The sequence below is a fragment of the Chiroxiphia lanceolata genome, chromosome Z (genome assembly GCF_009829145.1).
Source record: "Chiroxiphia lanceolata isolate bChiLan1 chromosome Z, bChiLan1.pri, whole genome shotgun sequence".
Lineage (NCBI taxonomy): Eukaryota > Metazoa > Chordata > Aves > Passeriformes > Pipridae > Chiroxiphia > Chiroxiphia lanceolata.
This window is the reverse complement of record NC_045671.1, coordinates 29,303,518-29,372,384: the sequence shown is the minus strand read 5'-3', so window position 1 is coordinate 29,372,384 and position 68,867 is coordinate 29,303,518. Positions and strand designations below refer to the sequence as shown.

At 38.6% G+C, this 68,867-nt stretch overlaps 2 protein-coding genes across 8 annotated transcripts; both read left to right on the top strand.

Moving 5' to 3' along the window:
- Positions 1 to 5,246: 5,246 nt before the first annotated feature.
- On the top strand, positions 5,247 to 7,079 carry CER1 (cerberus 1, DAN family BMP antagonist). The gene is made up of 2 exons (XM_032676488.1): positions 5,247 to 5,771; positions 6,632 to 7,079. Exons 1-2 carry the CDS (start codon positions 5,247 to 5,249, stop codon positions 6,923 to 6,925), a joined length of 819 nt encoding a protein of 272 aa, XP_032532379.1. The 3' UTR covers positions 6,926 to 7,079.
- A 7,745-nt stretch (positions 7,080 to 14,824) lies between these two features.
- Positions 14,825 to 65,735, top strand: ZDHHC21 (zinc finger DHHC-type palmitoyltransferase 21). Of its 7 annotated transcripts, none has more exons than XM_032676491.1 (9): positions 14,825 to 15,001; positions 17,636 to 17,649; positions 21,120 to 21,315; positions 22,117 to 22,215; positions 23,980 to 24,091; positions 25,091 to 25,229; positions 37,704 to 37,820; positions 51,171 to 51,214; positions 65,599 to 65,735. In XM_032676491.1, the coding sequence occupies exons 1-8, from the start codon at positions 14,830 to 14,832 to the stop codon at positions 51,183 to 51,185; spliced, it is 864 nt and encodes a 287-aa protein (XP_032532382.1). In that variant the 5' UTR covers positions 14,825 to 14,829; the 3' UTR covers positions 51,186 to 51,214; positions 65,599 to 65,735. The 7 variants fall into 7 exon arrangements, 6 of the variants coding, with proteins under 6 accessions (XP_032532382.1, XP_032532383.1, XP_032532381.1 ...); XM_032676492.1 differs by lacking the exon at positions 65,599 to 65,735 and adding an exon at positions 61,796 to 61,890; XM_032676490.1 differs by lacking the exon at positions 65,599 to 65,735 and adding an exon at positions 51,727 to 54,259.
- The last annotated feature ends 3,132 nt before the right edge of the window (positions 65,736 to 68,867 follow it).

Here is a 68,867-nt window from a genome sequence, read left to right as displayed (position 1 = left end):
GAAAAGCTGGCAGCCCACGGCTTGGACAGGGGCACTCTGTGCCGGGTTAGGAACTGGTTGGAGGGCTGGGCCCAGAGAGTGGTGTTGAACGGGGCTGCACCCGGTTGGCAGCCGGTCACTAGTGGTGTCCCCCAGGGATCAGTGTTGGGCCCAGTCTTGTTTAATATCTTTATTGACGATCTGGATGAGGGGATTGAGTCCATTATCAGCACATTTGCAAATGACACCAACCTGGGGTGGAGTGTTGATCTACTGGAAGGCAGGAGGGCTCTTCAGAGGGACCTGGACAGACTGGAGAGTTGGGCTGATTCCAACAGGATGAGGTTCAACAAGGCCAAGTGCTGGGTCCTGCACTTTGGCCCCAACAACCCCCTGCAGTGCTACAGGCTGGGCACAGAATGGCTGGAGAGCAGTCAGGCAGAAAGAGACCTGGGAGTCTGGATTGACAAGAAGCTGAACATGAGCCAGCAGTGTGCCCAGGTGGCCAAGAAGGCCAATGGCATCCTGGCCTGGATCAGAACAGTGTGACCAGCAGGTCCAGGGAAGTGATTCTTCCCCTGTACTCAGCATTGGTGAGGCCACACCTCGAGTGCTGTGTCTGGTTCTGGGCCCCTCAGTTCAGGAAGGATATTGAGGTGCTGGAGCAGGTCCAGAGAAGAGCAACGAGGCTGGTGAAGGGACTCGAGCACAAGTCCTATGAGGAGAGGCTGAGGGAGCTGGGGTTGTTTAGTCTGGAGAAGAGGAGGCTCTGCGGAGACCTCATCACTCTCTATAACTTCCTGAAAGGAGGTTGTAGCCAGGTGGGGGTTGGTCTCTTCTCCCAGGCAACCAGCAGTAGGACAAGAGGGCATGGTCTTAAGCTGTGCCAGGGGAGGTTTAGGTTGGATATTAGGAAAAAATTTTTTACAGAGAGAGTAATCAGACATTGGAATGGGCTGCCCAGGGAAGCGGTGGATTCACCGTCCCTGGAGATTTTTAAGATGCGACTGGATGTGGCACTTAGTGCCATGGTCTAGTAACCACGGTGGTGTTGGATCAAAGGTTGGACTTGATGATCTTGGAGGTCTTTTCCAACCCAATCGATTCCATGACTCTATGATTCTATGATTCTGAAATTGGATATACTCTCAGGCAGTATATATGTGCCAGTACCATTCAGGAGACGCTTCAGAAGGTGGACACCTGTTCAAAACTTACGAGTCTGACAATTATAATAGGGAGAGAACCTTCCATTGCATCATCTGTGTGTACCTACAGACACAAGAGCATGGGCCAATACACATGAAAGGACACTCATCCTAGCCCTGCTCAAGACATGAATGAACATTTTCAAGTGTGAGCACCTGCATTTTGCCTGCAGTAGGAAACAATACTGTTCTCAGTTCTGTTGCCACAGCATACAGAAAAGAACAGAGAAATGCGAACAGGAAGATTTAAATGAGTGAAGAAAGAAGTGCAACAGAGGACTTGAAACAGAATAGCAAAGGGGGAATTCATGATGTAGAATATCTAAGGTTGAAGGTACAAAACTAAACAGACCTATTGTCTGTTCTTTCATTTCATACCTTGTAAAAAGCCTTTCAGTTTTGTAATTACAAATTTCCCACAAGGCCTGTATGTGATCTGTTTCCCTGAAACTCTGTAAAACAAAGACCACAGATGGCCTTCTTTGATAAATACAATAATTGGAGAATAGACTGCATAGTGCTAATTCTTTAGTTCTGAGATCTTCATATGGAAACTGTAAAAGATGTATCTGGATACCAGTTTGTCTACATAGAATGTGTTTTGTCAAATGATAAGATATTGAATTGGACTGTAATCTATAAAATCCATTTTAAGGATTTAATCATCAACCATGGTATGATGAGACTATTTAGCTCAACAGAAGGCAAGTAATTCAAGCACTACTCAAGAATTATTTTTAGGCATCAACTGGCACCATAGCTAATTACTCAGTTTATGTCCATAATGACTGAATAAACTTTGGCTCTGAAACAAATGAATAATACCACTTTGCATTTGCATAGCACTTGTCATCTATAGACCTGACAGTTTTAAAAGGATGGGCAAACATTCACAGTGACTATTTCTAGTGAAAACAGTGTCCTGCATAAATTGCTACTATGAAGGCAAATCAAAGCCTGCTTGAAAGACACTGCTGCATTTAGCCACAAGATTTAACAATGAAAATACAGCGAAAACATATGCTATGCTTATATGAAAGGGTAATTAGGCAGGAAAACAAGTTTTTAGAAAAGAGATGGCATTGTTTTTTGTAGAAATCTGAGATTAGCTGTATTTGGAACATAATGATTATGTGTCCAGTCCAACTCCTGTAGTCAATTATTGGTCTATGTAGTTGATGTCACCACAAAGAGACTTGCAAATGCTTACTATTTTTAATTTCAGAATTACTCTGAGATCACTGTCTGAGCTGGGATGCCTTCCCATAAAGCAGGCAGGTTCCTGCCAGAGCTGAGAAGCTAAGAAGAGATCTACTACCTGTGCACAGTAACACAGGCAGCTGACTCTGAAACACATTTAGGCAGTATTTAAATATGGAACAAAGTGTGCCCAGATGTGCCAGGTCCCATTTCTTACCAACTTTGTCTCCTGGAAATCAGCCATGGCATACTATTGTAGGCATGAAGGAACATTGTTAGACTTGCCTGGCAGAACCAGAGCTGGCATGCTGCTTTTGGTTCTCAGCAGATCTTAGGTAAAATCATCCAAGAAAACCCATGAACTAGAACTGGCTTGACCTAGAAGTGAAGAGGGCTCCTTTATCAGCCTTTGGGTTGCGGACCAGCTTGTGAAGTTACTTGCTGACACTGATTTGCTTCAGTCTTCTTCCCTACACTTCTGTAAATAATATTTTGTGCCTTTACATCTGAAGCCCTCAAAGGCAGGCCTTTCTTCTTGTTGTATGTTACATGACAGAAGAGTACATAATGGAAATGGATCCTTATCTTGGACAGGTTTTTTTCAGTGCCATTGTACTGCAAACATAACATCAACATCTATACATATATGTCAATACTAAGATTTTTATATATTCCTTGTTATCATTTGCACTGCATCAATAACCCAGTCCAGTTTAGTTTACATAGTCTGGTAGTCGAATTATTCCAGTTACTTAATTTTTATCTACATTGACAGAGACATACTTAGATGTATCTGCAAATATATACGTTGCTTCAAATATATGTTGCCTCATTTTGAAAGGCACTGGCAAATGTCTCAGATACTCTGTGTCAATATAACACAACATAATACATAGGTTTGAGTATCAGCCTAGTCTTGTGTCTCTTCAGCAACTAAAATAAAGAGGAAAAAAAGAAGAAAAACTCAAAATTTAATGTTTCTATCTTTTCTGAATAATTTTGAATGATTGTTACCAACATGCATCAGAAAAAGAGTATTTTATTTACAAGGGACAACTGCTTTAGTTCAAATTGTTGGCCAATACAGATATGATGTGAGAATTCTACTTACTTATCTACCATCAAATTAATCCTCTTGACTCATTGTTGCTCCACCCTAATGCTGCACACACTTGTGTAAATATGATGCAAGGGCTTCTTGTGTGCACACCTCACAGCTGATCTTATTCCAGATGCCAGTAATTTCCATTATTTCACTTCTGATAATTGTGGGAGAATCTGCCCTCCCAGGGCAAACTTGAGACTTAAGGAAGGCACCAAACCACTGGTAGTTTAAATTGCTTTTGGCAGAAAGTACAGAGTAATAAAGCTTGTGTTTGATGGCTGTGCTTCCCTTAATGAAATCATCCCACTGAGGTGAAGGCACAAATACATTCTAATGCTGGTGTGTGAAACTCATTCTTGCTGGAGCTACATGCACTTCTCTCTCAGGATGGATCACGAGATGAGAACAAATTTTAACTCAAATGAATTCTGCAGTATGGAAAACCTCTAGACCTCCACTAACTTTGTGCTAAAGTTTTAAGTCAGTGTCTCACAAGGGCATTAGTAGGCAATCACTTTACTTCAATTATCAGGCAATAAACTAATTTCCTGGAAATTAAAAGTCAAATAACTTCATACATCTAGTACACACTACCTACATATTCAAGAATAATACAAACTTCAGAGTCTATTGCTAGACTCCGGTAGAAACAGGTATGTGAAGAGAGATTAGAGTACGTAAATGGCAAATTATCTGATGCAGAATTCCTTTTTAGTATTTTCATATTAGGATCAATGTTTGCAATTTTTACTGAAAATAAGTTTTCCTTCTCCCAAAACTTTTCTCTATATGATGTTCTAGCAGATTTTTTTTTTTTTTTTTGCATGGTACATAGCATGGTAATTTTGCAAAAGATGCCTCCATTTTAAGATCTAGTAGTCTTTAGGTATTTCTATTAAGACATTGATGGCTAGAATCATAAAATATGTCTGTTCTAACATGCTTTGTTTAAATGCTCATTTTGTTTACCAGCTTCATAGGATGCCTGTAGTGTCTTTGGTGCATGTACAGGATATGGTACTGTCAGTTAATCTTTGAGAATCTAGGAAGCAGAGTTTCTTCACCCTGAGACCTTTTACTTTGTGCTAGTGACATGTCTGCATTCCAGCAGCTGCAAACCTACTGTGAGGGCTAGTGCTCCCTGCCAGATTCTTCTAAGTGCCTGAGCACCAGTTTGGTCAGTTGGCAGTGGGCGTATCCCAAACCTGAAAGACCAAAGTCAGACTTAATTTTTGAAAATGTGGTCTGATTTGAAGTCTCAAAATCCACCTTCCTTTTTTAGAAAACTTCAATCGCTTACCTTTTCCTACTGTAATGAAATAACACTCCCTATTTTGACAGGCTCTGGCTCTATGGAATGAAAGGCAAAATAAACAATGAAGACATTGAACATTCTAATACACAACCTCAAATGTTTCCTTAATTCCTAGGCCTAAACTAGATATCTTATCCAAACATTTCCTCCTGCTGACTCCTTCTGTCCCCCACAACATCCTGGGTTACTAGATTTTAGATAGGAACTTCTAATACACATAATCCACATTGAGAGCAGAGTTTCATTAGCACAAACTCCCCTATCATAATTGTAATCTACAGTAAATGAATGCAATTAGACACACCAGGGTGTCCCCTGAGCCCTCCCCTCCTCTGCACACAGACAGCAGCCATAAGCTGACACCAGGCTCTTGTATAAAGCTAGCACACTACTTTCACTGCAATAGCAGCAGGTCAACAGGGTTGCACTTTCCAGGATCATGTCAGTGCTTCTCCTTCAGCTGTTAGTGCTCTCATGTCTTGGATCCACAGAGCCACAGGGAAATTCACAGCGAAGGAAAAGCAGAAAGCCATTTCAGCACTTTTTGTATCCAGACAAAAATCTTAAAAGTCAGAGTTTTCGTGAGCTGGTAGGTGAGAACCCAGTAGCTGTTGAGGACAAGCTGGAAGTACCAAGCTTTTTTGTAGCAATTCCACAGACAGCATCTGAAAGTGAGAAGAAAGAGGAGAAAAAAATGTCAAGATTCATCCTTCCCAATGCAGAACTTTATGCAGGCCAAGGCCTGAGAACCTGGGCAGCACCCAGAGAGATCTCTCCTGCGGAAAACTTCTCTCCACCCCATTATTCCAGCAAGAGGGAGTCTGAGTCTCCCTACAGAAAAGATGCCAAGAAATTCTGGGACCACTTCATCTTAAAGAAAAATTCAGCATCTGAAGAGGTTGTCCTGCCAATCAAGACCAATGAAATGCATCAAGAAAACTGCAGAACCCTGCCTTTCGCCCAGGTAAGAACAGGTGTCTGAGATCAACAAACATGCCTTATGTAATCAGCAACTAAAGATACATGGGTTATTTCAGTGGCTAAGTCACAGGGCTTCATGATGAGCAGCTGAAAAATGCTGATGAAAAAACTTTAGTCTGATAAGGCAAACTGCTAAATTGCAGCACTGGAAAGCCACACACTTGATTTTCAGAGAGCTATTTATTCTTTTTATGCAAAGATGTTCTGACATAGCCTAAGCAAGCAGGGCATTGGGGAGTAATTATCCATTCAATTAATATACACCTCAACAATTTGTGTATCAGAATTATTATACATATATATATATATATTTATATGTATGTATGTGTATATACACAGTCACACGTGCATATTTACAGAGTCCCAGGATAATTGTTAAAAGGATTAGCTGGTTGTTTTCTTAAAGCTAAGTAAGGATTCTTTTCTGCTGTATTAATTAGAAGACTGATGCTTAGACCTGATTCTGTGCTAAGAATGCTGGAGAACTGATAAATTTTCCCATGCAAGGATGAAGCCCTCCTGTCATACAGTAATACCAAGACAAGTAAATAGTATAGATAGAAGTGTCACATTCCTTGTAAGTCAACATCTATTCTCAGTGTTTCTGTAGTCACAGTCTGTCAAGGACTATGTTTTTTCATATCCAGAACTAAATTTATTTCACACAGACATATTTAAATATAGATGTGGCCTAGAAACCTGTACCATTTGTTCTGAGAAGAAAAAAATGCAGTGTTGTTTTCTTGAGGGTTGTTTTGTTGGTGGTGTTTTTTTTGTTCATATCTTCTAGCAAAGTCTGTGGGCCATTTCTTACCAGAAACCCAAAATTGCTTTCTGTTTCAGGGTGTTACTCATAACAGCTGTGAGAAGGTGACAGTACAGAATAATCTGTGTTTTGGAAAATGTAGTTCCTTTCATGTTCCTGGTCCAGAAGATCATCTTTATACCTTCTGTTCTCATTGCTTGCCCAGTAAGTTCTCCATGAAGCGCCTGAATCTCAACTGCACTGGTTCTGTCCCAGTGGTCAAAGAAATCATGATTGTAGAAGAGTGTAAATGTGAGACTCGGAAGATTAAAGATGCTGCGACTGGATCTCAACTGTCAAACTTACATGCAAATGTACATGAGCACAATTAACCAGTGCAAAGTACCTCTTAACACAATCATAAGATTTCACCAGTGAAAAAACCCAAACAAGTAAAGCTGTCATCACTCTAGTACATAAAAATATTAAAAATATAGATTTTCTACATGAACTTCTTCTCTGTTCCAATAATAACTTTACCTAAAATGTAACAGATGTTTCCTTGCAGCTGTTAAAGAAGTGGAGATGAGATTACTGGGCCTATGTGTAAAGGTCTTACTTTAACAAGGAAAAACCTTAAATATTTTTCCACCCTTCCTATCACTGTTTCTGGGATGCTAGTAAACAATGGCTGAAGAATTAACATTGTTTAACTGTGCAAAAACTAAATGTACTGACTGGTTTACATTTCCTTTGCTTGCAGAGACTGCCAGTATATTTTGCAGGGAAGTAGTCTCCTCCCTGCAAAAACAGGTTTACTTTTACATGAAGTTAATGGTTGGAAAGCATGAAATATAAAAGGACACAAAGCACATAGAAAACTGTGACTAGTTAATGTCATTCTGATTGCTCCCACCTGGAGTTCAGTTCCCATTGAAAACTAATAGTCCTCAAAATTTACACCAATTGTTAGTAGTTGCAAAGGATGTTTTGCCATAGAAACCATTTGTTCTCTTCCTATATGCCTGCATTTGCTCTGTACATTTTTTTTTTTACTGAAAGTGTTACACTGTACAATATAAAAAATGCTATAATCTCAAAGAAAACATCATAGATGGATTTTTGTTGTTATTATTATTCACATTTAAATTTAAATGTTATTATCATTATTTAAATTTGTGGAAAGACAACGTGTATTTTCCAATCTAATAAGTTTTAACATTTTCAGTGAATCCAAGTATAGTTCAAGTTCTCAACACCTAAACTAAAGCAGAAAAGGCACTTGTGTGACAGAAGATCTGCACAAGGACTTTATCATCATGGCAATACCTGAATAGCTTTACAGGGGCAACTGAGAGAACTCTGCTAGGAAGGGTCTGAGTCTACTGCTAAGCAACACAGCACCAGCAGCTGCTAGCTGGCTTTCCTGCTCACTCCAGCTGCTTCTCCCTGGATTTCTCTTGTAGATCTGGCACACCAGGCAGAGATCAGCTTCCAGCAACTAGAGTTCAGTCTATTTCTAAGCCAGTTCTTTCAGTCCTCTGAGAATCTGTTCCATTGCTATTGTCAAACTCTCCGAACTGGGCCACTGTTGTTAAAGTGTCACAACTCTTTTTTTTTGGGTATTGGAAATTACTATTGATTTAGCTGGTCAATTCAAGGGTTGGGTAAATGATTCCTTGTATTTGAACTGCCATGGCATCAGAAGTGCCTTAATATTCTGTCAAAAAATATGTGCAGCATTGCTTTGGAGTGCGAGTCCTAAGTTGAATATTTATTAAAAATTGCATCTGAATGATATTCTGATACTGGATCTGAAGCTGTTTGCTTCTGCAGGTCACTTGCAGGGAATGAACTGTATGTAGTCACCTTTCATTACACATAAACCTGTTTTTAAATAATAAAAATTGCATAGTAAAACTGAAGAAAGTCTTCTCTCTATCCTTTTACACAAAGGACTGATGTGCAACCTATATATAGCTGTTTATATGTTATGTCATGATATAGGATGTCATTCTAAGTAAATAGCTGTCAAGATCTGCAGTTTTGGTCACCACAATACAAGAAAGATATTAAGCTATTAGACAGCATCCAAAGGAGGGCAATGAAGATGGTGAAGGGCCTTGAGGGGAAGCTGGATGAGGTCACTTGTTCTGTTCAGCCTAGAGGAGAGGAGACTGAAGGCAGACCTCACTGCAGTCACAACCTCCTTGTGAGGGGAAGAGGAAGGGAAGGCACTGATCTCTGTGACCAGTGACAGAATCCAATGGCATGGCCTGAAGTGGTGTCAGGGAAGGTTTAGGTTGGATATTAGGAAAAGGTTCTTCCCCCAGAGGGTGATTGGGCACTGGAACAGGCTCCCCAGACAAGTGGTCACAACACCAAACCTGACAGAGTTCAAGAAGCGTTTGGACAACACTCTGAGGCACATGGTGTGAGTCTTGGGGATGGTCCTGTGCAGGCTTAATGGTTGGACTCAATGAGCTTTGTGGATTCCTTTCAACTCATCATACTCTGTGATTCCATGATCCCTGTATTTTGTGTGATTATTAGTGTTCATTTTTAATCAAGACAAAGTAAGAAAAGCATATAAAGTGTTAAAGTTCTTAACTTTTTTTTTCTTTTTTACCAACCCTTTTTTTAATCTGAAAAAGCTAAATATTCTGAGATGTTTTACTCAGAATGTTTGACCCATGTTTTAAAGCTGTGTGAATATATAAGAATATTTGAAGAATGTTTGTCTGCATTTTTTTTTCCTAAAATGCAAGTATGTTTTTGATTTGTATGTTTTTTTGCAAGGCTTGATACTTGCAGAGAACCGCCTGAAGGTAGGACCTACATTCACTCCCAATAAGATCACAGGACAATTATAAAGAAAAATCTTCCAGTCTTGTAGTTTTAACACAACTGACTGATAAACTGAGAGCTTTGCATGTGAGGATGGCAGAACTGAAACTATACTGTGGACTGTAAAGTATTCACCCTTATTTTTTAAGCTCCTTCTGTGCTGAAGCCTTACTACAGCCAAAGCAAGCTATTCATGCAAGGTGTTTGCAGGACCAGATTCTTAGTGTGAATTTGCACAGCTTAAAAGTAGGTGAAAAGAGGTAATGACAGCTGTAGTAATTGCTAATTAGATTAGTGCTGTAGGTTTTTTAGATGCATGTTTAATTAACCCAGCAATGACTGGTTGCATGTAATTAGCACAGTGTTCTGCAAAATCAATCAGTGTGTTAATTAGATTAGATTTCTCAGCCTTCAAAAATTCCATATTAGGAATATGTTGTACCCAGGGGGTAACAGGATTTTGCTCTCTCAGCACAGCAATGGCCTCTTTGAGTAGGATACTGTGGATCAGCAAGGTGCAGGGTGTGATCCATATTCCTATATGGACGCTTCCAATAGTAACACCATTATAGCAACAAACCTGCATTACTTTAGTTGTGTCTGCTTGGAGGTTGCATGCTTTCTGTAATGAAAGCTTTTCCACTTTTCCAATGTAACTATGCTTACAATGCAACTGCTGTTTTTGTGATCTATTTCAGAGCACTACTTGTGCAAACCTATCTTATAGAACAAGACTAAGCTATAGTTGCAGAGCTCTCTGAAAATTCAAATTGATTCCAAGTAAACTTTCTACACTTCTGACCTTTTATTTGACCTATTGTCTCTTTTCCAAAGGGGCATGCTTTATCTAGAAAATAATTGAAAAAAAGAGCTGTTTTTTTCCTACTGCCTAAGCAAAATAAATCTTCAGTACAGCCTATTCTCTTAAATGTGGATTTAATGCGAGCAGCTTTAATGCCTACAAATACATCAAACACCAGAGTTAATCCAAACTCTTATTGAAATCTGCACAACCATATATTCCAGGGAAAAGTCTCTGAAACTGCCCTTGGTACTTCATGCTGTGGTTGGTACTTTGTTCACTGCCTCTGAAATATTCACAGCTACGGTCATGGCTCTCAGCTGACTAGCTTTTATTGACAGGTAGTGAAATCTCTTGCAGTGCTTTGTTCTAAATGTCCCAGCTCCTTGCTGCAATAGCAAAACAACAAGATTCCCTACTTAGATCGAAGCTCTCTGCCAGCCTACACAGCTGCATAATCACATCACATCTGGGATGCACCAGAGAGTGCGTGCTGTTCAGGATGGTGCATGTGAAGAGGTGTGGAGTTGGGGTTAGGTCGGATCCTCCATTAGACAGTTTGCCAGTAGAAACATGAAACACTGATAGCGAACTCTAAATATTATTTGATGTTCTGCTAAACCTAACTCCTTGAATATCTGGCATGTAGCCACCAACTCCACCTCCCCTGAAATCATTCCCTGATAGCCGTGCACATTTCCTCAGCTCAGGTGAGAAAGAATGCAGATTAAAAGAGTCTGTAGTTGGCCCTGTTGAAAGAATATTGATAAAATGTTAATTGTCCACACTGAGAACAAAATCATCCATTTACAGCATCTTGGCCTCCATGGCACCACCAAAATGCACTTCAAGTTGAAAAGCAAAAAAATGTAGGAGCTAAAATTATTATCAAAAAACTGAATAACAATAATAAAGTCAGGGCCGTTCCAAAGCATTTTCATTTTCCTGGTTTAACGTATTGCTATTACCAGTCATTGCTGCAGCCATCAGTCAGTGGGTTCAAACAGAGCAGACACAAATCTAAGCTTCCTTCTGAACAAGGGATATCTGCTGAAGCTTGTTCAAAGTCGCACTACAATAGATATGGAAGCATTCAAGCAGTTTGTTGCCCTACCCTTCAGACAGCAACTCCTGGAGATGGCAAGGCATTAGAAGAGCTAATATTAGAACATCTTCATCTGAACAAAGCTCCTCAAACCACTGTTAACTGCCTAAGTTAGCCTACTGCCTGGTCTACCTTGTCCCATATAATCTATCTGGGCTGCAGGATCAGTAAATCTCCCCATGTCTACTACTGAGGCAGACAGACTGGAAAACATACCTTGCCTTTGATTTTTCTGGACAGTAAGTTAGAGACAAAATGGAGCCTGAGACACATTTTCGATTAACATCTACCGCCTCATTCTCAATATGTCACGCTGCAACTGACAAAACTTCTGGGCCAGGACAAGTTTTGTTTCAGCAGGCTTTGTCATTGACACAGAGTTCTGCCTTCACGACATGAAAGATTTTGCTCCCATTCAAGAGTTAACAAGTGTCTCCTATGGTTTGCAAGGAAGTGACCAACACCATGGTGCTGCAGAAAAGAAGTGGTAGTAACAAACTGCACAATTTAGAAGGACCCAGGCAGCTGAGTACTGCTGAGAAGACTGATCTCTCAGCTCAGGAGATATTTGTGTACAGACAATGCACATGCAACAAGGAGCCCAATGGGCTCAAAATGAATCCTGACAAACAGTATCAAGAAGCAAGGGGCTTGTAAGCCGTAAGAATCATGGGAGTCACAGTGCACACCTCTCTCTTGCATGTGCTCTCTATAACAGAGCATCAGCTGTTACTGCACATGGCTTGATTCTAGCATGCTGATTTAATATTTACAGAGTGCCAATAAAAATTGTATGATGACAGCTGGTGGCTCCTGTGGTAATTTATAAACAGCAGCAACAACACAACACAGACATCAGAAACTCCAAGAGGAATTCTATACTATTGTGCAATATTCAGCACAAAAGAATGTGAATAATTTTTCAGACTTTTAGTAATCTTGGGTAATACATCCATATTGGATTTTATGTAAAGTTCATATTATGCAAAGTTAGTATTTCCCCACTCAGATAGGAATTCACCATAAAGACTCATTATCTATCTGTCTGGATTTGATATTCTGGCAAAAGTATCAGGTAATATTTATAGTCCGATATTTTTCCATTGGGAAGTCCAGCACACAACTGCTTGCTTTTCTTCCCGCATTGTGCTTCCTCAAAAGAAGCATTAATAAATGAAGACTGGTGTGCTGATGACTGAGCCAGAATAGACCACTGCCCTTGTTCCAGAACCTGTGTTTCCTCTGCACAACCATGAGTAGAAAAGAGAAAAATACAATCAGTCTGACAGGACTACAGGTCTAATGACTGGCCATTATCAGCAAACCACTACAAAAATGCAAACATCTGGTATTCAAATAAAAGTTGACATTACTGACTGTTTCTTTTTATTCTACATGAAACCTTCACTGATTGTACTATTCTTCTTTGCTTATATTTCCATTTTATTTCCCAAGTCCATTGTCTCCTTTAAACTGCTTGATTGTTTTGTTTTGGTTTTTTGCCATCAACATTTATTCTTCAAATAAGAGAAAAGTTTTCATAGCTTATTATGCTTTTTACATATAGACACAAATTGATACATGAAATTTGTCAGGGAACAGAGCCAGAGGCTGTTTTTCATTACAACAACTTTTCCAGTCATTCTTTTTGCCTTGTTTTTTAATAGTCCAATTAATATGTCTATTATTATCAGTGTTACCTGCTCCTAGGGACAAATATATATATATATATATATATATAGGTTGTTCTGGAGAAAGTGCTCTCCTTTGGTTTAGACGGAACACACTTCCTTCTCCTTCCAGACAATGTCCAGTTTCTTCAAAATATCTATTTTCAGGTCAGAGTAATCTTAGGTTGAAGTGTTAACAATTGCACTGTATAACAAAAGACTGTGGACATTGAAACCAGGACAAGGTCCAAAAGTCTTGGCAAAAGCTTGAAAACTACCTAAACGCCTACCTGACTTTTTGGGTTCTGCCTTTTCAGAATAATCATATTGTGGTTAAGTTTTAGAAAGAATATGATCAGTAAAAAAAGAAGAATTTTCTGCATTGGTGGTGTTCACCATATTACTCTGCATCATTTCATCTACCATCGTGAAGGAAGAATGCTCCAGGGCAAGAGCCCATCAATTTACAGTGGGAACTATGCCACTCAGGCAGATGGGGATACCTTTAGGTAGCTAAAAGATCATATATGTGCATCAGCAATGGGTGCTCAAGGCATGATTCCCAGCTGGGAACGCTGAAAATTCTGTCCATCACAAGCTGTCTGTTGCTCTTAGCCACAGCTAATCCCTCATGGGTCTGAATTATCGTTTTAAAACAAAGATTGCCTTCTATGGCCATGTAAGGATCTTGTGTGAGCAAGGGGCATGGCGCAGCAGGGGACTTAAATGTCATAAAAATGTTACAACTGGTTTGTGCTGATGGAGAAGAAAGGCTAGGAAGCAAAATATATGAATCTGTATATATATTAATATATATAATTCATAGGCATGAAGTGTCCTATTCCAATCAGGGTACACTGAATGTGTTTTACAAATGGTCCTTACACTTTTCATGCACTCAGAAACTACATGATTTGACCACTCATTACACAACACACTAATGCTACTATGTTGAAAAACAACTATAAATCTATGGTGCCATTGTCCATCTGATTCTTTCTTGATTTAGGTGTCCCTGGAGTTGGTCTTGCTACAGTTACCTATGATGTCACAGATAATAGGAGGAATTTTTTCAGAGGACCCTGTTATCTTAGTAGTCCACCCTTCTTTTTCATGGATGGCTTTAAAATTCTGAGAAACAAAAGGTCCTTTTCTTCAAGGTGGGGACTGTTCTCCTTGCGGTGAGCCGGGGCTCTCCAGTTACAGTCTTAACCATGATTATGCAGTACACAAGGTAGAATAAATATCTCTTAAGAAAGTTAGTATAAATTTATACTATTAAGTTCATAGAGCTTCATAGTACGAAGCCTCGCTAGTGCAGCTCTCAGGGAATGGGATTCTCCTGGCAGCAGCCTGGAGCCCAAGGTACAGGCCTTGTCTGCAGTGCTAGTGCTTTGTCAGGGACTGCAAAGAGACACTGCAGAGGTGGAGGAGAGAGAAGGGCTCATTCTGACTAAAGTCTCTACTCGGGAAGGGGCCTGTAACAGCGAGCTCCAACCCTGGGGAAAGGCGGCTGGTCGGCCCCAGGCGGACCGGGCAAAAGGGTTTTCCAGGGGCAGGGGACACCGTCCCGCCCGCGCACGGGGCGAGGTACGGCACCCTGCCCTTGGGGCGCGGTGCGCGGCGAGACCCAGTGGGACACCGCTGCTCCGAAGCCGCGCGGGGCGGCCAAAGGTTCCACCGCCCTGTCTGTGCCGGGCGCGGGTCCCGCCCCGCCGGGTGTGTCCGGGCGCGCACGCGCGGCTGGAGCGGCGGAAGCCTACGGTTGGTTCCGCCTCGTGCCCCGCGGCGGGGCTGGTGGGGGGCTGCGGGGGGCGGCAGGCGGCGGCCCCGGCCTGGCCGGGAGGGGCGGGAGGGTGAGGTCCGAGGGGGATGGAGAGCGGCGGCTGCCCCTCGGGGCGCGGCGGCCTGGTGCTGGGTTGCTTCCTGGAGCTTCCTTGGAGCGTCCCGTGTCGCCATCCTTTGGACCTCAGCTCCAGGAGTGCTGCTGGGTGTGCAGAGAGCTGGGGAGAGAAACCAATGGCAGGCTTGAGTCTCTCCCCGGGTATGAAATAGGGAAGTGCTGCTGCCGCTTTCAGGCAGCTCCGGAGTGCTGGCTGTGCTGCGAGTGGCGAGGAGGGCATTTGCTGCCGCCGAGGTGCCATGGGCGAGGCGCGTGGAGCGGCTGGCGTGTGCTCCAGCAGCACGGCACAAGGAAGGGCGGCGGCCCCCGCCTGCCTTGGTTTCACACTTTCATTTCCCAGCTCCAGTAGTTAGTCGGGTCTTAGTTCCCGTCACACTGGTGATCCAAACAGTGATGTGCTCAAGTAACACGCATTACCTGTCTACAAGTGGCTGTTTGGTCAGCGGTAGGCAAAGGTAGTTTTCATGGGACTTGTGATCATGAGAATACAGTGGGTATACATGAATAGCAAACCACGTGGGTGTCCAAGCCCGTGTAACATCTTTTGTGAATGGAGTGGATATTTACAGGTACACTTTTCCTATCAATGAAAAATAACTGGGTGGGAATATCTTGGCTACCTTAACCAGCCTATCAACAGCCACCTAACTGTGTAGTGCCGAGATCTGCACTACATCCATTGCATAAACATGGGCAAGGCCAGGTGCGTGGGGTTTTGTCAGGGCAAAAATATTCTCTGGCTTGTGTTAGGTGGTTATGCAGATACCAGTTTTTTTAAACGCAAGAGCTGCAAAAGACATAATAGTAATTCCATTCTGACACTTGATAATAACACGACTTCTTTAAAATCTAGTTGAAAATAATTTTGTTGATTAGTTCAAGTCCACTTTTTTTTTCCCCTGTTGAAGTGTATTTTTAGTTCTATATCAGTAATTTTTGGCAGTAATTCTTAAGATTTCGGGAAAGTTGTCAAAACTGCGGCTGGATCCACAAATTAGGGGAGGCTCTTGATTGATACGGCCTTGCCTTGGCTAACACAAGTATTATGACAGGTGTGTCTCTTGTGTTTTTATTGTCTGTTCCTTTTTCGGTCTGACTTGCTTAGGGTACAGCCTTTTTAGAAAGTGGTGGTTTTTTCCACTGTAGAAGTGTGTTCTATAGGGCATAGTGTTGTTCAGTTTGCATGGGGTCTTAAAACTGTTTTTCATGGTGAGCATACAATAAATTACTGATTATGTCATTCTGGACTTATTTAAGGATTTGTGAAAAAAGTTCTGCAAGTCAGATTTCAGAAGTCTTACTTTTCTTACTGAGAAAGCTAAAGTGAGACATGGTTTCTAGTTATGGATCAGTGCAACACCCATGAATGCACAAGGAGCTGGCTGTCGTGCTTCTTAGTGTGAGAAATTGAGTACTGCTCCTGTTAGGTTTATTTATGAAACACAGTTTTCTAAGTGTGTTTTGCATCTTGATGCAAAATTGTATACTTTTTTTTTTTTTAAGTTTGCATTTAAATGAATCTGTTAAAGCTATTTATATATCATGATAACAATTCTGGTTAGAGCAAAGCTTTCTTGTTTCTTGGAATTGAGTTTCTGCCTGCATTCTGTGGTCTCATTATTCAGTGGATGTCACATGAGCAGTCGTATGGCAGGTGATTGTAGTGAACAAAAAACGGAGTTTATGTTACAGTTAATTGAATTGGGTGGAAAGAAAAGGGTTAGGAAAAGATGTTGTTCAGGCATCCTGTAATAAAAGTATTTTTTTGGAAAGGCAAGAACAATTCTTGATCATGCAGGAAAGATTCAGTCGTGGTTTGGTAAATCTGAAACTTTCCAGAGGTACAACTTCTGTTTGCCTTCTAATGCTTTGTGTTTGAGATGTTTGTTTGAGATATTTAGAAAAAATGGCTATAAATTAGGGTATGAGGCAAGAAAACCACAAAACCTCTAACATTAGTGTTGTGTATTTTCTCATAAATTATTTAATTGGAAAAACTTTAGGCATTGCTTGTACGAATACCGACTGTATATGGATATAATTCACTTAATTGCTTCTTTCAGTTGATTTGTTCTAAACCTGCTCATAGACTTTTTCCGCTACATATTGTTGTTTTTCTGATCAGAAATTATACATCCTGAAGATCAAAATTAGTTGAGATCAGTCATCTTTACTCTTGACATTATATTTGAAAAAATAAATATAATTCATTTGAAATATGTTTAAAAAAGAAAAGGATATAAATTCAATTTGTCTGTGAGTTAAATTTTAATCTAGTACTTCCTACCTAGCCATCAGATTGTGCTCAGTAGGTTTTCTTCATTCCCCCCACCTCTTATATTTATACATGGTACGTAAACTGAGAGAGAAGAGAAGAAGTTCACTTTGCTGGACTAAGTCAATATATTAACATTGTTTATTCAGTATTACTGACAATAGTATAATGACAAACATGAAACTTAATTTAACATTAAAATAGGCACACGGGAAGTAAATGTATGTTACTGTATGTAACTGAAATACATTGGCAGTAGTGCAGTTTTATATAGACCTTTGTCTGAACACACATATCCTTATAATCTATATTAAAATTGTGAAATGGCCTAGAACCTAGATTTGAGTTACGCTAGTTAGAAGCAGCATGTCAGTTCAAAGGAAGCTCTACTCAGTCAGGTGAAGTGTGCAAAACATAATAAAAGGTAGCCTATTATATGCTGCTTATCAAACAAGTGTTGATGGTTGGTTGAGTATCACACTGTTTTCTTTGTCTTTCAGAAAAGATAAAGAAGGTGATGATGAAAAATTACTCTTTCTTGAGAGTGGGGCCTTTATTTGCATAATTCCAACTTAATTGTGGAACTTCACATCAAAAGTATGGGTTTGAGAGTGGATGGTGTTTGTTGAGGTTTTTTTAATTATAAAAGAATAATGTCATGCAGGCAAAAGTTAGTCACTGAGTGATAAAAAGTTGGGGTATATTTCTATTACAGGCACTCTTACTGTTTTCTCCAGAATTTCTCTCACTGCTATTGCTCACACATTATACTTCGTAGGTCACTTAGAAGCAAGTATTTCTGTAATTATATTTCTCTGTTTTGTTTGTTGAGCTGTTATTTCCCATTCTGAGGAAGCGCTGTGAAGTCATGGAATCTCTGCTGCTCTCGTAAGATGGAAAACAGATGGGTTCCTCAGTGGTCAACAGTTTCTAGTGTTTCTGTCAATCTGCATGATTTTCCCTTTGTAAATCAACATTGACTACTCCCAATCACCTTCTTGTCCTTCATGTATTTGAAAGTAGTTTCCAGGATCGTTTCCTTCACTTCCCAGGGAACAGGGTGAGACTAACAGGCCTATAGTTGCCTGGATCCTCCTTCTTGTCCTTGAAAACAGGGTTGACACTTGTTCTTCAGTCCTCTGGAACCTCACCTGTCAGCTTAAAACTTTCAAACATAGTTGAGAGTGACCTCAAAATGACAGGGCCAGCTCTCTCAGCACTCAGGATGGCATCTCATCAGGTCCCATGAAAGCGTTCAGTCCATTTTCCTAAGGATTTCTTTATCTGATCCTCCCTTACCCAAGAATAAGTCTTTCCGACTAGTCTGAGGCACCTGGGATTCTAGAAAGCAGGTCTTACCCGTTAAGAGCAAGGTGCAAAGAAGGCACTTTGATCTTTTTGTATTAGTTTGCCACTTTCAGCAGGCCTATGTTTCCCCTAGCCTGCCTGATACTCCTCATGTACATGACTTTCTCTGTGACCTTCCTGTCCCTCACCAGATTCAACTTCAGGTGGACTTTGGCTTTCCTAACCCCATCCTTGTGCACCCAAGTGGTGTTCTGTATCAGGTGTGTACACACTCTTGATGTAGCTCCACTTCACCTCTGTTTGGTTGATTGTAAGATCTCTGTTGTACACAATATCCTCCATCCTTTGCTTGCAAACCCTGACTACCACTTCTTGCTCCTTCAGAGGTCACCACCTTTCTCTCTCATCATTCCTAGTTTAAACCTTCCTTTAGCAGATTGACCAGCTTCTTGGCAAAGATGCTTTTACCCCACATAATTTCAGGTGGATCCTGCACCTCTTCCCCCTCAGCTGTTGGTCCTCATAGAAGATCCTATGGATACAAAAGCTGACTAGCTTTTGCACACACTGCACAACCACTCATTCATCTGCAGGATCTGTGTGCTCGTCTTCAAGTTCTCCCCCTTCACCAGCAGGATGAATGAGACACCACTTGGCTACCAGGCATTGGCAACACCCTGTGAGCCTTTTACTCCATGCCTAGTACACTTCTGGTCTGCCGTGGCTATATCCATGGTGCCCCTATGAAGAGCAGCTGGGGGTAACAGCCTGAGGACCAGACTACTACTGGCCTCCGTAATAGCCTCTCTGTGGTATCCAGGACCCAGGCCCCTGGCAAGCAGCAGACCTTGCCAGGTGATAGGTTGGGCTGGCAGAGGTGTCTTTGTCCCTGAAGCAGGAGTTTCCCACCACTTTTCCTTACCCCATTCTTCCCATACTGCCACAGGACTCAGACACAGAGGCTCAGAGCCTTCCTTGGACAGAGCTTCCTGTCTATGCTGCCAGGGCTCAGAACCTGCTCTGTGGATCAGGCGGAGCAGGAGCCCTCCTGCTGGCGCTCGAGCTCACAGGCTCCCAGACTTCACTGCGCTCTGTATCTCCATGTTCAGCCTGACAAGCTGAGGCTCTGTCTGCTTCTCCTTGGTGCAGTGGGAGTTCCTGTAGCTGCAGGAACTTGGAGGGGATGTGGTCCATCTCCTTTTCAGCATCCCTGATGTTGTACAGTCTGCTCACCTCCCACAGGTTATATGCTTATGGAGACAGATCCTCCATCAGTACACGCTTAGAAGAATATAAAATGGTTTTTTGTTCTAAACCTGTTGGTTACCAAAGCCAGCTTACAACAGAGACACTTTAAGAACTGGCAGATTCAGGAATATAGCACTCCATCATTTTATGTCTTGAGACTGTACATATGTGTGTAGTGTATTAATACCTTGTATGTAACAGCCTGTGGTGCGTGCATGGTACATATTAACAGAGAACAGTAAATATTGGCCTAAATAGGTTTTATGATTGTCATGAACTTAGAAACAATTTTAATACTACAATAGCTGTATTTAGTATACAACATGGTTTTAAAAGCAAGTTTTAGGAAATTTGGTGGATTTTTAGGATAAATATATATATCTGAATGGGAACACTGTTGCACTAGAGGATACAAACAAAGGGTTATAATATATAGTACAAAGGAGAAGTGTGGGAAAATGACAGCTTGTTTGGGTCTGATTTTGATCAGAGATCTAGAAAAAGAAGAAAAGACATTAATGAAACTTATGAATAATATTAAACAGGGAAATTGTGAATAGAATTGAGGGCAGTCAAACATGAAACAAGTAAGCAAAACCCCTGGAAACAGAGATACCTGACTGATAAAATTTCAGTGCAACAAGTAGAAGCTGAAAGGAATGGAAAGAAATCCATCTGAAATGGACAAGTTCCTGAAGCCCAGAAATCAGGGTAACTAATGGCTAGGAGAGTAGATTGGGATTTATGTGTCTGTTGTAATATTGCGATAGGACTATGAAGGTAGCCTGACAAAAAAGTAACACTAGTAATCCTTCCTTTGAAGGCTCTCTGTGAAAGACATTAAGGTAGTGATTCCTTTCTCTGTGGGTTTGCTATAAATGTCATGAGAAAGATTTTTTTCTTAAGCAAGGAAAAAACAAATTCCTAGAGAAGTTTTTGACTATTTTACCATAAAAGTTTTTAAAAAACAAGCCTGAAATTTAGCGGTGAGGCTATAATAAGTAGGTGGGATGAATCTTTGTATGGCATAAACCATTGCCTGTATTTCTTGTTTGCTTTGCAACCATTTAATTTTGATGGAAGACTTTTCTTTAATATTTATATCCTGTGCTGCTGCCACCTGGCTGACAGTTGCTTGCTTTACCTATTACTTAGTAGTTTTCCTAGGTAGTTGTTTTACTTGCATCTTGATAATAAATGTTACTTTTTAATGAGATATAACTAGTTAATGAAATCATAAAATGTTTTGCTACCTGGTACTTGAAACATGTTTGTGAAATGTCTGTAAGTTTTTATTTAATTCCTTAAATCAATACCTGACATGTTTTATTCTTCCTTATTTGAATGTATATGGAATCCTGTAGGTTGCATTATACTACTTAATTTACTTCTTAAAAAAAAATAAAAACTCTTTCTTTATTTCTTTAGGAGTATCTTTTCTTCCTGGGTCGTGACACCTGTTTGTGTTCAATGGGGCAACGAATTCACTTTGTGGTTGACCCTCAGGGTTGGTGCTGCATGGGCCTAATTATCCTCGTCTGGCTGTACAATACAGTCTTCATTCCAAAGGTCATCCTTTTTCCTCACTATGAAGAGGGAAATATTTCAGTTTTGGCAGTTTTGTGTAAGTAATTTTAACTTCGCTGTTTTTTCTACTAGTAAAAATAGTATCTCTGGGCACTATTTAACATATATGAGAAATGTCAGAAAATAAAAAATAAAGTGAAAGATAAAGACAGTAAGATAAAGGATAAGAGTACTGGGATGGCTGGAAGGGATTCTTTTTTGTGTTCTGAGAAGCTCAGACATTTCATTTCAGAGGTGTTATAGTAGAACATCTTTGTGTGGTGAAAAGCATACAGCTTTCACATCCTGTACCTAGAACTTGTTGACAGGATTTCAGGTCCACGTCTCTTAGTGCTTGTAAGAATTTGGGGTGGTAGTGCTGATGATGACTGGTAAAAACTGAGTGTCGTTAGTGTTAGTCATACGTCCCTGGATGGGTCAGCTCATATGAGTTATGCTATTAGGTTTTTCTGGGGAAAAGGCTTGTATTATGTCTGGAACTAACTTTAAAGTGAAGATGCACTATTGGGAATATCCTTCCACGTGGAGGCTTTGTGGTGTAGAGTGATTGGTGCTTATTTGACAGACAGTGGAGGAACTTTTTAAAAACGGTAGTATGCATAGTGGCATCCTACTGCTGCCATCAGATCTGTTCACTGCTACCTTTTCCTCTCCCTTTTTAAGACTGGGGAGTACTTAATGTTGTAGACTGTATAGTACCAAAAATATGTCTGGAATTGAATGAGAAGGCTGAGTAATTTCCAACTCAGTGCTGGAGCATCTATATTTTTGATGTAGTGTATAGTAGATACTTTGTACACCTGAAAAAGACTAACAAATGGTTATTTATTTTTTTTAGGTTATTACTTCTGCTCATTGTTTTGTATAGGTTCATTACTTAGAGCTTCAGTAGCAGATCCTGGAAAGCTACCTGAAAATCCGAAGATACCAATTACAGGTACATTAAGTTATTTCTATATAATTGAATAAAAGTTATTTTAATCTCCTCAAAATAATTAGGAATCAATTTGACTTTGTGAGATTTGATGGAAACCATGAGCTGTCTCTGCTGATTAGTTAGTATGTCACTATTTTAAACTTGTAAATTTCTAGCACTTTCCCTTATGTAGACTCAGAGCTTTTTTTTTCCAAACTTGTATTCCACCAGAAGTTCAGTTATGTAGGACTTTCTGCTAGGAAATTTTTCCACGGGAAGAATTCTTTTTGCGTTCTTTCAAATATATTGTGTATTTTGTGCAAAAATGTTTCTTTCTAATATAAGGTATCCCTTTGAATAGCTCTCCAACCTTTGCATGCTCCATTCATTCCATACAGCAGTGCTACTTTATAGATACTTCCGAAGATGGAACATTGAGGCTAGACTGTGGCTTTGATGTTTTGATTTGGTGGGTGTTATACCAGGGATTTTGTACTTTTGAAAGTAGCCCTTTGGTTCTCTGGTATTCTCTGTTGACAGGAGGATACATTTTTGCACAGTATGAATTGTATTAAAAAATGAGTTGGGGTGTTTCTGAACTCTGCTGGTAGCTACCCTATTAGTGAGTGACACCTTTGTGACACTGTATTTATGGGAACAGATTGTAAATCAGTTTCCATCTGTCATTATTACTAGTTTAATGATCTCAGATATTGGGCTTCTTTACTTCCAGTATTCAAATGTTATTTTGCAGCAAGAAAGACCGGATTAGTACTACTTGCAGGTGGCACAGAAGTGCTACATTTAACTTTATTTTGTTTACATAGGAACAGTGTTTTATAGTATAGAATTTCAGAATGCCCCACTGTAAAAATAAGCTTTTTTTCTTTTTTTTCTTTTATCCCTGGGTTTAAGGAATTTCTGTGCATCAAAAAAAAAAGTTTATTTAGGCAGAAATAACCAGTCAAAGTATTTAAATTTCTCAGCCATCCACCTATTTTCCTTAAAGACAGAAAATATATGTTTTTGTGACTGGAATTATTACAGCGTTGATGTGACTTGTTTCCCATGTGAAGATGAAATTTCTGAACATACAATTTGAATTTTAATTTTCAAAGAATTCCTCTAATTTGGATGGTGCGATTTGAGATAAATATAAGCTGAGCAATAGTAACTCCTAATACTTTCAGCTACTCAGTATCTCCAGAGATTAGCTTTTAAAGAATCTCACATTGGGTCTTTAATAATAGTGTATATTTGTAAATACAAGCCTATGCTCTACCTGTTTTTTGATTGCCTTATGTGTAAAACTGCATGTGGTGAGAGGCACGTATTAAAATGCTTTGGGATTGAAGATGCTCCTGAAGCATTTATTGTGTACTGTATTTTAGCTAGCAGGCAGTAGCAGTATTTCCTCAGGAGGTTTTGAAGGGCGATTGTATCATGGTTCTGTCTAGCAGATACGTTTTTTTCACAGTAGAAGTGTAAGAAAATAATTGTGTTCTAGTCCTCCTTGTGTGAGTCACAGCTTTTGTGCTGTAATAATTGCTCCGTAGAAATATACAGGAAAAGAGAGGACTTTGGAGAGGGAGACTGACACAGAGTAGCAGTAATATCTTCCAGTTTAATTAAGGTCACAGTGGGAAAAAGTCTTTTATGTGGTGCTTATCCTTCTCAGATAATAGTAAGAATTTTTTTTAAATGAGAATCACAAGCATACCGATTTATTATGAGCACACAGTACTGAGTCTAAACCTCTCTAATATGTCTTACATTTTCACCTAGAACGAGAATATTGGGAGTTATGTAACAAATGCAACATGATGAGACCAAAGCGTTCACACCATTGCAGTCGTTGTGGACATTGTGTGAGGAGGATGGATCACCACTGTCCATGGTAAAACCAGGACATTTGTTCTAATAATCTACTGTTGTTTTAGTGATTAATTTTGAAGGTTGCAGTCTTGACTGCTGCTCATTTGTCATATTTCTTTCCTTTGTATCACTTAATTGTTTAGGCATTTAGAGCAGGGAAATAAGAGCTCTGAGCTTTATTATGTCTACCAGTAAAATTAAGAGTAAGTGAAAAGAAACATTTCTGGAAGTAATTTTGGGGTACAATTTCCAATAAGGCAGCAATGACAAACTGCAGGGGACAGCATTGACATCAGGATCCCCCTGTGTTAATTTAACCATGTTTCAAACTATCTTTTTTGTCAATCAGTACTTCAGAAAATAGTGCCAGTATAGTGCTTCTGTCATTCTGGCTTAGCTTGGTAATGATATCCATGCTAATTCTTGTATAAAATTGCATCCCTGTAACTTCTGTGATGCAGACTATATCTAGGTGTCAAAGGTTTTTAATCTTAATATAGCTAGAATTTTTGTGGTTCCTTTACTTCTTCATGTTGGAGTATGCAGAAGGAGTTTTTAAATAGGGATGCCTGTTTTGTCTTCTGTTCCTTTGGCTCATTCCTAGGTCATATCTGTTTCTCATCAGGGTAACCTGCGTTCGTATTTATTTCAAACCACTCGTTTGCATTTCCAGATTTGGGACTCTGCGTAGTTCACAACCAGTGAAATATGCTGAGTAGCAGAAGATAATAGGTATTACTGTGAAATTTTGCAGACTTTAAAAAACCAGTTCTATGACTTCAGTATTCCTTAAAATTGCAGGAATATCTCTGCTATATGAAAGTAAAGATAAATATGTCTTCAGTTCTAAGCAGTGATCTCAGTAGTGCAACTTACACTTTAAGTGGCAGTGCAATGGATCCAGCAGTTCATAACATTTGCTCCAAAAGTAATGATAAAGTCTCTTATTCACAGTATCATAACTTCAGTGTGAAAGTATTTGTATTTCTTCTTTATATGTACACACTTTCTTTCTCTGCAGGATTAATAACTGTGTTGGTGAAGACAATCATTGGCTGTTTTTACAGCTGTGTTTCTACACTCAGATCCTTAGTTCCTATACGCTGATACTTGATTTCTGCCATTACTACTACTTTTTGCCTCTGAAAAAAGAAAACTGGGTAAGAGTCCGCTTTCTCTACAAAGAGAATAAATAGCTAGTATTGCAGTGCATTTGTTTTGGTATCTGGTTACTACACATTTCTGCTGGCTCAACTGTTGACAGTGAAGAGAGTTCAACTAGATGTATGTTATCAAGTAAGCAGACTGATTTATGGTAAGTAATAAAGCATTTTTCTGAAATGTATATGATTTCTGTGTGTTAAAAACACAATGTTAGTTTTCTCAGAAATCTAGGAAAGGAGGACAAAACAAGTTAGGTTTCTTTAGAAGTGATAAGGACTACTGAGAGGAAACAAGGTATTCAAATTTTCTTTTACTTTCTCCAAAGTAAATTTATGCGGAGTATATATCTATCCTAATACCCTATTTAAAAATGCTGATATTGCCAGAAAAAAGTGAGAAAAACGTACGACCATTCTGCAAGGAGAAAAATATACATTGGTTTTGAAGCAATATTTTGTATTGCTTTGAAAAAGTTATGTGGGTTAAGGGAGAATTAAGTTTGATTTGTTTTACTTGAACTATATATAAACAGATGTCATATTTTCATATCTTGTCATCAGTAAAAGGCAGTTGAACACACAAACAGAGAAAATGGACTTAAGATTGGAATAGAGTAAAAAATAATGGAATTCCTTCCATTTTGAAACTCAAGTTGTAAAGTCTCTGTCTCTGGTGCTCATTTATGTTTATTACCTGTAATTTTCAGAATATTTAAGAGGTTTGCTTGAAAGTTGCTCAGTGCTTGAAAGTGCCAGAACAGCAAAGCTAGTGCTCTTTCCTTTGAAGAAAATGTTACAAGATCTTCCTTATAAAGAAGCATAAAAACTTCTACCTGCAATCTGAAATGGACTTTTTATTTGTATGGAACTGTAACAAATATAAGTACACTCTAAGACCCCAGGATCAGAGCTATGAGCTCACCAAGGGAGTTTTACTTTAAAAATAAACAAGGCTCCAACAATACCTCTGGATTATTAGAAGAGCCGTCAGTTCTTTCAACACCTTAAGAGAGAGCACAAAAGAGAAAAGCTGCACACTTTTTCTCAGAGGATACTTTTACTGGTAGACTTAAGAAAAAATAAGAGTACTCGGCAAAAGTTTAAAGGGTAGCATACAACCAAAGCAAGCATTCCATGAAGCATTGACTTAGCACATGCTAACACATACAACCCATCCAGTATCCAGCTATCCCAAATATTAAGAAAGGAAATTAGAAGAGGAGGAAAAGAAAGAGAGATAAAAGGAGAGATATAGCCCATTCCTAGATCCAGCGTGGGTCCAGCTACAGGATGCTAGAAATGATGGGTTTGAACATGTGGAGAGCACGTCTTTGGTTTTATCTGCTCTGGCCCCCTGTGGTTGCCCCTCCTAGGTGGGATTTCTGGCCCACTGGGGCTCTGGGGTGGGGTAAGAGGCATTGCTCCCACTGTGTCATCTAGTCTGAGGCTGGGATAGGGGCTCCAGGGTGTGGTATAGGCCATGCTCCCAGGCTGCCTTTGACTGACCGCTGCTTTGGGGTTCCCTGGTGAGTCTCGAGGGGCTGGCATGTGAGACAGGGCATGACCTCACCTCCATGAGATTCGACTTGTCCCTCCTCCCCCACCCCGACATAAATTATTCTGACCCAATATAATAATCCAATGTCTCACATGCACTAAAGAAAAAGACCTAGAAAACAAGTTTAAAACATGTTCAAAATTAGATAACATTCCAGATGTTGTAAGTGAAGAGACTAAGATAATCTCAGATATTGGTAGTATGCTCTAAATTTTGTTGAGATTTTTTTCCAAGTACTGAGGTGCAGCAGATATTTTAACTCCATGTGGATGTGACACCCCAGCATACTCTCTGCTGGTGATGTCACACTCATCTTTCAAGGCTGCTGGAGACTGGCCTTTCCTTGTGGGTAAGGCAAGTCCCATTTTCCATTTTGTTGAACAACTAATGTCGCAGTTCGTGGGGTTTCTGGGGGGTCACTGCCGGCCACTCTGTGAAGGTTTTCAGGGCTGGAATTGCCCCCCCCGCCGCCCGTCCCTTGTGGCAGGGACAGGTGGCAGAGGTACTTAAGCCAGGAGACAAGAGAGCACGCAGGGAATCCAGCAGCGAAGAAGAGCCTTTATTCAAATTTCCCGCAGCTTATAAAGGCTGCTGGGCCAAAGAAGGGATTGGCCATTTGGCTAGCCAGTGCAAGGAGACAGTATAATAACTATGGCAACACAGAAACCGATGGTAGACAAGTGAATTAATAGCTTCCAAACGCGACAAACTAAAGTTTATTATATGGTTTTGTATCCTAAATGATATAAAATAAGAATATTAAACTTCATGAAAAATTCTGCTCCTGAAAAAGAATGGAGTTTAGCCTTCCAAGCTTCTTATTTGCCCCTGTATCAGTCTGAAGTGGATGTGATATTCCCATGAAAGAGTGTGTGAAGATGATGTTTCAAAGGAGAACTGAAAATGTTGGAAGACTGTACTTCTTGGATAATCCAAAACTGAGAAAAGTGCTATAATCAATTTCATAGATACCAACATTTTTTTATAGGGAATGTTCCAAAGTTGAGGGGTTTTGTAAATATTTCTTAAAAAAACTTCTAAAGGAAGTTAATTATTTTTTTCATCTATATCAGCATTTCTATTTGAATTATTTAAGTGATACTAGAAATATGGAACAGAGAAAAACTCACTGTCTGCTTGGAGCATCTTTCCATAGATGCTGAGACAGACCTGTAAGCTTCTAATAGTGTAATACCATGATAGAGTATTTCCTTTTTATTGTGAGAGTTCCCTGAATGCTCTAACTTACTTTAGCAATTACACTGTGTCTAGATAATGAACCCAAGGTCTGTCTATTAGCTGTGCTTTTTGAAAGTAGTATGAAAGGTAACCTTTTCCTTGGAGGTGGTCTGTGCAAGAGAGGGAAAGGGAAATCAAGTTTACTTCAGACATTTTACAACCCCTAACGAGGTAAAAATAAGTAGTTCTTAGTGATGACAGTTCAAAAAATGAGTATGTATAAAACTTTTTCTCACTAATACTTGTTCTCTCTTTTGGAGAGAAACCTACTTTTAATATGTACCTTTTGACAGGTGACAGGTTAGGAGGTAGAGTACACATACAGCAATTATTTTAGTCCATTTTAATATGCTTGCCTGAAGAGTGGATCAGGTTCCTGTGTTTGGCTGCCTAAGTTTACAGAGTCATGAAAGAAATTGAGTACTCAGTCTGTTCTGTTTATTTTTGCTTAGTTTTAGCTGTGGGGTTTTTGACTTTATCAATTTGCATATGACACTTCAAATTACACTCTTCCTTTTAAAAACTTGATCTGTGTTATAGTATACACTATAATGTGCCCCAGAGAGATAAATATATTTACACAATATAGAAGAACAGTAGACAAACCAGGTCTGATCTGTTCAGACCTTTGTGAAGTACAGTGTTACACTGAATAGTATTTATCTTTCTCAATTTTTCAACTGCAGGATTAGGGGGGGTATACACTGAAGTACAGAAAATTAAGAATAATTTGTTGTTGTGCCTAGTCAATACATCTGCCTGGAAGATGACATCAGAGCCCTAAGGAGCTGATTTTTTAAAGTATTGCTGAGGTTGTGGTGCCATATAACTTCATGCTACAGAATAATTTGTCAGAACTGTGTCATTTTAACATCAAATGAATGGGGCCAATGATAAAATTGGCATACTATTAGTTAAGTTTTTAGGCAAGCATCCTGCAAGATTCTTTTCATCTGTACGTATCAATTAAAGCTGAAGTAGCACAGCATTCCAGAGACTGTTTCACAGAAGTGCTGTTCTTTGTTGAAATTTTGGCTGTAACGAAGAGCTTACATTTTCTGAATTGACAGGGGCTAGTGTTTAGCACAGATTCAAATAACTGAATAATTTTTTTCCTAAACAGCCATCTGGAATAAGCTTATTCTTGCTCATTAAAAATACTTGAGAGTTTTTTGGCAGCATGCCCTCATCTTATTTTTTATTCTTTGGATATATAATAGTACATAACGCAGAAGCTGGAGAACTAAAACTGCTTTTAATGCTGTTGTGAAATAGTAATTTTATTACAGTACTGATTAATGCATTATGAAAATGTGATCACCATGTTAGTACTTCCTCTGAATTAAATCTTGTGTTTTATTTTTAAAGGGTCAAGAAAGAAAAACATTTTTAATTTAAGTATACTGAGGAAAGGGTGATAGGATTAAAGGTAATGGAGGAAGCCGTTTCTATAGAGATTCAATCTTTTAGCTTCACCTCTTACTGCAGAAAATTGCTTCATAGTATTCTTTGCTCTTGTAATTGATACACTGCCAGAAAGATGGATTGTGATTGTTGCCTCTGTTTGTCCAGCAGGAGGAGTGCAATTACTGCTAGAAATGAAGGAGATGGTAATTAAATTGTCTATGTGGGATCATAGCAGAAGGAAAATATATAATTCAAATAAAATAGCATATTAGTTCCTCTGCAGACCTTGGTGGTTTTCAGAGGCTGACACTGGAACATTTTTAATTTTGCATCTTCATTATAAAATACCGAAGTCAGGAAGCCTGACCTTATCTTTTAGGAAGTGCTCAATGAATAGCCAGATAAAAATAAATACTAGTCTTCTCATAACTAAATAGTTGCTTTCTCAATGGCTGTGCTGGCACAGATTCTAGACACAGCTGGTCAAATAGAAGCAAAATTAATGCTTTGGCAGTATATTTTACCTGGTTTATAGAAGGCTTTTAGTCTTTTAAGTGAAAGAAATTCTGCTGATGCATTCTATTTGCTAGAAATGTTGCTAGAATGATTGTCATAGTAAAATCCCCTGACATACAAAAAACTAAACCCTTTTATTTTTTCCCCATTTCTTCAGTTATCCACTGTATATTCTGAAAATATTGTCACCTAGTTCTGAAAAGATTTTCACCTGATCTTTAACGTGTTCTGAGCATTACTGGTAGAGGGCAGAGGAAAGAACATGGAGGATGTATTCTGGCATATATATATATGAATATATATCTGGCTGATATATATTCATATCAGCCTACTGTGTCTGGGACTCAGAAATAATAAGTTCTAGGAATTAGTCATTCCACTTTGTGAAAAGATTTCTTGTAGTAATATTTATTTCAATATTATGCATTAACTAATGTTAATTAAAATGTGGAAATATGTATCATCCAAAGTCCATATACGTTGTCAAGAGAATCTAACAGAAACTTTTTTGTCTTAGAATCATTAAAGACCGTACAAGATTTGAGAGTTTTTTAAAAAAAAGAAAACAACATTTTCTTTCTCATTGTTCTACACAACCAACCCAACCATGCTCTCCTACAGTATATGAATGTAAGGACAGTATAAGAATATTGAATTAAGTCTAGAAAGTAAATACATGATCTGTAGAGAAAAGAAAGGAAAGACTGAGAGGATAACATTTTGTTAAAACTTAATATATTAGTACTATAATTTTTGTGTAAAGATTGTATGGCCTTTAAAAATCTGTTCTAGTCTGAAATTATTTCAGAATTACTGAAATAATTCAGTGATACTGAACTCTATGTAGACAATAATTTTTGGAATCAGAGCACTATTCCCATTTTTACTTTAAACCAAATCTGTCATGAATCAGACTGGAAAACTACTCATCTAGTAGACCTGAAATAGTCCAGAGTAAAAAGGGCTTTACATAAACACTGGTCATTATTAATAATAAAAAAAGGGCTAATTAGAATGCAGCTCATGTTCTGTGAATTAATTTTCTTTTCTTTTTAATTGACATGAATGAATTTTCCCCCTTGGACCTCTCCTTTTTCTTTCTTCCTACAAAACCTGCACTCTATATTTTTTAGTTTGCTTTCTGGAATCTGACAACCTGGCTTTGTTCTATATTCTGTGCTCTTTTTATGATAGCTAAGTTGATAGACTGACTTCATCACCAGACTGGGACAGACATCCTGGGCATTTGTAGCTGAGAATAGACAAGCATGAAGTATTACATGAAGTATTGTTCCTCAAGAGGTATCTTAATATATTTTGTTGGTATATTAATTTTTATGTGATACATTTTTCATTAAAGAAGAGAGATTGAATAAATGAATCTTCCATTGTAACTGAAAAATTACGAAGGTGTTTTTTCACTTTGTCCCTTTTGGAACAGATACAATAGTCTCGTGTTTCCTGCTGAAAGCTCTGTCCTCAGTACAGTGGGCTGTTTCTAAAGGAATACTATAAATGCTTGAAAATAACAATGCAATACTGCAAATGGCAGGGACCTGTTACACGCTTTTGTGCTTTTTTGTTGTTGCTGTAATTGTTAGCAGGATAAAGAAGAAAGCTGAATTTGGAAGCAGTGATCATATAGTTGAGTATGATATTGAGCTGGATCCATCATTGGTTTTGACCTCTCTCCTGTATGATAGCATAAGGCAATAATAGCTGTTGTTCTGGTCAGTGGTAGCGATTGTCATAGTGGTTGATGCTCACAAATGAAGACTTGGCATGTGTTCTGCTATGGGGTTGAGGAAGGCTTGTGTTAGTCTGTCACAGAGACTTGGTGAGTGCAGAGTGTTTTGGTATTGCCTGTTAAGATAAAGATGCTAGACCTCATGGTTTGTAGTCCATTCCTCAACATAATCCTTTAGACCTACATGTATTTTGTGACAAGTTTCTATCATATACAATTCGATCCATTTTTATGGGTAGCTAAGAATCCTTGCAGTTTGACTGGATGGATAGAAGTAGCAGCTAAACGGAACTTAAAAACCTGGAGAACAGGCAGCAGCCTAGGAGGAGTGGATGTCTGAGTGGTGTAGCAAATGCTAAGTAGAAAGGCAGTGGCAGCAACCCATGGGAACTGAAGTTTTGACAGAGCAGTTAGGCTGTGGAGTTGACATAAAGGAGAGGAGAAAGGGGCTACCTGCAGGGCAGTTCTCATGTTTGAACTGTGCATTTAATATCTGTGCCAAGGTCACATATGTCAGCCTGGCCCAACTTAGAAAAAAGCTACTGTGGGACAAAACCCTGTTTTGCCACGAGAGCTGATAGTTCGGGCATTGGTGATGTCAGCTAATCTGTGCATATGCTTTGTGGCTCAGTCTGAGTAGTTCTTCCTGTTAGCGCAGATAGCCTGCACCCCAACCTTCAAAAGCACACTCAGTACTCACACTGCACTGAGACTGATGAATCCTAAATGGTGTTTGAGCAAGAGGATCTGTTCAAAATACATTGAAAGAGGGATTAGTAAATTATTGACTAGTCTTGCAGATTGATCAGTTATAGAAGGCCCTAGTGGCCTTCTGTGATGGAGTGACTACCTCAGTGGACAAAAGAAGGGCTACAGATGTCATTTATTTGAGCTTCTGTAAAGCCTTTGCCACAGTCCTCCACAATATCCTTTACTCTGAATTGGAGAGAGATGGATTTCATGAGTGGACTGTTAGACGGTTAAGAAAGTGGTTGGACAGAGTGGTGCTGTTAACACACCTGAAGGATGGGGTGCCATCCAGAGGGACATGGGCAAGCTTGAGAAGTGGGCCTATAGGAATCTGATGAGGTTTAATAAGGCTTTCTAAGGCTTTCTTAGATGGAAAAAATGTTTTTGTCAGTTCTAAGAAGGAACTAAGTGAGGGCCAGACATTGACTTTCACGTCATCATTGTCTCAGGGATTTTGATTTGCTAGGGTTGTATAATGATTGGAAAAAACATTGGTCATGTCACCTCTTCTCACTAGGAATTCAGCAACGTCCAGTCCTTTGCAGTAGATGCTTTCATCGAGGAGAAAAGACGGAAGAAAGGGAGAAGGGAAAGAAGGGAATAAGGGATCTTTCATCTAAGGCACATGGAGGACAGGGAATGATTTGTGACAGCCAGCATGGCTTCACTAAAGGCAAGCCCTGCCTGACCCTAGTGGCCTTCTGTGATGGAGTGACTACCTCAGTGGACAAAAGAAGGGCTACAGATGTCATTTATTTGAGCTTCTGTAAAGCCTTTGCCACAGTCCCCCACAATATCCTTTACTCTGAATTGGAGAGAGATGGATTTCATGAGTGGACTGTTAGACGGTTAAGAAAGTGGTTGGACAGTCGCATCCAGAGGGTAATGGTTCAGTGACTCAGAGTCCTGATGGGCATCTTTGACAAGTGGTGTCCCTCAGAGGGCTGTGGTGGACCAGTGTTAATTTCGTCACTAATGACATAGATGAAAGGGTTGAGTGCACTCTTGGCCGATTTGCAGATGACACCAAGCTGAGTGGTGCTGTTAACACACCTGAAGGATGGGGTGCCATCCAGAGGGACGTGGGCAAGCTTGAGAAGTGGGCCTATAGGAATCTGATGAGGTTTAGTAAGACCAAGTGCAAGGTGCTGCACCTGGGTTGGGGTGCCAGGCTGGGGCATGAATAGACTGAGAGCATCTTTATTGAGAAGGTCTTGCGGGTGCTATTGGATGAGAGGCTGTACATGAGCTGGTAATGTGCACTTGTAGCCCAGAAAGTCAGTTGTGTGCTGGGCTGCATCAAAAGAAAAGGGCAGGTCAGTGAGGTGAAGTGGTAGAGTTGCTCTTCATGTGAGAGAGCAACTGGAATGTATTGAGCTCTACCCAGGGAGAGACAAATGAGTTGAGAGCTTATGGATAAGAATTAAGGGACAGGCTAATATTGGTGACACTGTTGTTGGTGTTTACTACAGGCCACCTGATCAGGAGGAGGAAGTTGATGAGACTTTCTATGGGCAGCTGGAGATAGCTTCATGGTCACAAGCCTTTGGTCTCCTGGGGGACTTCAGCCACCCCGGTATTTGTTGGAGAGACAACACGGCTCAGCACACACAGTCCAGGAGGTTCCCACAGATCATTGAAGATAACTTTTTGATGAAAGTGGTGGAAGAGCCAATGAGAAGAGGTGTGTTGCTGAACGTTGCACTAACAAACCAGGAGGGACTGGTTGAAGATGTGAAGGAAGGTTGGGGGCAGCCTTGCTTTCAACCTTCCACCTGAGATGGTGGAACTCAGGATCCTGTGTGAAGAAAGCAAAGCAGTAAGCAGGACTAGAACCCTGAACTTCCAGAGAGCTATCTTCAACCTCTTCAAAGACCTGCTCAGAGGAATCCCACAGGATAGAGCTCTAGAAAAAAAGGGGTTAAAAAAAGCTGGTCAATATTCAACATCACTTCCTCCAAACTCAAGACGAATATATACCTATGAGCAAGAAATAAAGCAAGCTGGCAGGAGACCTGTATGGATGAGCAGAGAGCTTCTAGCAAATCTCAAAACAGAAGAAAGAAATTTATGGGATGTGGAAAAAGAGACCATATGGGAAGACTATATGGAATATCAGCAGGGTATGCAGGGATGTGACGAGGAAAGCCAAGGCACCTTGGAATTGAGTCTGTCAGGGGATATCAAGGAAAAAAGAAGGCCTTGTGCAAGTATGTCAACAGCAAAAGGAAGATTAAGGAAAGTGTGGGGCCGCTGCTGAATCAGATGGGTGTCCTGGTGATGGAAGACACAGAGAAGGTGGAATTACTGAACGCCTTCTTTGCTTCAGTCTTTACTGCTGAGGCCATCCCTTAGGAATCCCAGACCTTGGTTGTAAGAGAGAAAGGCTAGAGAAAGGAATACTCCCCTTTGGTCGTAAAAGGTTGGGTTAGAGATCAACTAGGGAGACATAAATCCATGGGCCCTGATGGGATGCACCCATGGGTGCTGAGGGAGCTGGTAGATGTTGTTGTTCAGTCACTCTGCATAATCTTTGAAAAGTCATGGAGAAAGGAGAGGTGCGTGATGACAGAAGAAAAGCTGGTGTTACTCCCATCTTCAAAAAGGCAAGAAGAAGGATTTGGGAAACTAGCAGCCAGTCAGGCTAACCTCGGTCCCTGGAAAAGTGATGGAACAGATCATTCCGGAGGTCATCACCAAGTATGTAAAAGAAAAGAAGGTTATCAGGAGTAGTCAGCAGGGATACACCAAGGAGAAATCATGCTTGATTTCTGTGATGGCATGGCAGGATGGATGATGAGGCAAGAGCAGTGGATATTGTCTACCTTGACTTATCTACCTTTTGACACTGTCTCCCATGGCATCCTCTCTCTTATGAGAAGAGACTGCGGGAGCTGGGCCTGTTTAGAGGAGACTGAAAGGGGTAAATATCTCAAAGGCAGGTGTCAAGAGGATGGTTGTGGAGTTTCCCTCTCCAGAATGTTCAAAACCTGTCTCTAGATGTGTTCCTGTGCAACTACAGAGGTCCCTTCCAATCATAGCAATTCTGTGATTCTGTGAACTGGGTTTGTTCAGCCTGGAAAAGAGAAGGCTTTAGGGTGATCTACGTGGAGCCTTCCATTACCTGAATGGAATTTAAAAGAAAGATGGAGAGGGACTATTTACAAGAGGTGGAGTGGCACAACAAGAGGGAACGGGTTCAAACTGAAAGAGAGTAGATTGAGATTGGGTATTAGGAAGAAATTCTTTACTCAGAGGATAAGGACGCACTGGAACAGCTTGCCGAGGGAATTTGTGGATGCCCATCCCTGACACTGTTTAAAGCAGGTTTGATGGAGCTCTGAGCAACCTGCTCTAGTGAAAGGTGTTATGCTCACACCAGAGGTGTTGGGATTAGCTGATCTTTAAGATCCCTTTCAACCCAGGCCATTCTGTGAATCTATGATTTTGTTATCCTCAGTATGAAAGGTCTTTCCTTTTCTGTGCCTCTAGGTTTATCATTTGTTAGAAGAGTCAGATGAGAATGTAACCTCTCTTTACATAGGATTTTCTGTTGTCATGTGTTGGGTGAGGTACCTTTTTCATGCTGAAGGTGATGCTCAAGAGAAGGAACTCTTCTAAATCAGAGTTGCAGGGGGTGCTAATGTGTGAGTGTGATGCCAGATCCAGAGTGTAACTTTGCTCTTGGCACTCTTCTCTTACATTTCAATGTTTTCTGTGAAGTTGAGTTTGAATATTTCAAAACATATCTGATATGATAAAACAGCTATGAAGGTATGAACGACTAGTAGAAGCTGTGTATTACCTTGCTTTTCTTTAAAGCTTTTATGGGCTAAGGGAAAGGGAAATCAGATTAGTATGACTGCTTTTATTTTAAGTTGATTTAACTTTTAATTAGCTCATTAACTGAGTAAGAAGGGCTAAAAATATGAAAGCGAAGAATATATTTTCTACAACAGCAAGAAAGGCCAATATTAACAAGGGAGGGGGAGAGGGGATGCACCGTTGCAGTAGTTCAGAAGAGACTATTGGGGATTGCTTTTTGTTTTAGCTGGTTAACTAGTGATTTCTATGTGTTCATCAAATTTTTACTTTCTTCACAGCTGTAGTAGGCAGTATAACTGTTTTCCCTGGGTTTATATTTTGAACCTTCATGGAAATAATTTAAATGAATAATCAGATTTTTTTTTGCTAAACATAATTTGCCTTAACAATTTTCCATTTTAAAAAACCCAGTGTCTAAGAATTGCTCCTCCTTAATTCCTACTGGTTGAACATAAATAAGGAAAGTTCAAAAGCAGTGTTGTGGGTTGTTTTGTTGGGTTTTTTTTCCATTCAGTTTACTTTTATGTTCTGCTTGTAATTTAAAGTTTACTTGAAAGGTTTTAATAGTTTCCTGCTGTGATCACGCTTTTCTAAGTGGAAAAACAGATGTGTGTACTCAAAAGACAGCCTTGAAAACGTAATTGTAACTTACAAATAAGAGAATGGGTGTGTGAACCCGTTATCCAAGGGTAAGATGAGCTTACGGTACACCTAATGTAACTGCCATGCGCAAATGTTTTCCTGTGATAAAAATAAGGTGTTTTATCCTTTCCAGTGCAGCTGATCCAGTATATCCCTATTTTCCTGTACCCTGAAGCATCTTTATTGTGCACTCTTATCCGGAGTTACAGTAATGCACTCAAGGCCAAAATTTAAAAGGTGAAGATAAATTTATGTTGGATAATAGGCAGCATTGCAGTGAGAACAATCCAGTACAGATACTTGGATTTTGTGGGTACCATCTTCAAGAGTAAAGCTCGGAATGCTGTTTTTTTAATTACAAAAGAGGTGATGTAAAAATGAAATGTACTGTGGCTGGTAGCTGAGGCATAAGAGTCTTAATAAATCAGAGTGTTTAACAGAATGGTTTTCCTGGGTTATGTAGCTTGTGTAGCGATCTGGCACAGTTTGAAATGGAAGATTCAGGAATAGCCCACTTGAGCTTGATCTATTCACGAAACCTTAAATATTTGAAGAAGTTTTTTTTAACAGTCTGGCAAAATAAAACTCAACTGCTTACATGTATAAACAAAAAATTATTGTTTTGTACTTTTAATACATAATTATATCAATGATTTGCAGTGTAGCTCAAAATCCAGTATTTACCTTCAGTGAGAACACACTTTTCTTGTCTAGTATTTCCACTTGGTTCAAAGACTTTAATTAATTTGTAGCTGCTAAAGTCTCTCTTCTTTGTGTCTTGTTCTAGGATGTTTTTGTATTTAGACATGAACTTGCTCTCCTAAGAATATCTGCCTTCATGGGTCTAATAATATTAGGTGGAATAAGTCGACTCTTTTACACTCAACTAATGGGTATTTTCACTGTAAGTATCTAATTTTAGAAGTATATATTAATTTTATTTTCAGTACAATTAATAAAAACAGAAAAACAGATTGCATCTAAGGGAAGAATAGAAAAACATTTGCACTGTGAGGTACCTGTTTGGTATGTGGTCTGTCAAGACTCTTGACACCAAGAAGTCTTAAGAAGCTTTCTAACAAACAAGTGTGTAATAAGTCTGGCTATCAAGTAAATTTCCTGTTTTGTATTAGTGAAGTAAACCCATACATTGTCATGGAATTTTACAGTGTACAAGGTATGTATTTGCGGGTTTTGATTTTTGGCTTTATTTTAAACTCTCATGTGTCTGGTCTGAATTATGTGACAGTAAGGCCCACTAATAAGTCATACATTCTGAGAATACAGAATTCTTGTTAAGTATTTTAATAAATATGCTTATGCTCATATCTCTTTAGTTGTTTAACTGGGGAATATAACCATGTGCGATTTACAGTCCAGATGCATACTCTATATTTAAAGGTACCAAAAAAAAAAAATCTTTTGCATGGAAAAATTTTCCACATAGATGAATTTGGTAATGTAATAAATATGTACAAGAAATTAGCTTTTTTTGGTGTAACGTCCTGTTCTGTACATTGGAAGTTAATAACTTCCAGCAAATGTTTTAAAGTTACCTTGTGAAACCATATAAATGTTTAAAATACAGCAGTGTTGAACAGAAAGAGGACATTAGTTGGATTCGTACCTGTCTGAAAGGGTGTATGGTCTTGCCTGCTGAACTTTTTTTTTTGAAGACAATAAAGTACAAGATGACAGCATCTTTCTGACTACAACTGATGAAGATCTGCCTGAGATTTCATTTTGAAATTGAGAAGGTTTGCACAGTATTAACCTTTTTAGGTACAAAATGGAAAACCTTCCAACTGTATTGTGTAATAATAAAGGACAAAAATTACTGTTTAGTTTTTCTTCTGTTAGATAAGACATTAATATTGCTTTTTTTCTTTTATTATATTACCTTTGCATAAGTTTACTGCCTTTTGCTCTTTTTGTGACTGTAGCTATGCTGTGTATTATTTTTGCCATTCTCCAAGTGCTCTACCAGATCACTTTCTGCACTTTCTCTCAACCCCCAGGTCAACAGATTTACATTTCTGCCCCTTTACTGTGTGCCTAATTTCTGTGCCAAGGTCTTGTTGACAGGTTCTATCCTCCTTGTTTAAGTGCAGGCATACCACCTTTGTGTCTGCATCCTCTAGAGCTGGGATGTTTTTCTGAATTACTACTATGCCTTGTCGGGTATTTAGCTGAAGTGGTACAGACCTCTGAATTCTGCTCACTGTCACTCCCAGTAATGGGAGAGATGGAACTCAGGAAGCCTAATTGTTCTGATACTGAAATATGGATGTCTTTTTGATTTCTGTTAAATGGATATGTGTGAGGAGAAACAAAAAGCCCATGTGATCACTACTACACTAAACCACAAACATGATACAGAAGAAAACAAGGAACAAACCCTAAGTCTGTCATTCTGTTCTATGGGCTGCCAGAAGCTAGACTTAGTTTTCGCAGTGACCATCGGCATCCATTCAGGTACTATTACTATACATGAAATAAAAACATCTTAGACTGAAGCTGTTTCTATCACATATATCTGAAACCTGGAACGTTTCTATTCTGACACAGGATACCAACTGTGCTGCCTCTGCGACAGGTATGAATACCAATAAGAATCCAGTTGTTACTTCACTGTCGTGAGCCTTAACACCATAAGGCTATTGCCACCACTGCATGCTTATAAACTGCTCTAAAGCCCTTTCTTTCTATGTCAGTGGTCTGATATACTGTCAGGTACATCCTATTCACTTACAGAGCTGGCAACTACGCTGGAGCAGGTGTGGGCTAACAGCATTTTCAAATCCAGCCCCCTTTTTTTTTTGTGCTCAAATCATAATTATGAGGATTGCTGAGCTGCAGTATGCCTGGATACTTTCTTTTGTTGTCTTTGCCAATGTGAAACAAACATACTGCAGTAATGGTGGATATGGATGGTTTATGAGAGACAGATGCTGGAAAGTACAGAACTGCATTAAGGCCTCTCACTGCACCGTACCTGCCCCCAGTAGCAGAAGGGCTGTTGTGCTTGCCTCGTATGGACAAGTTTTTAGGTTTGTTCGAATTGCTGGGGAAGTAGAAATCCAGTACTGGGATCTCCAAATACTAATTCATTCACACCATGTGGATGCTGTTGCCTTGATTCATTGAAGAATGTAGGTTGTGTAGTCCATCCCCCACTCAAAGTGTTTCCATACCAGCAACAGTCATCTTTTCCCTTTTCATTCCTTTCCTCATGATTCTAGAATTGGCAGGAATAAACAATACAGTTACTTTGAGGAAATCTGCTTGGCAAGAACTAGTCAGACTTCAAACGAACAAAGCAAGTCTGTTTGTTGAGGTTGTGCTTAGTCTGCACGTAGTGTCAGAAAATCTTTCTGTACAAATGGCTTTTGATTGCCAGCATTGTAGTATGGGGACTTGCGTCCTCCATAAGCACTAACAGCTTTGGCTAGCCAGTGGAAAAGGCAGAGGAGAGGGCAGCAGGTGAGTGTGCAGTTTCTTTGCAGGCTCCCGAAAGACATGCCTGTGATGCATAAAATAGGGAAACAAAGAATCTGAGTATACCCACCCACAATGCTGGCTCACTGTGTGGAAGACATTCAAGTCCTGTAGAAGCAGTGAACCATGGTCACTAAGAAGCAGTGATGTTTCTACTGTGTACTGTACTGGAGTTACTGTTCAGCATCTAACCTTCCTGTATAAATTAAATTTTATCTGAAATGAGGTCTATTTAAAATACTAAATTAATTATGAAATTAAACTTAACTTAGCATAAGGTACAGATCAAAATTTAACAGAACACAGTCATTGAAGTGTAATAATGCAGTTGAGGTTAATTTGAAAGAGACTCAAAATGCTTGAAGGCGCGTATATGCACAGTTAAGTATTAATGTTTGTTAAAGTATTCATTACTCCATTGCTGCTCTTGAGAGCATTAATTTCAGTGGTTGCTGAAGCTGCCCAAAGGCATGTGCAAGAGAGCTGGACAAGAGCATGGACCTTTTGAAGAATGCTAAGCAACTTTTACTTGTGCTTGTACAGGAGAACAGGTAATACACATTTTCCTAGTTCATGCTCTATGCCTGTGTTTGCAGTTCAGCATAAACCAAGATTAATTCCACAGCTCCTGGATGAAAGGTATTTTTTTATAGTAGCAACAACCAACATTGCGGCTCTGTGATCTAAAGTTTGGTGAATACGAATGGTTGCTAAATAAGTCCAGCAAGTTCAGATTTGTTAGGTTTTAATATTACTATTTACCTGTATTTCAAATGCTGCCAAAATTGTATTTTTGGAAAACCCTAAGATTTGTCAAACTTTAACCCATTTGTAACGAAAATTCCTGATTCTCCGTAAGATAAACTTGCATGACCATCGTTATATAATTTTCCAGAAATCAAGCCAAGAGTTTTTGTTTCATCTTGGTAATATAAGGCTAAGGCTGACTTTTTCCAGGAATATAGGACATGCATATTAAAAAAAAAAAAAATCCTTGATCTTTGAATTTACAGAAGTTTATCCTTTTGTCACTTCAACAAGAAGATACATACAGTTTAATGTGTAGAATAAATTTGCGTTATGTGACTTTTGTATACAGCATTTTTAGAAACAGAGTTATTCCTTACTAGAGTTGTGCTGAGTAGTAGATTGACAAGCTGTAAGAACTAGCAGAAGGTTTTCATAGTTCCTTTAATAGGCATTTTCACCTCTTGGATACATTTTTTCTGAAGTCAAGAAATGTCCAGCTGAATGCATAATGGAAAGGATATAACTGATATGCTGCAGCACGTTTTTCTGGAACAGGGCAGTAGCTAAAACAAAAAAGCAAAGCAGCATATTACCAAGTGCAGGTGAAGTTATTCAGCCGTGTGTGCTAGCACTTTGCAAAATTCAGGTTGTTGTGCAGTTCCTAATCGTCTGTGCCTATCATTGCATAGCTGTTATTGGTTATAACAGTAGATTAATTTCTTTAAGAAAAATACACATGCATTCTGCTGTTATCCTGTTTCATGTGTGTTCAGCAGATATTTGGGTGCTTGGAAAAAATGCGCTCTGGTAAAACTGAAAACTTTGTAGCTTGTGTACTAAAACTGGCTCTTAGAGAGAGAATGTTCTTAAAGCTGTGCTGCTTGAGAAGCTGATGAATAGGCCAAGTAACCTACCAGACAGTAATTTCTCAGCATACTTTTACCACCTCTCTTAGTGTGGTATCACTGTTAGGGTATCATTAGCTTAAGGCTATTCATAACTCATTTGGAGGTCCAGGAAGCCAAAGAGCAAAGGAGGTGACTTCCTACAATGAGAGAAGAACAGCTGGTTGGCAAAAACTGTCCTTAGAGGAACTTTTGACATGAATTGTTCCGATGAAGAGGGGAGCAGCTGAGGTGGCCTCTGTATACGGGATTAGTGCTTTCTCCCTAGAAACTAGCATATGTGAAACACACTTCTAGCAGAAGCGGCACATGGTTCTTTTCATCCTCCTTCTCCAGTTGCTTTCCCCAAGCTCTGTTTGCCTCTGATTTTGTCATCATCCTGAATTTTAACACTTCTTCCAGTATCTATCTGACATTACTCTTGGTGAAGTTTTATTTGGATACTTTGGAAATAGAAGTATCTAAGTTCTCTCTAATTCATAAGCCTCTGAAGTAGGGAGAAATTTAAAATCCTAATTTAGGAAGTCTGGGATCCTAAGATGATATTCTTCTTAAAATCTCTGCATAACAATTAGTCTTCTTACTTATAAGTTTCAAGTTTCTAGAGAACTGGATAGAAGAATCTGTTTTACCTGTGAAGAAAACACTATCTGATGTAATTTCCAAAATGATCATGCATATATGTTAAAGGCCTGCTTGCCTTCTGTGCTTGTTAGTTGCTTTACCAGTTCTCTCTTTCCTGTCATTACTTGTAGTCCAATTTTGAATTTTATGTTCCTTAACTGGAAATGAGCCTGTATTTTTACATTCTCAGGCAACATGATATTTTGTAAAGATTTTGTTTGAAATTATGTAGAAGTGAACTTAGCATAAAACTTAAGTAAAACAAACAAAACCCCAAAAACATATCAGAAAGAATTTTGGCAGTTGCACCCTAGAAAAACTAGATGGTCTCTTACTGAGAGTAACAGCTGTAAAAATTATTGTTACCCTTTACTTCAGACCTCTTCTAGCTGCTTGTACTCCACAAGCAATTATTCATCTTTTGCCTCAATCGCTACAGAGTAACAAGATAGCTCTAGTATAGACACTTTAAAACTCCATGCACGTAGAGAGGTGCTTTTTTGTTGGTGGTTGGTCGTAAGTAGTAAAAGTACAATTTTTAGGTAAATTATAATTTTGTCTATTTCAGAAAGTTTTAAAATTTTCCACAAAAAATTCCAAACTTTCTATCTTGTGCAACTACTGCCTACACCAGTTAATGACATTGTATTGCAATGGCAAGTGCAAAGCTTATCTAGAAAACAGTATTAAGCTACAGGAAAGTATTGAGAAGGATGTATCTGTGTTACTAATTTTTAATTCCCATTTTTTTATGAAGGTATATGAAATAATAAAATTTATCGGGAAGCTAAATCAAATAGTACCTAGAAACTTGCTTGCTTTCTCAAGACATATTTTCTTGACATGTGTTTTTTAATAATTCCTCTCTCATTTTTACATGAAACTGATGTCTGTTTTCCTTAAAAAAAGTATGACTAACCTATTTATTCATACAAAAAGGCATAGAAAATTCACCTAGGAAAAAAGTTTCTTTTATCAGCCTCAGATTGTTTCTGATGTATGATTGTTGGAGGTAAAGAGCTCTTTAAAAAGAGCTTTTTTTCAGGATTTTAAAAAAGGTGGAACTATCGGGATGCTCGTGTATAGATTAGCAGACTAGCCCCTAGCATTTGCATTTCTTTCACTCATATTCCATTGTTGCTTTAAGAAAGTACTTCTGTATGTCTTTCACATCACTTCAACAGTTAAATGATGATAAAAACCGGGTTTTCTATTTATACTGTAAGATTCTGATATTGTTTATGTTTGATCTACAGTGTATTACTATAAGAAATATAATAATATGGCATACTGTTTTTTAAACAATCGCCTCTCTGATTATTTTGATAATTGTTCATATCTAGTTTTTTAAAACTGGTACCTTTTGCATATGTGACGTTTTCTTCCTCTCAAGATCTGTGGTGTTCTTTATTTTGTTGGCTGCCACCTGTCTGAAGCAATCAGCCACTTCTTTCTCTTTCTCTGTACAAAAGGAAAATCCGGTCTTCCCATGGATGGTGGAAGGTAACAGGATAATCAGTTCAACAGTGATCCTCTGATGTCATTGTGGGAGCCCTGTAAAAGCGGATTATCTGTGACCCAGATAAAATAATTAGAAATTACTTGGACACTTACAAATAACTGATCTACTAATCTCATTTCCAAAGTTAAAAAAGGCCTGTCTCTCAACGTAACACTACCAGATGTTTCAGTTAAACAGCATCCTTTGCAGAGACTAATCTGAACCCTAATTTAGAGGATTACCTTTGATTGTTTTTATTTCAAACACTAAACAGTGTTTTCATTTTTCCATATGTTCTGACAAACTATTTCTGTGGAAGAAAAGAGATTTTCTTAATTTTTACACTATAGTCCACTAAATATGATTAATGTGGTTTATGCTAGTATTGCAAAGAAAAACTTTTCATTGAAATTATTTAGTAATGAACTTGTTTCTTTGGGGCAGAACTATTTAATGATGGGCTTTTAAAAATTCAATAGATACCATGTGGTCTTTTTGCAAGGTAGTGCATGTGTTATCATAAACTAAGTGGACAGTGACTTTATTAATTAAATTAATGCTACCAGGGTTTCCTGTTAATTAACTGTTTGAATGGTGTACAGTGATATGCCAATATCCTGTTGCATCAGTACTGTGTGGATGTGGAAAAGAGAAATTTCTCTTTATTTGCTTTGGGGAGGATGGAAGGGAAAATGCTGTTCAGCAGCCTGTCTGGTGCACCATATGATGCCAACCATATAATTTTTTCCTCTTAGAATCATTTAAAAATGTTGGGTTTTTATTGTCACAGTGTTTCTCCTTTTCACCTTAAAGTAGCAAATATATTTTACTACATATTTTTTCAACCTTTTTCCAAAGATGGAATTGCAAAATAGTGGAAATGTAGCTGCAGTTATTCTATTAATAAAATCAAAGGCTTTTTAATTCTTTGCATGTTTTATAGCATTGATCCATTGCTGATTTAACATGCGGAGTGCACAAGTGATCTAGTTGTGCTGAAATGCTTTTTGTCTTTAAAAATAAGTATTTCATGATTAAAATATTTGTAATCATATCTTTAATCAGATAATCTATTAAATACTATTTTGATTAGTGACTACTGAGGGCTTTTCCTGTTTTTTCAAACATGGCAGAAGTGTAATCAAGGAACTATTAATCCTCATAATTAAGTTTAGCATATTAAAAATTAGGATTGGTTGAGGAAATAAGGATTTCCAGGCAAGTGTATTCTTTACCTGTCTATAATAAAGTGTAAGATATAAAGCAATTGTAGAGGGAGAGCAAAGGGTATATAAACTATAAACCCAAATGGTAATTGGAAATTAGAGATGCAACAGAAAATAAGTTCATGTTAACATTGTCTGTCTTCCTCTTCCCCATTGTTCTTAACCCTTCCCCTTTTCCTGTCTCTACCTTTAATTCACCTATAGGTAGATCTCCTATTAGAAGACTGCATAAGGTACTATAAATTAAATAGTCAGGAATTAGTAACATCCTGGTCTTTGAATACAATTTTGTTAACTGTATAAATTCTTTTATATCTTTATTTTTCTCAAATAGACTAGCAATTTGTTTAACATTTTTATGAATGTATCCAGACAGTCTTAAACGCATATTTACCATAAAAATAAACTATTAGTTTATTTTATAAAAACTTTTTTATGAGCTGTTTAAAATGTTAAATAAATTCAAGTGAAGACACTCTTGAGTGGCAAAGATCTCATCTGTTTCATTAGGTTGCTACATGGTCTTAGGTAAATGTGAATACTTTTATTGAAGTTAATTATTTACAATATTATAAAGAAAAAGTGTAAGTTAGAAAATTTTATCAAAGAGATTTTATACTGTTCAAGGAGTATAAAATATCATAGAATATCAAAGTATCCTCTATTCGTCACTCAGGGGAATTTCTTTTACAGCTCAATTATTTTTCTAATAGTAAAGGAAGTACCTTTAACCAGTTGAAAATAAGTAACTATAAAATTTTGTTTGAGTGTTCTGGGGCTGAATACATTTTGTTTAAATATTGCCTGTCAGATGTAGACATCAGACCATTAAAATTACTTCCACATGAAGATCAACAACTAGCCTTCTTAAGTGGTTTTTCCCCTGCTATTTTTGTAAGTACGTTTTGTACTTAAATTTCTAAGTATCAAGAAAATAATGTCACATATCTTCTTGTCATGTTGTACCAAACACACCATGGATTTGAACTAGGCTGAAGTTAAGAGATCTGTTTGTATTGCCTCCTTTGTAGATATGTCCCTTATTTGTTACCAGGGGTTTTCTTTTCACTGAATCATTTTCTGATACATATGTTGGAAATCTATTTATCTGAATTAATCAGAGCATAGAAGAGAGCAGGACCATTCCCTAGATTTGCATAGTGTAACTTCCTTTTTCATTTAGCACAGATTTAAAGTTAAAACAGAACTAGTGATTTTCAGGCTGAATATAATTGTAATTGATAAAATTAATCATATTACATTATATGATGATAAGTCTAGATTAAGAAAGCAATGCTAAGAAGTGACCAAATGCAAGCCGAAAATGTATTAAATTCCAAAAAAGAAAAATTCTGAAAGATGAAATATTCTTTCTACGTTCAGTATTTTATATTCTTCAACTGCGCACTTGTCCTTTGCATGCATACAATGAAAGGATGTTAGGTAGAAGAATGAAAAAATGTATTGTTCATACAGAACAATAAACTTTCAGATAAAAGCAGTGGCTGCAAGTCCAGGAAGGCTTGAAGGTTTTGTTTTTTCTTCATCATACTTTTCTGTGATTCATTCTCTATACTGAGGCTTTGAAAATACTAAAGCATAGTATAATGCTTACATTCTTCTACTGCAAGTATTTAGTAGAGCTGTATTGATTTCATGTCACTTTAAGCAACACAGAAGAAAATTGAACCGGGGGATTGTGACTGCATGCTTTGGAATTAGTCCTGTAAGTTACGAATTACAACTTCCCCTTTGGAAACATGAATCAGTAAGAGGAAAATTATTCTTTGTGTGTGCTTTTTTTCATGATTAAATTAGTTCATGATGAAACCCCATCCTGCAGCACAGTTTGTTACACAATGCATGTGATCTTTTAATTTTTTTTCAGGCAGTTAGTTATGCTGATTTCTCTTAGGAGATGACATGGGTGCATTCATTTGCAAGCGAATCTGAAGTTGGTCTGCAGAACTCAGTGTTCTTACATATGTCTCTCCATTCCTCTCCTCCCTTTATAGCAGTCTTGGCCATGGCAGTAGCTTATTAACTTAAACAGCTGCTCTACTTGTAGTGTGTCCTCAAAGTGAAAAAAACCCCTATTCTTCCTCCCCTCAGAAGGAACACTTTGCACTTTCCTGATGTTCTAAACTGATATGTTGTTAATGATTCCTATGTTATTTCCTCTAATTTATTTTGGCCTTTCCCACTAAGATATAATATTTTTCTCTAGATGCTTTAAGATGCTATCAGAGAGTATGTATTTCTAAAGAACCAAGTGCAGAAACGATAGTTGATTCCAATCTGGATGATGACTTTGGGCTCCTGATGATCCCTCATGTGAAATTAATTAGTTGTGTGTTTGTCAATTTCATCTTAATTTTATCTAAAAATTTAAAGGGATTTTTAGAGTTAGAGATTACTAGGACTCAATAGATATGTCATGTTTGCTCATATTAAGTTATTTTCAACTTTTGGATGAGTGCCAATTCTCCAAAAGGTTTTAACATTAGCATTAGCTGTGAGTCTGGGAAAAAAAAGTCTTAGCAGAGTTCTATTTGTATTAATAGTAATCCAAGCTGATAGTAGATGCAGACAGCTAAAGCCTCTTAGGCTGGACACAGTAATTCTGATGTTGTAGCAAACCTTGGTATACATCGAGTGCATAATTAAGAGAGATGATATTCTGGTTGAAGGCCACTTGTGAGATGTATTAATGAGCAGAACACCTTGTCATTCAGAACAATAGTGGATATTCTGATCTCTGTTGCCAAAGAAGAAAAATCATGTCTGAGAAGAAAACCTTACATAACAGGTCAAAACTCAACTGTGGTCCTCTCCTTTTCCTTCATCTCCTATCTCCAGAGGGGCTACTGACTTTCCTGGGGTGCTGTGAAGTTTCACTTTCATGTGAAAAGGTAATTTGGTTCACTCTCAAATGAAAGTACATTTCAAATGAACCTGCTTGGCAGCAGTGTTGGGGGAGGGAAGCTATGAGGGGCATTTTGTTCCTTAAGTTCAGTCACCAGCATTTTTGGAGTGGCTAAGCTTCAGAGCAATGTTTCTTCCCATTCCCTCCAGCCCTAGTCTGCAGCTTTTAAAATGTGGCTGTAACGTTTTTTTAATTCTGAAAAGTATCTCGGAAGCAAAGGACTCACTGCCCAGTAAAGCAAAAGTAAACTGAAGTATGGTTGGCATTTAATGAAGGGGGGAAGGAAGGAGTCAGGGAATGAGGGAAGGGAAGGAAGGGAGGGAGGGAGGCGGAAAGGAAGGAAGAGAAGTAAAGAAAGGAAGATGGGGAGGGAGGAAGGGAAGGGAAATCCTTACATCTTTTAAAAGTGTGAAAGCTTGACGGTCTTTTCTTACAGTTAGTTTCTGCAGTTACCTAATGAGAATCTTTCAGGTCTTGATAACATGCCATGACAACAATTAAAACAAAATACACCCTTCAGTTCCCAACCAGGAAATTCCTCCAAAAATCTCAAACACAGTATTTTAGGGAAGAGTATAAGTGTATTAATGAATAAGCAATATGCAGAAATGTACCCAAAAGCCATATTTAAGGTATTTGGTCATGTTACTTCTGCACACCAAACTGTTTAGGACCTCCTTTTGTGAAATGATAGCATAAATCTTTCATAGCTACAAATCAATTTAGAGTCTGGACTAGGATGCTTGTTTTATAAAAAAAAAAATATTTTTCATTGTTGCTTTCAAACATACTAATATTGTTTTGTACTATTGGGTAGACAGCTTTGAGTTGATGAGAGAATAATTCCTGGAGCTGAGATATTTTTGCAGTTACAGAAGGAGCTATAGAATCTCACGAAATGCTGTTACTACCTCGCCGAAGTGCTGTGGAAGTAATCTCTGTGTTTACTTATTCCTTTTTATTTGGAAAGCTGTGTGTGAATTTCTGCGGTCAGCAAAGGTGGTGTTTGTTCTGACAAGAGCTGGACAAAAAGCCAGCCCAAGGAAGCAGAATATCCCTGTGCTGTGCAGCCAGGTCGTGCCCTAACAAGGTGAATGGCTTGTGTCTTGTTATGCTTTCCTGCTGCTTGTGGCAGGTGAGGGGAGATATGCTAGACAGGCCCATAAGGTGAGAGGAGCAGCAGTTATCTGTGGAAATCAAACAACAGACAGTGTTTACTGTCTGCTGGCTCCAGTCTTTCCTCCCTCACTGTTAAGTGGGAGTTAAAACCCACCTAACGATGGGGTCAGAATGATTTATGTAGTTGCTGTGGCATACCTTCTCTGCAAACAGAGAAGATCTTCTGCATCCTGGTGGGTTGGAGTGAGACGTGGGGACTTCTCTCCTGTGCCATAATGTGTCTGGAATCAGCTAGGTAGGCTGTGGCAAAATTAGATTTTTGCTATTTGGTGTGTTGTAAGGGTTCATGTTCCGAAACTCATCTGAGCTGGGAAGTGAATTTAGAGGACAAAATCTGGCAAGGGGAGTTGAGGTCACCCAACTCTGGTGGAGCAGGGAAGCAGCTTCCTGTACGTTATTTCCCCACTCACACTCATCCTTCCCCCTTAAAACCTTTAAAGAGGGGCAGAATCCCAGCAGAGCCTGCACTGAATTGCATGCGCCGATGGCAGGAACAATCAAGGAACACAGTATGGTTTCTATTGCTAGGTCGTGTTTCCAGGTGACAGTGAAGTTGCAGCCTAATTAAACCACAGTCCTTGTGTATCTATATGATTGGGACAACTGAGACTAGCTCTTGGTGTTATTCAAATGCTAGTATAATCTGACAGGTGCATTATGTCCATGCCTGAATCAAAGAATAGTAAAGGAAAATATCAAACTACCAAAGAACAGGAGTTGAAACCACGAGGAAGTATTTCAATTATTGTATTTTGGACTTTGTGAGTGATTAAAGAACATAAGGACTCTGAATATGTATCAAAACCCTAAATAATTCTCATTTCCAAATAATTTTTTTTGTGAAATATATAGTGAAAGTAAGGAAAAAAAATGTGGTAGTTTTAAAAGTTTTATTTGGGGATTATCTAAGCTAAAATTGATTTGTTAATTATAAACTTGGTGACTTATTAAATCATGTTAAGTAAAGAAAAATATGAATTTAAGTTGCTTTTAGCTGTAGGGTTGCCTTCACTCTGCACGTTATTTAGCCTCCTGCTACATTTTACGAGAATAATTTGTATATTTGTTATTTAACTGTAGCAACTATGAAAACTCAGGTATATTTCCAGTGGTACTGTTTGCATTATAATACTCATGAAATAATGATTTTAAAACCTCTTACTAGTTCCTGCTTTTCAAAATACTACATCTGTGTTAATAGTTGTATTTTACTAAATTTTCCTTTGGTTATCTGAAGTGGACTACTTCAAGTCTGGAATGGGTGCTTGTGAAAAGTATGGCAAGACTGTACCTTATACACATTCTTCTAAATGTCCCAGAATTAATTGTAGTATCTGAATTCATTTTAGCTGTACTAGTGCTATAAGTTTTTGTTGACATTCTTTGGTATCGTAATCAAACTACACAGTATAGTTTCATGCATGTGTGTAAAAATCATGTAACAGACTGAGTAAAATTGTGTGGGTAATCTCAGATTCACTTAAAATTAATATGCCATTTAAGTAATATGCAAACTACTGAACTAATGTCAAGCAGTGTACACTAATAATTGATCCCCTACTTTATTAGTTGCTTTCATAATGACATTTTAACAGTTAGAACTGTAAATAAATACTTTTTCATTGTGTTTCTTTTTCTTCAACAGGATACCAAGGTATAGGAAAAAATGTCAAACTGTTGTGAAGACATGTAAGTTCTGTAAAATTTTTACATTGATGAAATGCTGAAGGAGTTGCTGGTTTTTTTAAACAGGCGTGAGAGAGTAAAGGAACTGAAGGCACTTTGTTAAGGTGATTTTGCATGGTACTGTGCCTTATACTTCCTATCTTTAGCAGGCAGCTCACTACTCTTTTAGTATGGTTGTACACAAAGTAACCTCTCTACCCAAACCTAGTGGAAACTATATTTTCTTTCAAAGTACAGATCAAAATATACTTTCTGCTGTGTTTTGACATAACAATTCATTGATTCTGAGGTCTCCTCTGCTTCAGAAGTTGCTTTTTGTTTCATTGATGACCCAGATAGTTTCTGTTCTCCAAAGTTAAGTCTCAGCTGTGTGCTGTAATGAAAGTTGTATTTGTGATGCTGAGGCACAATTCATCAGAGTCCAGAAAGGATCCCCAGCCAACCTACATTGTTCTAGCTGACTGAAGTGCACCGTGGGCATGCTGTCTTTCACTAATAATGCTGTCTTCCTGTAGATCGAGGCCCCGAAAGCCATGGCAGCAGACCTTCTCAGAAGTTTTTGGCACTCACTGGGAAGATCCTGTGGTTTATTCCTTTCAGGCAGAGGCAACCACTGCGAGTTCCCTACCACTTTGCCAATCATGTCTAAACAGATGGATAGTGGGCACAGAGGGTCCTCCATGCTGGAAGTGCAGTTACAGGTTTATGATAATAGGACTATGACAGTCTTCAAGTCAATTAAAATCCAGTTGTAGGCATCACAATGTGCCCCAGGCATTATTTTAGTTGTGGTGTTGATTTGTTCTGAGATTAATGCAAATTGATTGTTAACTTTATGCATATTTATTTCAGATTAGCTTTCCAAGAGATTTCTTTTGGTTTTGAGATTAATACCAAAAGCAAATGACTGAAATGCACTCTTCCTCTATTTGTTTGGTACTGTCCTTTTTTTTTTAACCTTTTTTTTTTTTTTTTTTTTTGGTAGGAAGCACTGAAGTTTAATTATGGTTAGATTTCTACTCCAAGTGTCTTATTCTGCCTTGAATTTTTTTTAGTGTTTTATCATCAGGTCTGTCTAGATAATGTCTTTTTTTTCTGCATGCGTTGAACTGATACTTCCAGTTATTTATAATATGCAATAGTAATCCTGCAGCACCGCACATAAAAGGCAACATTTAAAACTGAGGCAGACTACTTCCTAAACCTTTCTCAGAGAGGTTTTTGATTTTATAATACACATAAATGTGTATGTTTATATAGAGAAGTCTCTACATCTTACAGTGACCTTCGGCTAGATATGATCTTACTGAAATTATTCATGTCTCTATGTCAACAAGCAGGATTAATATTCCAGGGTAAACTGTCCAAATGAGAAGCGTGTTTTCCTATCTCCTGAGATTTCCTTGCAGTAATTCAACAAAGAAGTTGCATAGTGCAAATACTGGAATGCTTACTTTTTAAAAATGCAGATGTAGTTAGTTAGCATAATGTACCATAAAAAAGAGTTATATTGTCAATAAAGTTATAAATTTTGTATTTCTTTAGTCATGATTAGCTGGAAGTCTGGGTGTTTGTATATTGGAAATACAAATATTTAAAATATTTATACATAAATATAGATTGTACTAACGTGTTCAGTGAAATATATTAACTCATTTAATTGGGTATTGTGTTGATGTAGATAAACTTGTTGTTCCTTTAAGTATGGAAGTAGTTAACCAAGAAGGCATATCTTTCATATCTGGTAAATGACAATTGCCAAAGTACTGGTTCGGCCTTCTGTATCTAGAAAATTATGTAACTTATTTTAGCCCTCTGTACTCTGTACAAATATCACATGGATGATTGTGGAAGTACTGTGAATTTCTTCTAGAAATTCAGTGGTTTAGTTTATGCTGCTTATGATGTTTTTTGCGTAGTCTAACAGGACTATGTTCCACCTTAAATGGCAGCCTGCAATCTGGACACAATAAAAGATACAAAATCAGGATTTAATATATGTAGGTTGTGTAGGAAGTAATACTTTATTTGTGAACAGTTCATCCAAAAATGAAGGGCAAGACTTGTCACGAGTGGTGTTTGTAACAGATTTTAAAGAGTCGTTTGTAATCCAGTTTCTGTCTATGTTAGAGTCCCTTATCTGAATTAACAGCGTTTGATGATCCCCAATGGCAGTTCCAAAGGGTGCATCTTAAAAATCACTTGAATTTTAAACTTTTGTAGACTTTTAACCATTTGATTCCAACTTTACTTTTCCTCTCTTTTTAAAAATAGGTGGATTGTTTTATTGTTTTAAATTTGAAGCCTAATATTCAACCATTTTTTTCATGCCAGTTTTAGTGAGCCTAGACTTCGTTAAGGTGGTATTGGCCGCAATATTTAACAAAAAACTGGGACAGTGCTGGAAATGAAAAAGAATGTGGATAGTCATAATAAAGTCATGGCTGTATTCTCTCCCCTCCCCCTCCCCCCCCTTTTTTCTCTTTTTTAAAGCAATGCCACTATTATAGTCTCTGGCATATACAGGGGAATAATAGCAGTTTCATTTTCCATGCCAATATTTAAATGTTCCATGAGTGAAACACAGAAGCTTTTTAGAAGATTTTTCGTGCTAATCAGTTATCGTAGTTAGGAGATTTTACTGTTCTGAACCTTATTCTGAAAGAGGATCACGAATTTAACTATTTTTTTTTTTACATTTACCGGGGGGGGGGCATATAATTGTTTCCTGGCGTTACTGTATTACCGAAACAGTGCCTGGAGCACCAAACCTGTCGCGCAGAGCGCGCCCGACGGCGGGAGCCTCGGTGGTAAACAGAGCGCTTCGTTGTGTGCCCGGTGCGCAGCCGAGCCGCGGGGCAGTGCAGTTCCGCGGGCTCCGTGGGGGATGGAGGATCCGGGAGCAGCCCGTGTCCCAGGGGCCGGGCACGAGCACGCGCCCCCTGTCGCCAGTTGCCCGTCGCGACAGCGGCGATGCGCGGGCCGCGAGGGGCGAGGGGCCGCTCCCCGGGAGCCGAGCAGGAGCCCTGTCCATGAAACCTTGCCCGATTCCCCAAACGAATTCTCGAACGAAAGTGTTGTTTTCGCAGATTCGCGACGTTCAAATGTTTCTGTATTGGAAGTTTTCTTTTTTTTTTCTTTTTTTTCTTTTTTTATAAATCTGCTTTTCTTAGCCTCCTATCCATCACAACATTAGGAATCAATATGTAATATGATTAAGGCTGCTATGTCATTTCTGCCCTTTTCTAGGTATTTAGAGAACAGAAAGGAGAATTTGGAGAATCTTCCATGTTTTAGGAGGTACTGAACTGTATTCTTGAATGAGAGGCCTCTAAGAGGGTAAAATGAATAATTTTTTATTTTTTTTACATTTGACTGAATGACCATATCATGTTATAGTTTATCAGAGTAATGTTTCTGAAACTGATTCTCAGAAGAGTTTGTTCCATCAGAAAAAGATCAGCTGGCTTTTATGATCTAATTTGAAATTCTTGAATCCATTGAACCTTTCCTTTGAAATCCACTTCTTTCCCTCCAGGTCTCCTTTATGATTTTTTGTTTTAGTAGAAACTGCATTCTTAGTACTGATTAATGTTTGTCATTGTTAGGCATTTAAAAAAAACTTATGGACAATGTTACTGAATTTCATCCTAATATAATATCAGAACAACACATGCTTCATTGAGCACAGTGGATATTAGCTTCTGACTTGGCAATGTTTGATTTCCTGAGAGGCACAAAGAGAAGTTGAAGAACAAATTAAAAAGCCCCTGGAAACAATTTGAGAGCAGCTAGTTTATTTGCTGTGTGGGTAGCTCCTGGTAGGACCCAAAAAATGCTACCTACCTATCTTCTCGTAATATTCAGGGATTTGAGATTTCATTTGAAAATCCCCATGTCTATAATAAAAGATAATGCATTAAATAATGTCTATGAACCTGTCCTCAGATGTACTGCTTGAAGTAGAGGGTTCCATCTCACAGCTGCTGGAGTAGTTCAGATACACAGTCATTTTCAGTCTTGAGGAGAAGGAACTAAGAACCAATTTTTAGGATGGAGTTTAAGCTAGGCAGCTTACTCCTTGTTATGCATCTAGAGGGGGCAGACATGACCAGAAGATTCATAAAAGCACAGAGAAAATGGAGGTGGGCCAAAAGTGTTGTTTTGATTTGATATCAAAGTTACCAGTTGAAGTCATTGCAAAGAGCAGGAGTTTCTGTCATACATTTGAGGATGCTATCAATTATATGGGTTACTTAACTTGGCTATGTTCCACTTTTGCACTCAATTTCACTGCAGTTCACTGGTAGGAGGCCAACATAGCTTCATTGAAGCAACACAAATACAATTGACTGTTGGCAATTTTCTCAATATCCCAACTGAAAATATCACTGCATTCCTTATTTTTTATATTTTTTTTTTGTTTTAAATGTAGGGTGTGGTCTTGATCTTTCTGGACAAAGATTGGTGCTTATTCTACATATATTCCCATCAATAATACTGAATTAGCACTTCTAAACTATTCCTAAAATAAAATCTAAGTGCCCTTTCTGAATAAGAGCTGCATGAAACAATGCAGATCTTAACTAGTGCCACCTAGTACTTCTCATTCTCTCTTGTACTTCTAAACTACAAGCACAAAAATTAATTTTTTCAGCATTGTGTATAAAAAATCACTTTTATTCATAGTCTTGTAACTGACTGAAAGTTAACTGTCAGAAGACAAGGGTACTGTTTCTGGTTTTTTTGCACTTCAGGAAACAGCTAGCTTAGTTTAACTGAAAAATCTCATATCTGGCATTAAAGTCTCTAGAGCAAGGTTTTGAATCTAATTAAGTGATCCGACTGATAAAAATAATCCTAACAGTTTGTATATACATAGTGCAAGCCTGGTGTACGCATTTCTCAGGGCCTGTCCCTTCTCAGTCAGACCATTTCCCTCTGAAAGGATTTTTCTTTATTGCCCCCAGTATAAATCACTGTTAGTCATACCTGATAGCCGTTGTGTAGCTGTCTGTTAGCTCTTACCTAGGCTGAATGAGTAGTGGGCACATGGTGTGCTGGTGTGCTTCTTGAAGTCCTGGTAGACCTCAGCTACTGCCTTCCAGCTGCATCAGGTTAGTCGTCAGGTACGAGGTAATACTTACTTGAGATTATGCCTTGTGGCCCATAGATCTCGTGCTTAGATTTTCTGCTGTGCTAACTAGTGCGAATCCTTGAAGGGCCTTTGAATTAGAGGTCCCAGACCTCCAGAAACTTTGCACTTTGTTTTAACCAGATGACTTAAGGCTCAAGTTGGCTTAATTTTCCTTCTCAGTAGTTGATGCTTGCCATTAATGACATGATGCATTTTTGTGTTTCACGGGGAAGGAATTAGGTTTAAAAATAACTTCTGTCAATGGCTCAGAGGCCGAACCTGTTGGTAGTGTCTCCAACAAATCAGGTGATAGTCACTTCTCATTCAGTTCCAGACCCTTGGTCCAAAGTATTTGCTATTTGACACTCAGTGTTTCCATAACATGTATATGTGGTAGGGAAGGTTCAAGGCAGTGCAAATTAGAATGTTTTCAAGAGCATTTCTTTGTCCTGGGAAGAATTCTACTTTTGAGCAATTTACAGTTACGACTTCTGTAAGACATCAGAGCTTTCTTGGTTGTATTTGAGTCTCATTACCCAGAGAAAATCACTCTTGTTGTTATTCATTTTCTACCTAAAAGTTACTACCTAAAAATGACTTCTTTCATTTCTCTGCTCACTTCCAATTTTGGTGGTCTTTTCCTCTCTTTCACTGAGCATACAGCAGCACAGCATAGTCCTACCTGCAGTTCTGTTTGTATCATCTTGGCCAGAATTGACAATGAGATAAAGTAGCCTAGGAAGCGTGTTGAGAGACTGAGTATTGGTTTGATTTAATAAAAAAAAAAAAAAATTTATATTCCAAATCCCTGGTTCCATTTGGGTTTGGGTTGAGAGCAAATCATCAGTTGCTAAGAGATCTGATAATTTTTATGGATTGTTTACACTGAAATATGCAGAGGGAAGTTGTCACACCATTTAATTGGTTTTGAAAAAGTACTGCCTTTTTTTTTTTCTGTAATAAATCACAGCTTGAGCTTTTGGTAACCTTCAGCATTATTTTGTGTAAAATTCAAGTTGTTATTATCTTTTATTGCCTGAGTCAGTATCTCCTAATCTAAGCCAATACATGCAACGCTGCAGTTCTGCCACAGGTACATTTAGCAGCAGGAGGTGCATGACTCTTGTGCCAAAAAGCAGCTTTTTAAAGCTGGTCCAGTTGTGAGTCTTGAATTCTCATATACTTGGAATTTTAAGAATAAATCGAATCTCCTATGCCTCAGTCTTTATTAATTTACATAACTGCTTTAAAATATGTTCTGAGCTGTTCTTCGGATATTCCTGTTAGTTTATTTTGATTCATTATTGTATGAACACATGGTTTATAAAACACCAAGTGGGATGTCATGTGTCATGGCTTAACCCCAGCCAACACCTAAGCACCATTTAGCTGCCCACTCACTTCCCCCCCAAACAGGATGAGGGAGAGAATTGTAAAAGTGAGAAAACTCATGGATCAAGGTAAGGACAATCAGAAGGTTTTGATGGATAAGCAAAAGCTGTGTATACAAGCAGAGCAAACAAGGAATTAATTCACTACTTTCCATGGCAGGCAGGTGTTCAGCCATCTCCAGAAAGCAGGGCTCCAGCACACATGACAGGGACTTGGGAAGGCAAACGCCTTCCTCCTTGCCCTGCTCTGTATGCTGAGCATGACACCATGTGGTATGGAATATCTCTGGGGTCAGTTGGGGTCAGCTGTCCCAGCCATGTCCCCTCCCAACTCCTTGTGTCCCCCCAGCCTCCTCAATGGTGGGGTTTGTGTAAGGAGCAGAGAGGCCTTGATGCTAAGTGCTGCTTAGCAGTAAGGAAAACATCCCTTTGTTATCAACACTGTTTTCCAGCACAAATCCAAAACACAGCCCCTTATTAGCTACTCTGAAGACCATTAACCCTACCCCGGCCAAGACCAGCACATAATGACAAACCACATTGTCATTCACATTTAGAAAAATTCAGGATAATTCAGGATTCACATTATCATGTTTGGTTGATGAGAAGCTCAAAATGACCTGATAAACCTGCACTTGCAGCCCAGGAAACCAGCTTCATCCTGGGCTACATCAAAGTGTGGCCAACAGGCTGAGGGAGTGATTTTACCCTGCTAATAGTTTTGAATCTAATTCTAATTAGGCAAAGTATTAGGACCTCAAAACTGTCTGTGTGATGGTGAATGATGCTAGGAATTGCTTTTGGGAAGAGTCCATAAATACAGTGTCCATACTAAATACAGTGTCCATACTTAGGTGACATGCTGCATGACTGGATACTTCAGAAAGTGTTCTTCAAAAGATTTTTGTACCACTTTCTCAGCCACTGAGCTTTTAAAATTCAAGAGGTGTTTGAAATAATTGTATCTGGGGGCTGCATTAGACGTGGACTTAGTTTTGGCTGAAATTGTGCAGTGGCATCTCATGTCTTGTCCAGACTATGGTGTGGAGTGATTAAAAACCAGTTGTTGCAGCAAGAGTCATCTAAGTATCACCTGTATAACTGTAAGAATAGCTTATATTACAGTAGAACATGTACTTTTCAGTTAGAAAAATAGGAAACATTAAAATTTATGTGTATTTATTTATTCACATTCCAAGACTGATATCTGTAGATCACAGTGTAGCCTATAGATAGACAATTATCACTCTATCTACTTAACAAATAGCAAAATAATACTGATTTTGTAAATTAGCATTCTGAATTTTGTAGCTCTCACATGGGCATGTGATTGAGTTTTACTGATTTGTGATAGTTTGATTTTGACTGTTTTCAAATAATGCTGAATAATGTTCATACTGGAGTTGTTGAAAATTACAAGGTCTAACACTGCTTATATCTGAATGGGTAATGTATGAGGTGAATGGTTGAATAATATCAAAACAGGGAAGCTTACTCTGGTATTCTTTTCATGAAATCTGAAAGTGTAACAGTATATCCAGCTGATAAGCAGTGTATTGTTTTTTATTCATCTTTGTTTACAATTTCTGTGGGTTTTTTAAAAATTATTTAAGTTATAGATTATTTTTTCATTCCTATTGAGAATTCTTTCATCTCGCATTTTTTGGAAATCTTATTTTTAAATAAAAAAATAAAAGCTTCTTTTCTCCTCTGGATTCATTTATATTGGTTTAAAGTTGTGTAAATAGTTGGCTAATATTTTTCCAGTCTGTTTTTACATTTTCCTAATTCTGTTATAAATTACTCTCATTGCTGAATATTTGTTTTTGTTACAAGAGAATAGGCTATAATCCCAAATGATTGTTTTGAAAAACTGAACTGGGAAAAATTACTGAATAGTTAATGAAGTACTTATTATCTGAGCTCTTGTTTACTTTTAAGAAAAAAGTTGAATGTTGGTGGAAGCGTTGGAAACTTTCTCCACTGAGATTAGTATACCAAATAGTGTTGGTGTAACAACACTAGTTATAGTATTGGTTACTGTTACAGTCTACCTAATCACAGTTGTCTGTAACTCCAAGCAGAGTAGGAACCTCTGATGTAGGTATAAACTAAAGTTTTATAAATTGCCATTTTTCAAATTACAAAAGCGGAATTGTTGGGTTTTTTTAATCTTTGCCTTTTTTTGTAAATTTTTTATACGATGTATTAGATAATTCATCTTTGGAACAGCTTTTGAGAGAGCTAAGTGAATCTGAACCAGCAGGTCTCCTGTTTGTGTACATGTGAATTTATGTCAGATTTTGATGCAGAGAAGTTTCAAACATTTTATTTCAAATGGGATACTGGCTTTAAACATGCAAAAAGAGTGCAATAGTGGCCACAGAAAAAAGTATTAGAGGGAAATAAAAGCTGCTCAGTATGGTGTGAGCAGTAATCTCAGCTTTAGAAGAACTAAGGGAAGATCCTAGATGCCGGGGAAGATTCACTGCAAGACTAGTGAACCAAAGAAAAAACAGTGATTATGCCTGCAAGGAAATGATTAAAATACCTGAACTCTGTCACTTCATGAGTAGGGTCACAAAACTAAATGACGATGGTTTGGCCACAGACGTGTGTCTTCTGTTCCAACCCAAGAACCAGATTCTTCAAATAACAAAATAAAAATCACTTCCATACTGATCCTTCCACAATAGCATAAAACGAGCCTTTAAATTCTTTGTTCTGTGTGTATTCCAGAAAAGGCTGTTTTTACCTTCTGCAATAATTTCAGTTTCTCATGTCTGAAATTTCAATGGGCCTCTTTTCCCCATATAATAATTTCAAATCTGGTTATCTCTGCTATGACATTTATTTAGTTTAGTATTTAGATACTTAGTAATTAGACACAACTGACTTGTGAGAGTGCATGCCATCTTTCTGATGTGTGGGAACAGAGATGTATTCCCACTTGCCCATGAAAGTAATTTTAATATATACACTCCAGTATTTTGAGTGCCTAAAGCTCCTGGAAGTGTTTCTTGATGTGTTTTATCATTATATAAACTAAATGAAACAGTACTTTGAGTCTACAAATACATTTTAAGAGGCAGCTAGATAGTACAGATGAACAAATGCTTGCAGACACTCCTGTAGGCAGACCAATTACCTGTATGAGCTGCAGTTATACTAGTGTGGAAGGGCAGTTAGAGGGAAAATTGGACTCTGTAGACATCCAGCTGAGTAAACAGGCTTGAGGAAGAATGGCAGACAGTCTGAGTAAAATACAGCTAAGCTAAACTGATAAAAAAACTCAGGTCAGAATTTGTATCAGTTACAGCACACTCTTTTTATGTCTTCTAGTTTCACAATATTTTTCTCATTAGACTTCCCATTTCAAAAACATTCTTTTTGCCAAAGGATTAGTTTAAGAACTAATAGCACATGCAGCTTTGTATGCAGTAAGCCATAAAACTGCATTTCAGTGGCACAGAGATGAACATAACTGGATATGAATAGAATTCAGAACTGCTGAGGAATAACAACGCTATCAAGCCTGAGTAGCCATTTATTCCCAAATATGACGTGATCTTACTGGTTAGGATATGCTCACAACCTCAGTTTTATACGATGAAGCTAGGGCTTTTCTATAGCTGTGGCCAAAATCCCTTAAAATCTGCAGTCTGTTGGCTGCCATGTAGGTGATGAGCTCTTCTTTCTTTGTAAATATAAAGTGTAAGAAGGGTAAGTGCAGACAATGCAGTAATTTGAACCCTATAAAGGTGGAATTGATAATTTTTTTTTGCTAATGGATGCTAACTCACTGAGTTAGACTGCAGGTCTGGGACTCAGAAGATCTGAGTTCTCTGTGTGACCTCTGATTCTTTTGGCAACACCTGGGTTTCTGAAGTGGAAGTTGTGTAAATCTGCAGGGCCAAAGGTGTATTATCCAGGTCACAGAAACATGGATAATCCAATTCAGAAGAAACAGCCATATCCCAGGTCAGATATGGAATTTGAGTTTCCTAACATCCAACAGTGCATAGGTGATTGGAATTTGAAGTACATGTTTTTCAGCTCATCCTGATAAACCTTTGGATACACCAATGACCAAGGAGAAAGATCATATAAGAAGCTGCATTTAGTTTCTACCTTTGAATTTGGATTAAGGATAACAGATGAGTATGCCATAGGTGATCACGTTGAGGTAAATTTATTTTGTTTTCAAATGTTGAAGTTTTATGCATATGCCTTTATTATAGAAACTACTTGTAGGGAAATTGAAAATACTTTTCTGCATCCAATTTGGCTCTTTTCTACACGGTTGCACATTCAGAGCATATTTCTAGAAAACCCCATACATGCAGCATGTGTATGGATGGGGAAAAATTCTGGTTATTTGTTACTAACATCTGGGACAGGAAATTTTAATTGTAAGTTTTTCACTCACCAGTAGTACAACATCTTCAGCATCATCAGCTGTTCAGCTTTATGTCAAGTGTTCTTAATCCTGGCACTGAAAAATCAGGATATGGTTTCCTTGTTCTTCTGCTTTAATACTCACAGAACAAATCAGCCAAGAGATTATTTTTTCTTAGACTAGTCAAATAATCTCATATCCTTATAATCAGTATTCTGAGAGAGGCAAATGCCTTTTCCACTGGTCCAAGTGCATTGGTTTGGGGTTTTTTTGGTGTTGGATTTGGTTTTGGTTTGGGGCTTTTTTTCTGTTTTCTTTGGGTGTTTTTGGGTTTTGTTGTTTGCTTTGTTTTGGGTTTGTTTGTTTGTTTGTTTGTTGTTTTCCTGCATCTTGATCAACCTTTGCAAGTAGATTTTTTGACCCGTGTAGTCTTCAGTAGATGAAGCTACAGCACTGCAGCCACAGCATACCAGGCAGAGGTGGGGCTACTGTGTGTCTCTGTGACCCTTCTTTCTTGCTTGCTTTTTGTATGAACAGAGAGATCTAGCACCATCCTCCATGCCTCAGAGGCATCTCCTTGTGAATTGGAGAGAAGGGCCTTGTAAAGTCAGGGAAATAAAAATTTGTTACCAAGCAGAGGAAGCAGTTAGAAATTATTTTACCTGTAAGAAGCTTGGGCGCTGGCCTGCTTCCCCAGGTGAGATACCTGAACATGAGTATCTCTTTTCTCTGACAGACTCTGTGTAAGCTTCTTTCAAGTCAAAAGCCTCAAGTGTTGTCACTTGAAACAAATGCATGATGTCAGGTGGAACTCAAGCACTCCCACTTTTTGTCATCTGCCAGTTAAACAGTGGCTTGGCCCATACCAAAAGACAAGCAAGAACTGATAACTGAAGGATTGTACAGTCCCTGCTAAAAGACTTGCTTTGTGGAAAGATTCACATAAAGTCTAAACTATAAAATGCTGATGTTCTACTGGGCACCTAAATGCCAAATTCCTACAAGATCAACTTAACACCTGTATAGCTTCTCAGAAAAAGATAAAGGGGAAGGATTGTGACTGTGTGAGCATCTTACACCTTTTCAATGAGAACTGGAAACTAATCAGGTGTCCAGCAGCATTGTGTCTGAGTACCTGCTGCATAAACACAGCTTTACTTGCAGTTCTCTGAGGTAAATGTATGACTGGACCTCAGTAAGTAAGTAGAAGATGCTGAACTGAACTGAGTAAGTAATTTTCAGGACCTGATTTATAACTGTTCAATGAAATCAGTATACTTGCAAACATCACATTTTATCCTGATCAGCTCAAGTTTTGAAGTATATACAATTGAACTATTTAATTTCAAAATGGCAGCTTAAATTGGGCTTTTTTACAAGAAAGTGTTTGGTTTTGAAGAACTTTTCAACAGAGTGTTTTTCATATTTTTGAATCAATGCCATGCCATTATCTTCATTTTCTCACTCAAAGTGACTTTCTGTTCAGTGTCAGTTTAGGGACACCTCTTCTGTTGGCATAGTGGTACTAAATGACATTTTGCCAGCCCACAGACCTCAAGTTGCCAAAAGCAATTACTTTCAAAAGGTCTGAAACCATGCTTGTGTTGTTTCAGTAAGCCTTTATCTTCACCATCACTGATACTCCCTGTCTGTTTATTAGTTTGTTCCTGGTGGTGTTTGTGGGGCATAAAAGTCAATTCTTAGTGCAGCAGTGTAGGTTTGTGATGTTAACAGAAGGCCACAATGAAAGACATTGAAACTGTTTTATATGAAAGCTATCTATCGGTAAAAGCAAATGATGTTTTGTCACTATATACTAGCATTTTTGGTGAAAAAAATCTCTTATTTGGTCTCATTATCCTTTCTTCTGTCATCAGTTCAGCTGTTTTTTATTCTGTTAAGCACAATTCCTTGGAGCTTCCCCATGGAATTGCTGAGTTATGAACGGGTGCATCTGGCTGGGACACACAGTGCACACTTCCCAAGTCTTCCTGTAAATTCCACACAGAACTCATTTTTCAAAAACTAGACATTTCAAGTCTGTCAAAGCTGCAGATACCAAAAAGAAGAAGATGGAGCACTGAAGGAATTGTTGAACTTCATCCGCCGTCACATCCAACTGATCAGATTTCTTACCTGCATGCCTTTGTCAGGCAAGCAAAAATTACTCCTTTTCTGAATCTATTAGCCAGCCAAATTGATATCCCTAGACTTCAAAGAGTCTTCTCATTAAATGTAGATGCTGTTTTCTGAAAAATTAACTCAAATGCAATTGAACAGAGATTAATGCTACATCTAAGATGTGTCACTCTCTAGATATCCTATTTAACTGCTTAGAAAAAAATTGTGAAAAATTAATTTCACAGTTGAAATTAATGTGTATGTACGGATGAGTATGAATACTTTGGCAGTTTTGGAGAAGTCTAAACAATATGCTTACAAGCAGATCTTGAATTAATCTGAAAAGCAGATAATACAGAATAGTATTTAGTTGAAACAGTTATCTCAACTGCATCTCTTTTGTTTGATAAAGTCAACAATGGCAAATTTTCTGATAGCAATTTGTGGCTGATTCTGATAAAGGAATTAGGAAAAAATTATGTCAATGGATGGAAGAGCAATCTGTTTTCTCATAAAAGATAGGCAGTAAACAACAATGTATTTCTTAAAAGGGGGTGGAGAGAAAGTATTATGTCTGCACCTAGGAGAGTACTGATGAGGTTCCTTATTAGTGTTAGGTCTAGAAAAGGTTTTGGTAAACGTACCTGAAATGCACTTAAGGTTATAATTCCTAAAGTTTATGAATATGGATCTGTATTGTATTACAGTGGTGTAGTTGTGTAGAAAACCAGTGTTATGTAACATGAGCTGTATTTATTTATCATGTAAAATGGATGGCAAATAAGCACTGTAAAATTAGCTTGTGAGGAGGACAGCAACTGTGGGTCTACTTGTTTAATGAGCTCTTTGCTGGATATGCTGTCTCTATCCAAATATCTTGTGCAGTTATTTCACAAAAGCCAATGGGCATTTGAAGGTAAGAATCTATACCATGAACTAAATATCTTTTGATTATTATTAGCCAGAGGAGTTGGCTAGGTGGTTGAAATTGATTAACTCAATATGCCTATTACATCCTTAGAATTTTAAGTGCTTAGATGAATTGATCTACATTATTATGAATTTCTTTTGGGAACAAGCTTTAAAAAATTGACACTCCTGAGACTCTGAACCATTTTCAGACAGATAATAATAATTTTCCCAGATATGAACTGAGCTAAGTTTACGCTTCTTTCCATTTACACAGGGCTTGCTGTTCTCTGTTATAGTTTGCTGTTTTGTGCTCACTGGGTATGGAAAGATGATGAACTGAAAGACTTGGGCTAGCTTCTTCTAGTGCTGCACCACTGAACTCCCTCTCCCTCTGCTTCTAATTCACCATGTTTGCTCTTTCCTGTAGGTGTGAGGTATCTCGTGTGACAGCAGAGGATTTGTCACTTTGTTGGACTTCATGGTCTGCCCACAATGCTAAACTTTATCTGTTAAAACTGGACAAAACAAAGATGCAGAAACACATGAATATGAAAAAAAAACAAACCCAAGCAACAAAGCAGGCCAAAACTCCTATCAAGTCAAAATAGTACCAGGCATTCAGCATATATGGATGGTATGGAAAGATGTCAGGGGTAAAATTAGAGGAAACTCAGATGTATATTCACATCCTAACAGAATTATAATGGTACAGAAATTATAGGATAAAATGCCTGCTACTCAGTGGATGAAATGCACTTGGCAGCTCCGCAGTGACTCCCCTTACAACAGTAAACACCTGCTAAGGGGGATGGAACAGGGGGTGGAGCACAGTGGAAACACTGTGGCCAGGTTCTAGAAATCCTTGCAGGGTGGGGGACTCAATGGTATTTTGCAGATGATAAACTGCATAGCACCTGTCACCCAAGGGAGATGGGAGACGTTGTCCTGCTGCTGAGCCAACAACTGTGGTGAAATCTGTCTGCTCAGATCAACTTCATTAAAGCTTAATTATAATATAGTGCACACCTCCATCCCAAAGTTACCCACCTCCAAGGTATGACCACCCCACACTGGGCATGTGCTCTGTATTTTCTTGACTTTATCTTTAAAAATGAAGCAAGAAAATTTTACAGCAATCAGTAACAAAGGTATTTATGACTCAAGTCACTCAAGCTCCATCTAAATATAAAGAAACAGCATAAAAGTAAGTTGAGAATGTGGGGAAAGTTAGGGAAGACTCCATTGTAACTGCTGGGATCAGACGATAGGCTGAACCTGTCTTCTCCTCCATAGGACACTATTGGGTAAGAACGATACTCTATGCACATTGAATACCTTTACTGGGGATTAAAGCTTGTCTGTGTATTGCTTTGAATATGTTTTTGCAGTCAGATACTATCACTGGGCAACCCTCGAACTTTAACCTGTCACAATTTTATATTAAAAGAGTGTTATTCTGTAAACTGTTATGTGAGTCCTTCATGGGTTCTGGCAGTCACTGGCAATGGGTAACTAACAAAGTGGAAGACCCACTGAGAAGTCATAAAGTGGGAAGACCTGCTGAGGGGTCTCTCTAATGCTGCTGCATTTCCCTGAGTAAGTCAGTCAAATCGCCCTCTGATTGGGCAGGACTGTTCATTGAGGGTTCCCATAACATGACACTGACCAACTGGTTGGGCACAAGGCTTTCCTGAGGCACTGACAGACAAATCAAACACTAAGAGTCAAGGAAATCTCCCCACGCTAAGGGTCAAGGAAATCTTCTGCTTCTCATGTGACAGATGGGTACCTAAATCACATGCTTGTACTTACAGGGTTACTGATAACTACTCAGTCCAGCTAGTGCTTTTGTTGGGAGAAGTCAACCCTCCCCTTTGGCATGAGGCAGGTATCTGCTGGAGGTCCAGTGATGTGGCACCAAAACTCCGTGCAAATATGTCTGCATTAACCCATGTCCCTCTGGCTTGCCTGCTGTGGGCTACAACCTGAGCAATAACCTTGAAGTTCTCGCCTGTTAGGACACTACCAACCTTCCAGAACTGAGCAGAAGGGAATGTTAAATAGATGATCATGATAGGTGCAGTCCTTCTAACAATTGGACAGACCCTCCAGCAGAAGAAGACCTGCTAAGAAATCGCGGGTCTTATGTCAACATCTTAAATCTACAGAGATTACTACTTTACCCCCCATGCAGGACTCATAGTGGTGATCCATTGGAGGACCAAAGAGAAATCAACCTTTTGCTAAGGAAGGCATATGATCAGTTCCTGACGAGCACAACCTCTGTGACTCACAGTACTGAACTACTGCTGAACAATGTTTAAAAGCCTCCTGTGCTTCCTGCCTTCCTACAGCTCAGAACTCATCCAGCTAGTGCATCAGCATTTCTCACAGAATGATACTGGGCCTGACTCATCCTGGTGCTGTGTGAAGTCAGAAGTCTTGCCTAGTGTCTGGAGGGGATTGTGATTACTATCAACACAAAATAAGGAGGATCCCTTTTGCTGGAAGAATGCTGTCAAAAAAAATTGATCAGTCTTGGGGAGTTAACAGGAAATAAAATTTTCTTCTAATCCTGGCCTATTATCCACCTTTTCTCACTTCTCTTGTGTAGTATAACCGGGTCAAATCAATTTTTCTACAATGCCAAACACTGCATACAGCTTCTCGCCTCTGTAGTTTTCTCCTTACAAGGAAAACGGGCTTTCAGACTGTGAACTGCAGGAGGATTTGAAAGACGATGAAAATGCTCATCATGGGAAAATCATTAACCATTACCCAAGCAGCCACGTGGAGTGAACATAACCACACATCGTACTCAGAGATAAGACATTAGCTACACTGATACACTTGGCTTATTCTCAGCAACACAGACACATGATGCCCCCAAAACCAAGGAGACTCCATTATCTGTGCCTCATGTCTTATAAGAAAACCCTTTTATGTCATTCCAGCAAAAACATTGAAATGAAATACATAAACTAATACAAATATTTTTTGAAGAAACAAGCTGGAACAGTGTCTTCCCTTTTCTTTGCCTTATGTTTCCTCAAGAATTTTGTTTGATCGAGTAAAACCAGTGGAGGCCATATTTTCTGCTCCAGCTGTGCTGCTCCTGCTGTGCCTTGTTTTGGTCAGCACTCAAACAAGGCACTTGCCACGCCCAGTCCTTCTGCCCTCAAAGAATTTACTGTCAGGGCCTGGAGCTGGTGTTCAATCACATGGAAAATCCCTGTCCCTTAGCCAGTCATCCATCACTTTCTTTCCATCCTAAGTATGATCTGCCAAGACAGTCTTTAGCTGAGGAGCAATAATCGCTAGTCCTGAGTCAACTCCCACGTCTCTTTACCCAAGAGTAGGTAGTCCTCACACCTAACCAGCTGATAGAAGGAAAGCAGACTACTCAACATATGTAGTGACTACAGATTCAGGGTCAGACCTGCTTGCTTTGGGCAGAATGGCCTTAGAAGCCCTGAGCAGGAGAAAGAAAATATAACGAAAGCCTCCTGAGTTGAGATAAGGACAGGGAGAGATCATTCACAGTTACTGTCATGGGCAAAACAGACCCAACTTGGGGAAATTAGTTGAATTTATTAACAATCAGAGGCAGGAGAGTGAGAAGCAAAACAAATCTCAAAGCCACCTTCCCCCCACTCCTCCCTTCTTCTCAAGCTTAATTTTATTGCTGATTTTCTA

Coding starts and splice junctions, on each gene's coding strand:
- CER1 (XM_032676488.1), top strand. CDS start 5,247: ATGTCAGTGCTTCTCCTTCAGCTGTTAGTGCTCTCATGTCTTGGATCC. Junction 5,772..6,631: donor GAACCCTGCCTTTCGCCCAG/GTAAGAACAGGT, acceptor TTTCTGTTTCAG/GGTGTTACTCATAACAGCTG.
- ZDHHC21 (XM_032676491.1), top strand. CDS start 14,830: ATGGAGAGCGGCGGCTGCCCCTCGGGGCGCGGCGGCCTGGTGCTGGGT. Junction 22,216..23,979: donor TCCGAAGATACCAATTACAG/GTACATTAAGTT, acceptor ATTTTCACCTAG/AACGAGAATATTGGGAGTTA. Junction 24,092..25,090: donor ATGGATCACCACTGTCCATG/GTAAAACCAGGA, acceptor CTTTCTCTGCAG/GATTAATAACTGTGTTGGTG.